The sequence below is a fragment of the Musa acuminata genome, chromosome BXJ2-8 (assembly GCF_036884655.1).
Source record: "Musa acuminata AAA Group cultivar baxijiao chromosome BXJ2-8, Cavendish_Baxijiao_AAA, whole genome shotgun sequence".
Lineage (NCBI taxonomy): Eukaryota > Viridiplantae > Streptophyta > Magnoliopsida > Zingiberales > Musaceae > Musa > Musa acuminata.
The window spans coordinates 27,449,094-27,521,182 of NC_088345.1; positions in this window are offsets into that span (position 1 = coordinate 27,449,094).

Here is a 72,089-nt window from a genome sequence, read left to right on the forward strand (position 1 = left end):
GGACTCTAGCTAGGAGAGTCCTAATTAAGAGGGATATTCATGTAAAACTGTTAGGACTTTAGCTAGGAGAGTCCTAATTGAGAGGGACATTCTGTTAGGACTCTAGCTAGGAGAGTCCTAATTGAGAGGGACATTCTGTTATGACTCTAGTTAGGAGAGTCCTAATTGAGAGGGACATTCATGTAGGAGGTTTTTTCTTAGAGAAGAATTAGGAGTTGTAAGGGAATAGGAGTCTTTAGTAAGAGTCCTATTAGGAGTTGATTAGAAGTAAGAGTCTTAAGTAGGAGTCCTATTAGGAGTTACGGTACATACACTAGCTAGCTACTCAAACCCGCAAACGATGAAAATTGGAGGCCTTCTCAAACAACAACCAATCACTGTTCTCATCGATACGGGCAGTACTACTGACTTCCTAAATAGTAAGCTTGCTGTTCGGATATCATTACCTATCGAGAATCGCTGCAGGTTTGATGTTAAGGTCACCGACGGACGGATTTTGAATTGTGATCATAGGTGCTTGCAGGAGAAACTATTGCTGCAGGACCAAGAGATAATTGCAGATTTCTTCCTTCTCCCTCTTAACAATCATGAGGCCATGCTCAGAATTAAATGGTTGATGACATTAGGTGATATTTCTTGGAATTTTATGAAACTAATTATGAAATTTTACAGTAAGGAGAAACAGGTGACATTGCACGGGAAACGTGGGGGCGACATAACAACGGTTTGCACACAACAAATGGAGAATGTTTTGCATAAAGCATGCAGCGGCTTTTTGGTACAACTTGAGCAGCAAACTAAGGGAGAGCCAACAGAATTTGAAGATCCAAATCTACTTCCTTTGCTTACTGAATTTTCAAATAAATTTGACGAACCGCGCAACCTACTTCTTACCTGTCGGCATGATCATTGTATAATGATTCTTCCAGGCAAATCTTCAGCAAATGCTCAGCCATATCAGTATCCACATCTCCAGAAGGATGAAATAGAAAGGATTATAAAAGAGATACTCGAAATAGGAGTTATTCGGCCAAGTTGCAACCTCTACTCTTCGCCGGTGCTACTTGTATGCAAGAAGGACGGAACAAGGCGAATATGTGTTGATTACCGAGCTCTCAATGGCATAATCATCAAGGACAAATACTTTATTCCAATAGTAGATGAATTGCTAGATGAAAGGAAGCACAAATCTTTACAAAGCTGGACCTTTGATCCGGGTATTATCAAATACGAGCATGCGAAGAAGACATACGGAAAACCACCTTTTGAACACACAACAACCACGAATTTTTGCTTTCTTCAACAAAAGGTGGAATATCTTGGGCATATCATATCAGAGGAAGGTGTGGCAGTGGACCCCTTCAAAATTGGAGCAATGCAAAACTGGCCGACCTCGAGAAACATAAAATTGCTATATGGCTTTCTGGGTTTAACAGGCTACTACCGCAAGTTCGTGAAAAACTATGGAAAGATCAGTGCACCACTTACTTCCTTACTAGAAAAAGATGTCTTCCAATGGTTGGATAGAGCCTCCGCTGCCTTCGACAAACTTAAGGTAACCATGACGACGACGCCGGTGCTAACACTACCAGATTTCAACCGACCCTTCATTATTGAGGCCGACACATCTGGAGTCAGAATTGGAGCCATTCTCATGCAAGATGGTCGACAACTCACATACACTAGCAAGGCATTATCTCCCTCCGATCAAAATATAACAACATATGATAAGGAGATGCTCGCCATTGTACGCGCAGCAACGAGGTGGAGATTGTACTTGATCAGACGATACTTTCAAATCAAGACCGACCATAAAAGCCTAAAATATCTCTTGGAGCAGAAGATATCTTCCCGCGAGTAGCAAAAATGGGTAACAAAACTTCTTGGATTTGATTTTGAAATAACTTACAAAAAGGGAAAAGAGAATGTTCTTGCAGATGCGCTTTCGCAGCTACCCGAGCAAGTTGAAGTTTCGACTGTTTCACTTCCGACCAACGACTTCCTTGAGGATATTAAGATGGAATGGCAGGAAGATTCAGATACTAGTAAGATTATAAAAAAATTGGAGGAAGCACCAAGCTCCGTAGCTCATTACAATTGGGACTCAAAAGAATTACACTATAAGAGTACTAAATTGAAAAGGAGTATGGCATATCACTCACAAATCGACGGCCAAACAGAAGTTGTAAATAGATGCTTGGAGATAGCCCAAAGCCACCCACCAAATATGACTACCCAAGGAGGACTTCAGACTCAGTCAAGTGCTATTATTGATCGACGGATTATGACTCGACGACGACGATCCACTACTGAATTGCTAATACAGTGGGCAAACCTACTAACAGAAGATGCCACTTTGGAGAACTTTGATGACTTGAAGATCAAATTCCCAAAATTCATGAATCGTCAGCCTCGAGGACAAGGCTGATTTGAAGAGGGCGGGTTTGTTAGGTGTAACATCCCCCATTTTTTAAAAATTTAGTAAAAGGTTTGTTTATAAAAAAAAAAAGGATTATTTAATAATTATTTTATATTAAATGATATTATATTAAAGGTTTATGGCTAGGGACCTAAGAGTAAATATTAGAAGTTTGATATAATTTATGAAAGATTCAAATTTAAGTTTAAAAAAAAATATATATATATATATAGTGGACATGTGTCACTAACTAACATAAGGTTGGTGCCACTTATCCTTGCTCTAAAGATGACACCTAGCCCCTTTCATGCATGCATGACACCTTGCAACTTTTATATTAGCCAAAACCTAAATAATTAGATGAAAGGTTAAAGAAAACAAACCTGAAGAGTTGCAGCCAACGTGAGTTTGAGAGAAGAAGAAGAAGAAGAAGAAGAAGAAGAAGAAGAAGAAGAAGAGCTTGAGGTTTTTCATCAATTTTCTCACATTTGGGATTCAAATAATTTGAAGGCAAGTGTTCTAACCCAATCCCACAGTAACCTTAATCTCTGGTTTCATTTTTATTCTGTAAAATTTGAAAGATTTCAACTGAGAACCAGACCTTCTTTCGTTTTGATATAAAGTTATGAATTTGTAATTTTTCGGTGATCTGACCTCTATGCAATGTTTCGGTCATAACATTTTGTAATAAACTCTGATTTAGACAAAACCTGTTCCATTTGAAAGTAGACAAGAAAATATTTATTTTGATATAAAGATCGAATGATTTGGAGTTTAAATGCCTACTAAGACTTCTGTTTAAATTAACCCTACAGATTCTGCAAAATAAGGACCAAAATTTCTGACCTCTTGTTGCTTAACTACTTATAACTTTCTGTTGTGAACTCAGATTCATACAAAGTATGTTTTATTCGAAGCTTGACTCAAAATTCTTTCTGTATATACCTGATTTGAAATTTTTGGAGTACAATTGCTAACTAAAACACCTGCTTTCATCGACCCTATGGATTCAATAAAATAGAGCTAATATTTTCAGATCCTTCGCTACGAAATTATCTGTAACTCCCGGTTGTAAATTCCAAGTCTTGTAAAACTTGCTTTGCATAAAACTAGATTGACAAAGCTTTCTAATGACACCTATTTTGTATAAATTGGAGCATAATTGGTTATCCAAATAGTTCATACAATGTTCCTATCAAATTCTGCCAGAATCGAGCTTTGGTCGATTTCGGCTTTCCTTGTTACTTTCCTTTGGAATTCGATTTTGGCAAAAACTCTTACTTCAGTTAAGCTTTACATTATTATCTTAAATTCCTGTATACTTTAGTCCTTTATTTATTTGTATATCTGCAGCTATCATCTAAAGTTCATGATTGCATCGTAATTCGGCACATGCATCCCATTGTTCCGCATTTGCTTTTGAAATGTGCCTCTTCCAGTTTCATTTCGTTGGCCATTGTATTCACCTAACTTTCTTATTTCAATTGAGCTATATGTGATTTCTTGAAATCCTTGTATGCTCTTGCTTTTGCTTCCTTTCAAATCTGAATATACTTGTGAAAGATTATTGCTTACTTCGGATTGACTCGTAAAGGCACATGTACGCTTTGTTGTTCCGCGTGTGCTTCCGATATATGCTGCTTATTGTTAAAACTGCCCTCTTGTTCTCTGGTGTGTGGGATTGTCTGGACCCTTGCCAGAAATGGTAAAGGATATGCGCTTGTTGCCCGCTATGTGGGATCCCGCTATGTGGGATATGCGCTTGTTGCCCGCTATGTGGGTAGTGGTCATTCAGAAATGGATGGACCATATTATGTTATGATCCCACTACACCTTCTGTATGTTTGATATGATATCCAAAGCTTTGGCTATGTTTCTATGCATGCTTTGGATAAGAATGAAATGAATGCATCGTCATGTGACATTTGAGCTTCTATTCATGTTTTGTTCTTTGATATATATTTCCGAAATGTTATAAGTCTTTGTTATACCTTGAAAGCTACCATATGTCATCGATATGCTCCTTATGCCAATGATATGCTCCAATTACCTTTCCTCGATTGTATAAACAAAACGTGCTTCGAACGATATGATATTGTAATTCTGCATTCAAACAAAACATGCTACTGTTTCATCTTGTATCTCTGCTTTGTATTTTGATACCTCATTTGTTTGAAAACTGTCCTCTTTGCTATGGATATGTTAGTCATTTGCTGAGCTTTATATACTCACCCCGTTGCTATATAAATTTTTCAGGATAGCTTATCGCTCACTAAAATGTGTAAATTGGGTTGAGGAAGTGGAAGACAAGAAGATTTTGGGGCAAATATTTTGTACTTGATAGGTTGATGTTGTATAAGTTATTTTTTGGGTGTAATGAAATATCAATGACAAATCTAGATTGATGTATCTTGTAAATATTTGAAAAGAACCTCTTACGTCAGGATTTTGGAAATGTTAAGTCTAAACTGTGTACTGATATAAACATGTAGTATATGTTGGTTTTGTGATTGCATTAATTGCCGCGCTTATGGATTTATGATATAGTTATGGTTTAGTTAAGTTGAGTTTTGGATTTTAAGAATCATCTAGTGACATGATGTATAATTATAAACTGCACAGGTTTTGTGAATTGTGGATTGTAGAGGTGAATGGCTTGAATGTTTTTCTTAGTGACCTCAAATGTGTGATTGGATCCTGGATTGTTTGTTGAATTAAATATTATTAATCTTGAATTAGGTTCACACCTCCTGAACGAGAATTATATTCGGGGGGGGGCGTGACATTAGGACTCTAGCTAGGAGAGTCCTAATTGAGAGGGACATTCATATAAAACTGTTAGGACTTTAGCTAGGAGAGTCATAATTGAGAGGGACATTCTGTTAGGACTCTAGCTAGGAGAGTCCTAATTGAGAGGGACATTCTGTTATGACTCTAGTTAGGAGAGTCCTAATTGAGAGGGACATTCATGTAGGAGGTTTTTTCTTAGAAAAGAATTAGGAGTTGTAAGGGAATAGGAGTCTTTAGTAGGAGTCCTATTAGGAGTTGATTAGAAGTAAGAGTCTTAAGTATGAGTCCTATTAGGAGTTAGGGTTTAGAAGCCCTATAAATAGCTATGTATTCCTCCTCTTTTCATAAGCAATAGATGAATCTTTTATGCAGCCTTTGAGCAGCAACTTGGAGGGAGGAACCCCTATAGAGTTCCAAGGAGGCCGATCCCCTAAAGAGATCAACCCCAAGTTTAGAATCTGCAAGGGTTCTATCATACCACCACCAGTAATGGGTGGTACTACCGCTTGACACTTTGACACTAGGCAATATCACCACCTAGTCTCACAGTACTACTGCTTGATAGAGCCTTAGAGATTGGTCTATAACGGTACCACTACCTTACAACATTAACTACAGGCGGTACCACCACCTAGTCTAGGTGGTACCACAACCCAAATAACTTGGGAGACAGAGTCTCAAGCAGTGCCATTGTCAGCCCTAGCTTGGTTCACTAAATGGGCCTCTCTTAGCCTAATTCAGTCCTAATTTGTGCCCAATTGACCCCTAATTGAGTTAATGGGATTACCTCCCAATCCTAACTCAATATAAGTTCCAACTATGACAATTAAGGCATTAACTAAGCAATATTTGTCCAGTATGTCAATATTTCTTCCAACGAAGTCTCGACGAACTTCCAGTAAACTCTCGGCACGCTTTTGGCAAACTATGATGAAACCTTAGCGAACTCCCGATAAACTCTCGATGAGCTCCTAACGAACTCTTAATGAGCTTCTGGCACATCGTCCGAATCTTCATCATATCGTTCGATCTTTGCTCCAACCCAATATCTGCTTTATACCTTATCCATTATCATAGTTAATCCTGCAACACTTATCAAAACACATGAATTATATCATTAATTTATTAATTAATTTCATCATCAAAATATGAGATTCAATAGGTACCAACGCCTGCAGCACTACCACTATGCGGTGTTGAATCTCATATTTTGATGATGAAACTAATTGATAATTGTTTCTATTTTAATCTATAGTTTGAGTGATGTAGGATTCTTCGATCAGGATGAGACAATTCAAACATGAAAAATCATGTTGTGCTTGTTGAATCTCAAATTTTGATGATGAAACTAATTGATTGTATTTAGATGTTTAACTACATTTTGAGTGATGCAGGTCTACTCAATCAGGATTAGATAGTTAACGCAGGAGGAATTGACATTGTGCCGGAGGAGATCACGTTAGGATATTGGATGATAGAAGGCTTCGGACGTCGGGCATCGGGCCAAGAGCGAAATTGCGCCAAGGATATCGGGGTTGCGGAGGTCAACCGCCAATTGGGCAACAAGCCGCAAGAGAGGACGATGCGCTGAAGAATCGGACGAAGCACCAACCAATGACATGCCAGGCAACAGAATGTCAACTCACATTGTAATAATTGTCTTGATTGGAGTAGAGTTTTCGCTTGTGTGTGCAGGATTAACTACGATAACGATGAAGACATAAAGCGAAGCAAAGTGTCAGAGTCAAGCGCGAAGGATTTGTTGCGAGTTCGAGAGTTCGACGGAAGTCCGAAGGTTCGTCGGGAATGTTACCGGAACTAGCCGAGAATGAGTAGGGAGCTTGCCGAAGGGTTTTTCGGAAGCTCGCCGGAAGGTTCGTTGGAAGTTCATGAAGCTCACCGAGAAATATCGGAGCTTACCGAAGAAGCTCGTTGGAACTCGCCAAGATCAAATCGTGAAGTCTAGGAGCTTGCCGGGAGTCCGTAGAATGGTTTCCGAGAGTTTATCGGAAGACCGCCAGAAGTTCGCCGAAAGCTCACCGGAAGAAGTCTTGACTTGTGAACTTTGTAATAGCTTAGAAAATGTCTTTAAATTCGTATTTAGCATGTTAATTAGGGTTAGGATTAGGTGTTAATCCTATAACCCAAGTAGGGGCTAATTGGGCTTGAGTTCGGACTAGTTTGGGCCAAGTTTGGAGCCCAACCAATGAGCTGAAATAGCGTAGGCAGTGGCATCGCCAGATTAGGTGGTGGCACCGCCTAGAACCCGAGAACTGAGCGGTAGCACCGCCTAGAACCCAAGTGGTCAGGCGGTGGCACCGCCACCGATAGGCGGTGGCACTACTAGCCTCGGGAACCCAAGAGAATTCAAAATTTGGAGCCCAAATTTGAATCCTCTTAGGGCCTATAAATACCCCTCAATTCTCAGTTGAGATAACAACATTTTGAGAAGCAAGAGATTGAGATAAAAGTCTTAGCAAAGTCTTTAGCAAGTTTTTATTTTCAATAGCTTGAGTATTCACCTCCCTCTTTCTCTTTGAAAATTTGTAAGAGAGTGAACCACTTGTAAAAGGTTGTAAGAGGGGTATTTGTCCTTCCCCTTCAAAGTGATTTTGCTAGTGGAAGTTGGGAGCCTCATTTTTGAAGGCTTCGCAAGTGGATGTAGGTCGCATGACCGAACCACTATAAATCGGTTTGCGTTTATCTTATTGTCATTTATATTACTGCAAACCATCTTCACTTTGATGCTCTACTTCTTTATCTCCTTCTTACATATGCCTTCAAGTTAAAATACAATCGAAACGGTTTCAAACGAAACGTTGCTTTTATCGTACAAAGTTTTCGAAAGTGTTTAAATCATCAAAAGTTTATCGTACTTTACCGCTGCACTAATTCACCCCCCCCCCCCCCTCTTAGTGCTGCTCCGATCCTAACAATGCTGAGGGAAAACATGTCAGAAGATTGGACGTCGGGCTAGAGGAATGGTCGATGTATCAACAAAAGGCTTCAGGCCGTGGATTCGGGCATCTTGCCAAAAGAGAGGATATTGTGCGAAAGATATCGAAGTTGCGGAGTCAACTGGCCAATTTGGCAATAGGCCGCAAGAGAGGACGATGCGCCAAAGAATCAGATGAAGCGTCGAGGGACCAATAACTTTTCGGACAACTTAATTAATGCTTAGTATTAATTATCTAGATCGAAGTATGTTTTACATGTGTAGGATTAACTATGATAGCATGGCATGAAGCAAAATGAAGTCCCAAAGTCAAGGACGCGGCTTCGTTGGGAGTTCGAGAGTACATCGAAAATCCGGACGTTCATCGGAAGTTCTGACGGAACCAGCCGAGAAGTCTCGGAGCTTGCTAAAGAAGCTCGTCGAAACTCACCAAAAAGATCGTCGTGAAGTCCAAGAGCTTGCCGGGAGTCTGCCAAAATATTACCGAGAGATTGTCGGAAGTTCGCCGGAAGAATAGACATAGGGACTTGTTTAGCTTAGCAAATGTCTTAGAATTTTGTAGTTAGCAATGTAATTGGGCTTGGATTTGGGCCAACCGAATTAGGGGCCAGCTAGGCCCATGTAAGGACTGTGTTGGGCCTAATAAGAGGCCCAAACAGTGCCCCAAGAAGTCTCACCATCGTGGCACAATCTTCGAGACTGTGTCAGGTGGTGGTACCGTCAGTCTAGGCGGTTGTATTGCCCCTAGCAGGGTGCCAGGCAGTGGTACCACTAGTCTAGGTGGTGGTACCACCTAGCACTGCTCCCCAGGCGGTAGTACTGCTAAACCTGGGTGATGATACTGCCCAGGGCAATGTTAGTGTCTAATTGACACTCGGCGATGGTACCGCCCAACGTAGGCGGTGGTACCGCCCGTGCCCAGGGAACCCGGGATGGGAAAGTTTTAGGCTCCAAGTTTGAATCAACTTGAAACCTATAAATACCCCTCTCATCCCTAGTTAAAGAATACAAGCATAAAGAGTTCAAAAGTTGAAAAATGCTACTGCAATCTCCTTAGAAATTCCCTCCTCCACTCTAGGTTTAGAAATCTGTAAGAGGAGTGTGAGTGCTTGTAAGGGTTATCTCCTAAACCCATGAAAAGGAGAAGAGGGGTGTATAAGGTGATTGGCCTTCGCCTATTGAAGGAAAACTTCTAGTGGACGCTGGTGACCTCGTCGGAGGAGGAAGCCGAAAGTGGAAGTAGGTCACATTGACTGAACTACTCTAAAACTTCTATGTTCTCTGGTTTGCATTTTATTCATGCCATTTACATACTGCAAACTACTTTACTTAGTCACTATGCTTCCAAGTTATTAAGCTTCCGAAATCGATTTTCGTCGAAATTAGTTTTTATCGTTCGAAAGTTTTTAAACCGATGTTATTTTATTGCTGTACTATTTCACCCCTCCTCTTAGTGCCGACTCTTGATCCTAACAATTGGTATCAGAGCCTTGTTATTTCTTATTTGGTTTAACACCTAAGAGAAATGGCTCGTTTTGGCTTTCAAGAGGGTCACTCTCTTATTCGTCCTCCCTTTTTCAATGGGACGACGGACTACACTTATTGGAAATCTCGAATGATAGTTTTCTTGCTTTCATTTAATATTGATTTATGGCACATAGTCGAAAAAGGATTTGAAATATCTTCTCTTCCAATAAACAATTGGAATGATTTTGAGAAGAAGAAGTTTTCTATAAATGCAAAGGCTATGAATGCCTTATTTTGCACTTTAGACAAAAATGAATTTAATCAGGTTTCTATGTGCGAAACGACCTTTGATATTTGGCATATTCTCGAAATCACACATGAAGGCACGAATAGAGTTAAAGATTCTATGATTAACCTTTTAATGCACAATATTGAACTTTTTCATATGAAACCAAAGGAAACCATTGTTGACATGTACACCCGTTTTATGGATGTCGTCAATGGTTTAAAAGCTCTTGGTAAAAGCTCTTTGAATTTTGAACTCGTTAACAAGATTTTAAGATTTCTTTCTAAAAATTGGAATTCGAAAGTAACGACAATACAAGAATAAAAAGATTTTAACTATTTTTCAATTGAAGAAATAATTGGGTGTTTAATGACCTACAAAATGACAAATGTGGCACTTGACGAACATGAGAACCACCTTCCAAATAACAGGACCACTCGAGCATAAGCTCAAGTGATGGTGAACTTGAACTACTCATGAAATTCAAAAAGTTAATGAAACAAAAATTAAAGAATAAAAATAAAAAGAATGCAACTATTTACTTTGAATGCAAGAAGGAAAAAGAACTTTGGGATAAATCGAGCTCCTCCGAAGACGACGAAAAAATCATTAAAGGTGAGGTGGTAAACTATGCCTTAATGGCTTTCGACGATGAGGTAATCGAAACCCCCTTAATTTATTTCAAAATTACATGATACATTTCATAATATATTTTTTTTTTTTTAGTTAAAAAAATTATTTTTTGAAAATTACACATTTAAAAATGTAATGCAAAAATTGGGATCATGCTATTGATTTCGAAAATGATAATAAAAATTACATGTTTAATAACAAAATGATTTTGTTTGAAATTGTCTTATGCCCAATGAAGCCATCATTGATGAATATGCTTTATGTTTAATGGTTTCGTTGGCTTGTATGCCTTATCATGATGAATGTTTTGAAAATAAATGTTTGTATGGAAGGCTTGATGATTTTTTGTGAACCTTGTCTTTAGTTTTCAACATGATGTATGGTTTTGACATAAGAATAAAAATTTGGGCATACTAATATAAAGTCAATCATCTTTAAGAATCAATAAAAATTTAAGCCATGCTTGATGTCTTAATAAAAATGTTCAATTATGTTTAGATATATTTATGAAAATGTTTAATTATGTTTAGATATAGTTTTCAATTATGCTTGATGTCTTAATGAAAATGTTCAATTAAAGCCATGCTTGTTCAATAAAAATTATGTTTAGCTAATAAAAATTAAAGCTAAAGAAGTTTAGATATCTTTAAGAATCAATTATGTTCAACGAAGCCATGCTTGATGTCTTGATGAAAATGTAATGATGATTTGAAAGCATGCTTAATGAATTTATATTTCAAACTTATGCATGATAATTTTTGTAATCTTTTGAAAGTTCTTTTTGGTGTTAATGAATGATGCATGGATTTGAAAGAAAAGAACATGTATGAAATCAATCAATAAGTTGAAACAAAAGGAGGAAAGCATTTTTCTTGAAAATTTCCTTGTTCTCTATCTTATCAATTCTTCACTAAGAGACCAATAAAATTATTTATGCCATTTCGAATCTCTTGAAAGAAATGTTGAGATTTTGATGATTTGAATTTGAATGAGTTTTATCAAAATCATGATCTTGGTTTCTTAGAATTACTTGAGATTTATATGAATCAAGATTTTTCATGATCTCCTAAGAACTCTTTATGTTATTTATTTAAGAGGGGATTTGTTAAAATGAATCACGATTTCTCTTAATTTCTCAGAATTATAACTTGAGTATTCTTTTTATAAATCAAGATTATTTACTTTGATTCTTTTCACTATTTGAGCTATCTATAGAGAATCATAATATGTCTTTTAATATTCACAATTTGTCTGCATGATTTGTGCATCTCATCACCAATTTTTATTGTTAATTTTCATGTGATGATATGAAATCATGCAATACTCATGATATTATACAAATGAGAAGTTATGATCATGATATGATATAATGACATTTAGAAATCATCATGATTTGAAATACTATGATTTGTTGCTAAAATGATGTATTATGAATATCTTAGTATCATGTATGATATGCTCAAAATAATGATGAATATTTTGAAAATAAATATTTGTATCATGTTTGACGATTTTACATTTTAATAATGTGCATGATGAGTTATAGTGATGATTGATTTATTTTTAATATCATGCATGAAAAATAAAATGTAAGGTTATTAAATCGTGCATGTTTTAATTTGAAAATATAATGATGCACAAATAAGATTGATACTTACCTTTATCATAATCTGAAAATTTATATAAAGGGTCTTCCCTTCTTTTTGACAATGACAAAGGGGTAGACAAAAGATGTTAGCTCACACAATTCAAGAAGAAAGAAAAAATTGCACTTCTCAAAAGAGAAGAAGAACTTGCTTCTTGAACATCTCAAATTGTTAGCTTCCATATTGTAAAATAATGTAACATTTTGTTAGCTAGCGTTTTTGCAAAGGAAGCAAAAATAATTACACTTCTTAAAAGAGAATAAATTGCTATCTTGAACATCACCAAGAATTGCAAGCTTGAAATCTCAAGAAGATGCAAAAATATGCCAACTTGCACGTCTTTAAATTTGCTAGCTTGTATGTTGTACTACCTTGTATATCTACAACTTGATAGCTTGAATGTTCTAAGCGTGCTGTAAGACTTGCCAAATTTTTTAACTACAAATTACATGACGATAAAACTTGATATTATATTTTTTCAAACAACGATTTGAACTTGAATGTTTAAACACTTAATAGTGGTACTTCTTCTTTTTGTTGATGACAAAAGGGGAGAAGTATGTTGATGTTATACATGATTTTAATCATTAAATGTTTGTTTAGATTTTTGAATCCAAGAGTTATATGCCATATTGATAGGGGGAGTTTGTTTAAACTCCGAGAGTTAAGATTAACTTCGTCATCGATTGGTTGTCATCATCAAAAAGTGGGAGATTGTTGAATCTCGAATTTTGATGATGAAACCAATTGATAATTGTTTATGTTTTAATCTGTATTTTGAGTGACGTAGGATGCTTCGATCAGGATGAGACAATTAAAGCAGGAAAAATCATGTTGTGCCGGGGGAAAACATGTCAAAAGATTGGTCGTCGGGCTGGATGAACGGCCGACATATCGATAGAAGGCTTTGGGTCATGGATTCGAGCATCAGGCCAAGAAGAGAGGATATTGCGCCAAGGATATCGGAGTTGCAGAGTCAACTGGCCAATTGGGCAATTGGCCACAAGAGAGGATGATGCACCAAAGAATCAGACAAAGCATCGATGGACCAATGATATGTCGGACAACTAGATTAAATGCTTAGTATTAGTTGTCTAGATCAAATTATATTTTACATGTGGAGGATTAACTACGATAGCAAGACATGAAACAAAATGAAGTCCCAGAGTCAAGGACGCGACTTCGTTGGGAGTTTGAGAGTTCGTTGGAAGTCCGAACGTTCGTCGAAAGCTTTGGCGGAACCAGCAGAGAAGTCTTGGAGCTTGCAAGAGAAGCTCATCGGAACTCCCCAAGAAGATCGTCATGAAGTCCAAGAGCTTGTTGGGAGTCCGCCGAAACATTGCCGAGAGATCATCGGAAGTTCGCCGAAAGAATAGACATAGGGACTTGTTTAGCTTAGCAAATGTCTTAGGATTTCAAAGTTAGCATGTAATTGGGCTTCGATTTGGGCCAACCCAATTAGGGGCTAGCTAGGCCCATGTAAGCACTATGTTGGGCCCAATAAGAGGCCCAAACAGTGCCCCAAGAAGTCTCACCATCGTGGCATAGTCTTCGAGACTATGTCAAGCGGTGGTACCGCTAGTTTGGGCAGTTGTACCACCCCTAACAAGGTGCCAAGCGGTGGTACCACAAGTTTAGGCAGTGGTACTGTTAGAACCCTTGCAAATTCTAAACTTGAGGTTGATCTCTTTAGGGGATCGACCTCCTTAGAACTCTATAGGGGTTCCTCCCTCCAAGTTACTGCTCAAAGGCTGTAGAAAAGATTCATCTATTGCTTATGAAAAGAGGTGGATTACATGACTATTTATAGGGCTTCTAAACCCTAACTCCTAATATTACTCTTACATAAGACTCCTACTTCTAACCAACTCCTAATAGGACTCCTACTCAAGACTCCTACTTCTAACCAACTCCTAAAAGGACTCATACTCAAGACTCCTATTCCTTTACAACTCCTTATTCTTCTCTAAGAAATTGTTGAATCTCGGATTTTGATGATGAAGTCAATTGTCATTTGTTGTCTAATCTGTGTGTTGAGATAAGTGTGCAGGATTAACTACGATGAAAGTAAGACATGCAGCAGGAGTTTTGCCGGAGTCAAGACAATGATCCGTTGGGAGTTCGAGAGTTCGACGGAAGTTCGGATAGTCGTCGGAGGTTCTACGGGAACAAATCCGAGAAGTCCATAAGCTTGCTAAAGAAGCTCGTCGGAACTCGCCAAGTGGATCGTCGCAAGTCCAGGGGTTTGCCGGAAGTCCGCAGGAGCATCACCGAGGGTTCATCGGATGATCGACGGAAGTTCGCTGGAAACTCGTCGGAAGAAGCGATTGATGCACCGGAGCAAGCTGCATAAATTGTCTTAGGAATTATCATAGTTAGCACATTAATTAAGTTGGAAATGGGAGGTGATCCCATTCACTTAATCTTGGGGCAATTGGGCCCCTAAACAAACCCAAATTGGGTCGAATGGATCAACCCATTCGGACCCTGATTGCTGTGGGTGGTGCAACCGCTTAAGCCAGGAGGCGACACCGCTTGGGCTAAGTCTCCTAGGGAGACTGGGCGGTGCAACCGCCTCAGCCAGGAGGTGCAACCGCCTGAGCTTGGTCTTCGAGCTCTATCAGGAGGTGCAACCGCCCCTGACAAGAGGTAGCACCGCCCAGAGGCTCAGTCTTCGAGCTTTGCCAGGCGGTGCAACCGCCCCAGTCAGGAGGTGCAACCGCCTAATCTTGAAATTTCGGGAATTGACAGTTTTGAGCTCCAAATTTGAACTGGGTTGGGGCCTATAAATACCCCACCCATTCAGCACTAAAAGAGCATGAACTTACACCGAAATCTTGATCTTTTTCTGTGATTCTTAGAGCTCAAAATTGTTGTAAAGGCAAAAAGTTCTTCTCCCTCTGTTATTCCAAGTTCTGAGATGTAAAGAGAGGAGAGAAAATTCTGTAAGGGTTGTCTCCTAAGCCCGTCAAAAGGAGTGAAACCGTAAAAGGGTGGTTGGCCTTCGCCTATTGAAGGAAGGCCTCTAGTTGACGTCGGTTACCTCGTCGGTGGAGGAAGCCAAAAGTGGAGTAGGTCAAGATTGACCGAACCACTCTAAATCTCGGTTTGCATTTACTTTGAGCATATTATCTTTACTGCAAACCTCCTCTGAAACTTACTGCTTTCTGCGCATATACGATCGGGTTTCAAGTCTTTCACTTTCCGAATCAGCGTTTAGACGTAAATCTATTTTTTCGTACGATCATCATATTTCATATTGCGTTTACGTTTCGAGCTCTACCATAACTGCAAACTGCCTTTATACTCTTGCTTAAAATGCATCTTGCCTAAAAGTGATTTACGAATCAGCATTTAGACGTAAATCAGTTTCTTCGTATGAACGTCATATTTCAGTTTGCGCCTATATTCTGGTTTTCATGATAGCTGCAAACTGCCTTCATAAATTGACTTTAACATCATCTTGCTTAGAATCAGCTTTTACACAGAAATCGTTTTTATCATTCAAATGCAGTTTCGTTTTAATCGCAGAAAGTTTTCCGCTGCACTAATTCACCCCCCCCCTCTTAGTGCTCTTGATCCTAACAATTAATATCAGAGCAGGGTTAACTCTCAAACGGTTTAAAACCCAAGAGAGATGGCTTACGCCGGAAACCAAGAGGGTCATTCTATTACACGTCCACCCATGTTCAATGGGACGAACTACACCTATTGGAAGACCCGAATGAGAATCTTTCTTATTTCTATGGATGTTGAAGTTTGGAATCTTGTTGAAAATGGTTTTTCAAAGTCTTCTCTTCCAATGATCGATTGGAATGACTTGGAAAAGAAGGCTTTCGCTCTAAATGCAAAGGCTATGAATGCCTTATTTTGTGCACTTGATAAAAACGAGTTTAATCGTGTTTCGATTTGTGAAACCGCATTTGAAATTTGGCACACACTCGAAGTGACGCATGAAGGCACAAGTAGAGTGAAAGAGTCAAAAATCAATCTTTTGTTGCACTCTTTTGAACTTTTCCGGATGAAACCGAGTGAGACTATTGGCGACATGTTTACCCGTTTCACGGATGTCGTCAACGGTCTAAAAGGACTTGGAAAAAGTTTGTCGGATTTTGAGCTCGTAAATAAGATTCTAAGATCCCTTCCTAAGAGTTGGGATCCTAAAGTCACTGCTATTCAAGAGGCGAAAGATCTAAACAACTTCCCTCTTGAATAACTAATTGGGTCATTAATGACCTACGAGATGACTTGTAAAGCTCATGAAGAGCAAGAAGACATCCTTCTAAAGAACAGGAAGGATATGACACTTGGAACTTCAGAAGATCACTTGAGAGAAAACTCAAGTGATGAGGACTGGTACGATGACTTAGCACCTCTAACAAGAAAATTTAAAAAATTCATTAAAAGAAACAAGTTTAAGAATGTGACAAAAATCAAACTTGAACCCAAAAAGGACCAAGTCATTTGCTATGAGTGCAAAAAGCTGGGACACTACAAGAGTGATTGTCTCCAAGTCAAAAAGAGAATATCAAAGAAGAAGGCGCTCAAAGCAACATGGGATGATTCGAGCGCATCCGAAGAAGAGGAGTCCAACATCGAGCAAATTGCTCATTACGCCTTAATGGCCATCGGAGATGAGGTAACAAATTTAATAGATGCAGATTTATCATTTGATGAATTGTTAAATGCCTTCCATGACTTATTTGATGAATGCAAGATTATTAATAGAAAATACAAATTGCTAAAAAAGGAACATGATAGTCTTACTTGTAATTTTGATAAGTTAAAAACTGAATATCATGATAGTTTAAGTTCATGCATCAAATGCCATGATCTAGAAACTCTCCAAAAGGAAAACTTGCTACTTAAGGATACCTTGAAAAAATTCGAGGTTGGTAGCAAGTCATTGAACATGATCCTTGCAAACAAGGGTCACATTCCCAAAAGAAGTGGAATTGGATTTGTGAGAAGTCCTCACCAAAATCCAACCACCTTCATGAAAGGCCCCATCTTACATGTTCAACACCAAAACAAATGCAACTTTTGTTACAAATTTGGACACAAGACACATTACTGTCAATTCAAGAAAATTAGTCCAAACAAACTAATTTGGGTTCCTAAAGGAACCATGATAAATTCTATGCAACATGATAGACAATGTAGATCTATTTGTGAGGCACCCAAAAGCAAATGGGTACCTACAAAATCATCCTTTCCTGTAAAAACATTAAATATATATATATATATAATAAGCTGGAGCAAGAAATAATATTCTACTCTTTGGATTCTTGATATTCATGACCCAAGATCCAAAAAGGAACTCGCAATGCTCTCTATCCTAAATAACAGATGGAGATTATAAAATTAAAAATCATAAATGTGATTTAGATACAATCCTATTTGACTTTTTAGAATTAGAAACGTATGATTCTCAATTCATATATCCTCTGGATTTTCGAACCCATCAACTTCATCCGTTCATAACTTTCGAATCCAACTCTGTATCATGAACTGACTAAGTCTGTCATGAACTTGCAAGACTTACCAACTTAAACAAACTGTCACAAACATGTGTACGACATTGAGAGTATGCACGTTAAAAAAATCTATCTTGATCGTGCAAAAGTTCTTGCCTTAAAATGAAAACTCTTACGTAATTACGTAAGTAAAGTTGATTGCTCTAAATGAAAATTCTTCTCAAGACAAAAACTCTCAAATCAGATTACACTACGATCAGAACAAGTGCTCACCGCCTGTAGGCGGTGGCACCGCCCCAACTGGAGGTAGCACCTCCAGCTGTCACGTGTTGCAAGCGGTTGCACCGCTCCAGCTAAAGGTGCAACCGCTCGCAACTCTACCCTTTTTAACCCAAGCTAGGGCCAGCGGTGAAACCGACCCCAACTCACTCCCTTCCCCTCTCTACTCTTCCAAGCCTCCTCCATCCCCATTTCTCCCCTCATAGCATCCCGAATACCCCTCATTTCGGAGCAAAACATCAACAATCCTTCCCTCTCTTGAAGATCTCACTAAGGTATTCTCTAAGAAGCCCTTTAATTTATTTTCATTTACTCTTGCTCATCACTATTCTTCTAAACAGTAGTAGTTATGGGATCAAGAAGATCCTAAAGGGACAAAGGAAAGAGGAGATTAGTAGAAGATTTTGATCTCACCCTTTTCGATTCAAAATATCATGCTGAAAATTTTTTCTCTTTCGAACTTAGGAGTGTCAATAAGGGAAAATATGTAGATTTAAATGAACTAAGAGACTTAGAGACAATCCAATGGTTTGCAAACTTAGATCTACTTCCTATTTTGCAAATTAACGAACCCATCTATCCAAGACTTGTTAGACTGTTTTACAACAACATACAAATAGATAAAGAAGAAAGAATGTCTACCTATCTTTTAGGACAACACATCTCAATTACGGATAAATTCAGTTGCGACATGATAGGCATTCCCATGAAAAGTAGAGGACTTAACTTTAGAGGATCATGGGATGATGAAACTGTTGGAACAACATATGTTGAAGCCTTAGGAACAATTTTTGCTAATCCCAACTTAACATTTGTTCCTAAAAGTTGTGAACATCTACTGCCTCTAAACACTAAGGTACTTTATCATATCCTAACTAGCATCATTCTCCCTAAACAATACCACCATGATGAAGTAAGCCAATTAGAATTAGGAACTATGTATTTGATCATGAAAGGACATGACAATTGTCTTGGTTATCTTATCTAACAAAACATGTTAGAACTATCTAAGAAAGACATGATGCTCCCATATGGTGGTATAATCACTAGAATAATGAAAGCCTATGATATTCTAATACCACCGGAAGAAGTAATAAAAGTAGATTGATTTAGCATAATAAATAAAAATCTACTTCACCGATTAAGATGTTTTTATAGAAACGGTAACTGGGTTAGAATGCCAAGAAGAACCGATCTCCCTCAACCAGAACCAGAACTGGAAACACCAGTCTTTAGGGGTACCCAATCTCCTCTGATTTGTCCCTTTCAGGAAACATATCCATTTGAGCAAATTCATACATCATCTGTCGAAGATATTAGGATTCGGATGGACTGATTCGAACAAAGATAAGAGCGGCTTGAACATCGACAAGATCAAATCCTATATGAGCTGCAGCAAATGCATCGACAATTTGACTCTTTGTTTAGGCACTTTAATTTTCCACCTCATGAATGAGCTTGTATGAACAAAATCATCTGTTGTTATTGTAAACTCCTTATGTTACTCACCATGAGGAGCTTTTGCCTTGATCCTTGATATGGTTACCTGATATATTTTGAGCATTTGCAGAGTTGTAAACATCTATCGCTGTTTATCTCGGATTTTACATGTTTTGAAAACCTTGTGCCTTGATATCCATGATAAATGTAGTTTAAAAAAGCGATATACCAATGCAGTTGATAAGTCATTACCATTGATACTAAACATCAACCAGCTGATTTCATAAGAAGAGAATTTGATTTCATAAGAACAATTTGATTTCATAACAATTTGATTTCATAAGAAGACATGCAACAGGAGTTGTGTCGGAGTCAAGACAATGATCATGTTGGGAGTTCGAGAGTTCGACGGAAGTTCGGACAGTCGTCGGAGGTTCTGCGGGAACAAATCCAAGAAGTCCATAAGCTTGCCAAAGAAGCTCGTCGGAACTCACCAAGTGTATCATCGCAAGTCCAGGAGTTTGCCGGAAGTCCGCAGGAGCATCACCGAGGGTTCATCAGATGATCGACGGAAGTTCACCAGAAACTCGCCGGAAGAAGCAATTGACGCAACGGAGCAAGCTGCAGAAATTGTCTTAGGAATTATCGTAGTTAGCACATTGATTAAGTTGGAAATGGGAGGTGATCCCATTAACTTAATCTTGGGGCAATTGGGCCCCTAAACAAACCCAAATAGCGTCGAATGGATCAACCCATTCGGACCCTGATTGCTATGGGAGGTGCAACCGCCCAAGTCAGGAGGTGGCACCGCTTGGGCTAAGTATCCTAGGGAGACTGGGCGGTGCAACTGCCCCAACTAGGAGGTGGCACCGCTTGGGCTCAGTCTCCGAGCGAGACTGGGCGGTGCAACCTCCCCTGACAGGAGGTGGCACCGACTGAGCTCCGTCTTCGAGCTCTGCCAGGCGGTGCAACCGCCTCAGTCAGGAGGTGCAACCACCTGAGCTTGGTCTTCGAGCTCTGTCAGGAGGTGCAACCACCCCTGACAAGAAGTAGCACCGCCTAGAGGCTCAGTCTTCGAGCTCTCCCAGGCGGTGCAACTGGCCCAATCAGGAGGTGCAACCGCTTGATCCCAAAATTCCGGGAATTGACAGTTTTGAGCTCCAAATTTGAACTGGGTCGGGGCCGATAAATACCCCTCCCATTCAGCACTGAAAGAGCATGAACTTACCCCGAAATCTTGATCCTTTCTATTATTCTTAGAGTTCAAAATTGTTGTAAAGGCCAAAAGTTCTTCTCCCTCTATTCTTCCATGTTCTGAGTTGTAAAGAGAGGAGAGAAAATTTCTGTAAGGGTTGTCTCCTAAGCCCATCAAAAGGAGTGAAACTGTAAAAGGGTGGTTGGCCTTCGCTTATTGAAGGAAGGCCTCTAGTTGACGTCGGGGACCTCGTCGGTGGAGGAAGCCAAAAGTGGAGTAGGTCAAGATTGACCGAACCACTCTAAATCTCGGTTTGCATTTACTTTGTGCATATTATCTTTACTGCAAACCTCCTCCGAAGCTTACTGCTTTCTGCGCATAGACTATCAGGTTGCAAGCCTTTCACTTTCCGAATCAGCGTTTAGACGTAAATCTATTTTTTCGTACGATCATCATATTTCAGATTGCATTTATGTTTTGAGCTCTACCATAACTGCAAACTGCCTTTATACTCTTGCCTAAACTACATCTTGCCTAATCAAGTGATTTACGAATCAGCATTTATATGTAAATCAGTATCTTCGTACGAACGTCGTATTTCAGTTTGCGCCTATATTCTGGTTTTCATTATAGCTGCAAACTGCCTTCATAGATTGACTTTAAGATCATCTTGCTTAGAATCGGCTTTCACACAGAAATCATTTTTATCGTTTGAACGCAGTTTCATTTTAATCGCAGAAAGTTTTTCGCTGCACTATTTCACCCCCCCCTCTTAGTGCTCTTGATCCTAACAATTGGTATCAGAGCGGGGTTAACTCTCAAACGGATTAAAACCCAAGAGAGATGGCATACTATCACGGACAAACTTTGAAACAGGATGTTTGATGTAATGCTTATATCTGTCCGTGTCTGTTGGCATGTTCATGCCTTGTACAGCGTGTAGAGGGGCAACCGAAGGCTTATAACTCCCATTTTAGTTGGGTTGGTGGCCTCTTTAGGCTTGTAAATAAAGGTTGTGTCATGTGGACACGTGCGAGAGCTTTTCGGTCTGTAATTGACCATTTTACCCTTTGTTGTGCCACTGTTCAGAGCTTGTAAAGTCTGTTTGTAATTTGCATTGTCTATGAAGTATTTTTCGGACATGTTTGCTTGTGGATCCCGATTGAGGCGTTCTCTTTAACCCGTTCTCTCTTTTGTTGGTCCTAAGGTACAATGGGAGGCTTCGGGGAGGCTGACCTTTGCGGACGGACGCGCGAGGGTGCCGCACGCCTTAGGCAAAACCAGCTAAGGTCGTGACATTATTGTATCAGAGCGGGACAAGCACTCATAGAAACACTTGACATGCAAACGTGGGGGACCTAGCGGGGCTGCGTTGAGGGCAGTCAGCAACGCGTGACCGTTTGATGGAAAACGGGCATGGAGATGTAGGGAAAAGAGTCGCTCAGAGGAGCGGGCATCTAACATTGGCATTCAGTGGAATAGCCAACCCTTCACGCAAGAGGCACCACGAGAACATGCAAGCTTGGAAGAATTCGGAGCGCACAAAGGTTGGGATGGCTGAGTTTGAGCTACGGCTCAACGTTGACAACTTTACTTGATGGTGCTCAAGGCAAGCGAGGCGCTTGGCAAAGGACGAGACCATGCAAAGTGGAATGAGTTGCTCAGCGACCGAAAGAGTTGTGCAAAGCTCACGGAGGTGAGGGGAATTGCTAACTCGAAGAATTCGGTACTCATGCATGGGCTTGTATGCGGATGATGGAATGTTCATGGCCATCCCAAGGCGGTCGAGACTCGGCGCCATAGAGCATTGAAACTTTCTCTTCGGCATGCGAAGGATACGTCCAGAGGAGGCTGAAGTGTGCAACGAGTTTAGCATGTTGCTAGGCCTTGAGGGGTGCGGCGGTGGCTGTATTGATGTGGAGGTGCAATCTAGCAAGTGCGTTTGCAAGAGGTAGAATAATGCACAGTTTGTTCAGCAGATCGGAGTAGTCCAAGGGGATGGTGGTCTCCGAAACGAAGAGAGATGTTGCTCCAATGGGATAGTTATCTAGGAGGGATAAGTCTCGACACTCTAGAGGGAGAATCATGTGAGACGGACTTCACATGTTGAGGAGGAGTACCTAACAAACAACAACTTCACGAAGCTCGATGGACTGAGCAAGCGGCGAGGAGTTGTCGCATGATCTCGCTCGAGAGAATGCATTGGTGGATGCATTGCGAGATCAAGTGGGGGAGCGACCTAAAACAACTTAAATGAAGACACACTTGGAGTCGATGTGGAGATCGAACTCAAGGGAGGGTTGACCCGTGGAATGGTGGGCGCGAGGGCCACCATCGACTCAATGCAAAAACGAGGAGCGGAGCAACTTGGGTGTAGCTTGGCGAAGTACCCAAGTCGCATGAACGGAGCCAGCATAGAAGTTGAAACATGGACCAGAGGCACAGTGCTTTCCTTAGACAACGGTCAAGGACATGAACTCTTGTAGAGGCAAGAGTAGGATCATGTTGTTCCATGGGTCATTCTTTTTGACGGAGCAGACTCATCTTGCATGGTGCCAAAGACGAAGGGAGCTTCGCGGCACATGCACCTTAACTCGGAGAAGCATTTGATGGAGGAACTAAGGCGACTCAATTTGCGGAGGCGAAGTTAGGTTCAGAAGGGCCTTAGCACGGGGCAAGAGGACGCAGAGGCAGGTACTCTTGAAGAATATGCCACAGTGTTGCCATTTGAGTTTCTATGAAACAAATAACTTAAAATAAAACAACTAAAAGGGAATACATTTTGAAAATAAATGTTTGTATCATATTTGATGGTTTTACCTTTTTTAAACTATCCATGATGAGTTGAAGTAATAATGGTTTGAATGCATGAATCGATAATTTTTTTTATCACATGAATCATGACTCCTTCACTTGATACTCTAAATTTTTTATGATTTATAATCAATTGAGAGATTTTATATGCATGAATTGAGATCTTGTTCTCTTACAAGATTAAATGAATTTTATCTATATCATGATCTCCTAAGAATTCTTTTCGTTAATTATTTAAGAGGAGATTTGTTAAAATAAATCATGGTTTCTCTTGATTTCTCAAATTTTAGACTTGATCTTTCATTTTTTATGATTGAAATAATGATTGAAATATTGATATAATTATGAATGATGATTTGATATTATGTATGCAATACTTCAACTTATGATAATGATGCATGCAATGATGAAATATTCATGATGAAAAATTATTTTGACATTCATGACTTGATTTTTCATCTTTGTTCTTTATCCTTTGTCATGACTTGAAAATTATTGTAAAGGAAAAAGAATTACAAAATCATATTTCTTCCCTTCTTTTTGACAATGACAAAGGGGGAGAAAGAACTAGCTATGCTTGTTCTAAAATTATGTAAAATTTGCTAGCTTGCATAGTGCAAAATATGTTAGCTTGCTTAATGTAAAACTTGCTATCTTACTAGCTTGCATATCCAAAAATTATTAGATTGCCCAACTCAAAAGAGAAGTAAGAATTACTAGCTTACACATCTCAAAGGAGAAGCAAAGATTGCTAACTTGCATATTTCAAGAAGCAAAAGTTGCTTTCTTGAACGTCTTAAATATAGCTAGCTTATATTCTTTAAAAATGATGTAAAAAATTGCTAGCTTGCATGATGTAGAACTTGCTATCTTGAACATCACCAAGACTTGCTAGCTTGTAATCTTAAGAGAAGCAATAGTGCTATCTTGCCTATCTCAAGAAGCACAAAATGCTAACTTGCACACATAGCAAAATTTACAAACTTGCAAAACTCAAATTTTTGCGAGCTTGCATGATGATAAAACTGAAGATTATATTACAATGATTTGAACTGTAATATGTCTCAAACACTTATTAATTGAACTTCTCATTTTTGTCGATAATAAAGGGGGAGAAGTATGATGATGTTATGCATAATTTTATGATAACATGTTGCTTGGATTTTTGAATTCAAGATTCTATCAATATGACATATTGATAAGGGGAGTTAAGGTTAACTCCATCATCAATTGGTTGTCATCATAAAAAAGGGAGAGATTGTTGAATCTTAGATTTTGATGATGAAACCAATTGATAGTGTTTATGATTTAATCTGTGTTTTGAGTGATGTAGGATGCTTCGATAAGGGAGAAACAGTTAAAGCAGGATGAATCATGTTGGGCCGGAGAAAAATATATCAGAAGATTAGACGTCGAGCCGAAGGATCGGTCGACAAATTAATAAAAGACTTCGGGCCATGAGTTCAAGCATTGGGCCAAGAAGAGCAGATATTGCACTAAGGAAATCGGAGTTGCAGAGGTCAACTGGCCGATAAGGCAAAAGGCCGCAAGAGAGGATGATGCGTCGAACAATCGGATGAGGCATCGATGAACCAATGACATGCCGGACAACATCTGATTAGCTTATTATTAATTGTCTAGATCAAAGTAGATTTTTATGTGTGTAGGATTCACTATGATAGTAAGGTATAAAGCAAATTGAAGTCCCGGAGTCAAGAACGCTATTTCGTTGGGAGTTCGAGAGTTCATCAGAAGTTCGGACATCCGTTAGAAGCTCTGACGGAATTGATCGAGAAGTCTAGGAGCTTGCCAAAGAAGCTCATTGGAACTCACCAAGAAGATCGTTGTGAAGTCCAGGAGCTCGCCGGGAGTCCGTTGGAACATTGCCGAGAGATCATCGGATGTTCATCGGAAGATTGTCGGAAGCTCGCCGGAAGAAACCTAGACTTATGGACTTGTTTAGCTTAGTAAATGTTTTAGATTTCATAGTTAGCATATTATTAGGATTGGAATTGGGCCAACCTAATTAGGGGCTAGTTGGGCCCATGTATGGACTGTGTTGGGCCTAATGAAAGGCCCAAATAATGACCCAATAGGTGGCACTATCATGGCATAGTCTTCGAGACTATGTTAGGCGGTGGTACCGCCAGTCTGGGTGGTGGTACCGCCCATATACAATCTCCGATAGGCTGTCAAGCAGTGGTACTACTAGTTTGGCCAATGGTACCGCCTAGTGCAGGGTGTCAGGTGATGGTACTACCAAACTGGGCGATGATATCACCCAATATAGGCGGTAATACCACCAGGACCCTAAAAACTAGGGATAAGACAATTTTAGGCTCTAAGTTTGAATCAACTTGATGCTTATAAATACCCCTCTCAACCCTAGTTAAACTACACAAGTATTGGGAGTGATAAAAAGAAAGAAACACTGCTGTAATCTTGTGTGAACTCCTCTCCTTCTTCTAAGTGTTAGAATAGTTTGAGAGAGGAGTAAGTAGGGGTGTAAAGGTTATCTCCGAAACTCATTAAAAAGAGAAAGGGCTACAAAAGGTGGTTGGTTTTTGCCTATTGAAGGAAGACCGATAGTGGATGCTGGTGGCCTCGATGGAAGAGGAATTGGTGGAGTGGATATATGTTACGACGATCGAACCACAATAAAATCTGGTTTGTATTTCTTTTGAGCAAGTTAATTTAACTACAAACTACCTTCTTATTGCTTTCACTACGCTTCCTTATGCTTCCAAGTTAACATCTTCCAAGATCAGTTTCCAATGTACGAAATTTTTTTTGAATCGACGGCTTTTATCCGCTGTACTAATTCACCCCCTACCCCCCTCTTAGTGCCGACTCGTTCCTAATACTTTCAAATTGATGTAATTTTTCTGCTGCACTAATTCACCCCTCCTCTTAGTGCTGCTCTTCATCCTAACAATTGGTATCAGAGTAAGGTCACTCTTGTTTAGTTTGAAACCCAAGAGAGATGGCATTTGCTAGCAACCAAGCAAGTAATTCAATTACATGTCCACCCATCTTCAATGGGATGGATTACACATTGGAAGACTAGAATGAGAATTTTTCTAATTCCAATAGATTTTGAATTATGGAATCTTGTAGAAAATAACTTTCAAAAGTCTTCTCTTCCAATGAGCGATTGAAATGAGTTGGAGAAGAAGACGTTCACTTTAAATGCTAAGGCTATGAATGCCTTATTTTCCGCTTTAAGTAAAAATGAGTTCAATCGAGTATCTATTTATGAAATGACTTTTGATATTTGGCACACACTCGAAAACACTCATGAAGGCACTAGTACAGTAAAGGAGTCGAAGATAAAACTTTTAGTTTATACTTATGAATTATTTCGGATGGAGCCATGCGAGACTGTTGTTGACATGTAAACCTATTTTAAGGATATCGTCAATAGTTTAAATGCTCTTGGAAATTATTTTTTGAACTTTAAACTTGTTAATAAAATCTTGAGATACCTTCCAAAGAGTTGAGACCCTAATGTAATGACCATTAAAGAGGCCAAGAATTTAAATAACTTTCCTCTCGAAGAACTTATTGGGTCACTAATGACCTATGAGATGACTTGCAATGCTCATGAAGAGCTTGAGAATAACCTTCCAAAGAACAGGAAGAATATGACACTAAGAACTCAAGAATATCACTTGAAAGAAAATTCAAGTGATGAAGACTATGATGATGACTTGGCACTCTTGACAAGAAAGTTTAAAAAATTCATAAAAATGAATAAATTTAAAAATGACTCTAAAAATAAATTTGAACCCAAGAAAGAACAAGTTATATGCTACGAATGTAAAAAGCCGGGACAATTCAAAAGCGAATGTCCCCAAGCAAAGAAGAAGCAACCAAAGAAGAAGAAGGCTCTTAAAGCAACTTGGGAAGACTCAAGTGCATCCGAAGAAGAGGAGCCAACCAACACAGAGCAAGTTGCTCACTACACACTAATGGCTATCGGAGATGAGGTAAGTAGTTTATTAAATGTAAATTTATCTTTCGATGAGCTTTTAAGTACTTTTTATGAATTGTTTGATGAATCTAGATCTTTGAGTAAAAAGTATAACTCTTTGAAAAAGGATCATGCCATTTTAAATGTTGAATTTGAAAAAGTTAAGCATGATAATCCTTCTTTGCCTACATGTACTAAGTGTGAACACTTAGAAGCACTTAAGAAGGAAAACTTTCTACTTAAAGAAACCTTAGAAAAGTTTGAGATTGGTAGCAAGTCCTTGAACATGATCCTTACCAATAAGGGTCAAGTTCATAGAAGAGGCGGAATTGGATTTATGAGTAGCTCTTACTAAAATCCAATGACCTTTGTTAAAGGCCCTACCTTGCACATATCACTCCACACAGAATGCAACTTTCATTGTAAACTTGGACATATTGCCTATAAATGTCCACTTAAGATATATAGTCCACACAAATTGATTTGTGTTCCAAAAGGAACCATAAAGAACTCTATGCAAAATGATAAGTTGAGTATATCGATTTTTGAGATACCCAAGGTCAAATGGCTACCTAAAATCACCCTCTTTTGTAGAAATATTTACCATCACAAGCTAGGAGCAAGAGATAGTACCATGATAGTGGATGCTCAAGACATATGACTAGAGATCCATCTCAGTTCTCTAAGCTCACTAGCCTAGATGATAGGTATGTCTGTTAGGACTCTAGCTAGGAAAGTCCTAATTGAGAGGGATATTCATGTAAAACCTACATAAGCCGACCCCTATTAAAGAGATGAAGAGGCCGGCTAGGGTTAGGAGGTTTTTTCTTAGAGAAGAATTAGGAGTTGTAAGGGAATAGGAGTCTTGAGTAGGAGTCCTATTAGGAGTTCGTTAAAAGTAAGAGTCTTAAGTAGGAGCCCTTTTAGGAGTTAGGATTTAGAAGCCCTATAAATAGCCATGTATTCCTTCTCTTTTCTTAAGCAATAGATGAATCTTTTCTGTAGCCTTTAAGTAGCAACTTGGAGGGAGGAACTCCTATAGAGTTCCAAGGAGGCTGATCCCCTAAAGAGATCAACCCCAAGTTTAGAATCTACAAGGGTTCTAACACTTGGTATCAGAGCAGCGTTCTTGACATCTTGCTGCCCTTCCATAGCCATCCATTAGCCCTCCACAGCCGCCCAAAGCAATTCCCATAATTGCTTAAAAGATCATCGCCAAATTTCGCCATCATCTCCACCACCGCGGATCATCCTTTGATCTCCCCGTGAATTGCAACAGGTTCTGGTTTCCTACCTTACTACTGCTGCAATTTATTTATCCCTATCCGAAAATCCAAAAAAAAAAAATTGTTCCTATATTGCTGCATAAACTTTTCGTCACAAAGTTTTCATCTCTACAACGAAAGATACATTGCAGAATTTCAACCGCATAGCACTATTTGTTTGATCTTGATACTATATTTTCTCTGTCCAAACCTCTACAAAATTTTCTTAATTAAATTGGACATCCTTGCTGTCATATAAACTAAGATATTACTGTCAATTCCCTCCTCAAATCTCTCAAATTTTTGGTAGAGATTTTGTCGAGAAATCGTTGTTTCTTCGACGACAATTCTGCAGTAAACTTTCACTGATTTCTATCAAACCTTTGCTGCGATCGACCACAGATCGAAAACTTTCATCCACGGCCCTAAAACTCTACCAAACCATACCCTCAAACTGCACCCAAAAAAGCCACAAAACAAACCTAAACCGCAGCCTACATCTACCAATCCGCCAACCCTTTCAACCATCACTTCTCTCAACCTATACATGCCTTTAACCCGTCAACAAAAGAGAGATCTTAACATCACAGATTTGGAGTCATATACTATGGCATCTGTGGAGGCAATCAATGCAAAATTTGAAGCCTTCGAGGCATGAATGGAGGATAAGATTCGGACTCTCCTTACCGAATTCAGTTTGGGCCGACCACCAAGCCCGAAGAAATCACATCAAGGAGAGAGCTATAACCAATCACATCATGCCCAAAGAGATGACTTCCAAGAGAGGGGAGGCTCTATGACCGACCCCAACTATTCGCTCATGAGAGTGGATTTCCCTAGATGAGAAGAAGGAGATCCAATTGGTTGGATCTCACGCGCGGAGCGATATTTTCGGTACCATAAAACTGCGGATGCATCCATGGTGGAAATTACAGCTATACATTTTGAAGGGGATGTCATACAGTGGTTTGACTGGTTTGAACACACTTATGGAGTCCTTTCATGACGATAATTCAAAGAAGGACTGCTGAATCGCTTCGGACCAACTTATTACGAGAACATTGACGGACAACTAGCAAAGATTCGACAAACCTCCACCATTCAGGTGTACCAAACCAGGTTTGAAAGGTTATCTAATCAAACTCATGATTGGTCTGAAAAATAGCTATTGGGGACCTTTATTGAGGGCTTAAAGCCAGAGATCCGGGGAGAAGTTAAGGCGCAACAATCATACACGCTTATGGCAGCCATCTCTTTCGCACGACTTCAAGAGGGGTGATTGAACCATAAAGCCCAGAGGACTAGGATCACTCCTCGACCTATAATACTAAAGCCCTCAGCCCCCCCTACTATCAACCGAGTCCCTGCACTAAAAAGGTTAACAAGAGAAGAACTTCGGGAGCGATCTGCGAAGGGGTTATGTTGTCATTGCGACGAGCCGTAGAGCCACGAGCATCGCTGTAGAAAAGGGAGACTTCTTATGATTGAACTAGTAGAAGAGGTCATTGAACATCCAGAAGAGAGCCTTGAATATGAAATAGAAGATATGGAAGAAGAGCCACAACCGACAGACATTACAGTACATGCACTAGCCGGCTACTCAAACCCGCAAACGATGAAAGTTGGAGGTCTTTTCAAACAACAGTCGATTACTGTTCTCATCGACACGGGCAGCACTAATAACTTCCTGAATAGTAAGGTTGCTGCTTATTGGGAAATCTTGGGGGCGACATCACATGCGCAGCGGAAGAACAAGAAAACAAAATCCTCGATTCCCAAAGAGATGTTCGTCGTCGTGCGAAGATTGGTGCGCAAAATCCGCGAAACTTAAAACTGCGTATAGAGTAGATTGTGTTACCTAGGGAGATCGTATATCCCTATTTCCTTGTAGATACTTAGGAGAGAGTGAAGGAGGTCAAGCGTCCTCCTCTCTGGCGGTGATCCACAAAGCAGGGTTGCGACGACGCTTCTCAAAACTCCAAGCCTGCTTTGAGGTCGAGAGGGAGAGGAGAATAGGAAAGGCAAGCAAAGGCTCTAGCCTATGAGGCTCTGAATCCCTCCTATTTATAGAGGTCCCCTGTCAAACCCTAATGGGTCCTCCCCTAGTGGGTATTGGATCTGCATCCAATAAGACAAGGGCTCTGTCGGATATCTCATATCCGAACCTCTACTAATCGCAATGCCTACCATATGTGTGTGACCCTCTAGGCCCAATATCGAGCTGGCCGTGAGTCATACCTGTCAGAACTCCTTCTAACTCAGTGAATTATTATCTCTGTAATAATTCACTCGACTCATCGACTATGGACGTACTAAGCCACTACGTCGTGTCCCCAGACGATATAGGGGAATCCATTCCATTGGACCTGTCTGTCCTCAGTTACCGTGTACCTATAGTCCCTCATCCATCTAATATCCCAGAGACCGTATATAGAGCATGGTGCTGTCAGACCCATATGGTTTCTACTCGAGTCTCGCTCTAATCGGATTCTTCCGGAGAACTCTTTCTCTCTCAACCCGAATGACCCTGGCCAGGGATTTGTCTGAGCAAGAACACATGGGATATTCCTCTCATGACGCCGAGAGTGGATGATCCTCTATCGACACTCAATAGCCCTCGTAAGGTCGACTACCACTCCCAATGACCAGCTGTACTAGATCTGGGACAGCCATGTTAGGATCGAGAGCACTAAGAGGGGGGGGGTGAATTAGTGCAGCGGAAATCGTATAATAAATTTAAAACCAAAAGCTGCGTTTGTTCAAAAACTATTATGATGCAAAAGCAAATTCTCAGTTTGTATCTAAGTGCAGTTTGCGTCTAAGCGCAGATTGCGTCTAAGCGTAGTTTTGCGTCTAAGCGCAGATTGCGTCTAAGCGCAGTTTTGCGTCTAAGCGCAGTTTTGCGTCTAAGCGCAGTTTTGCGTCTAAACTCAGATTTACGTCTAAATGCAGATTTACGTCTAAACGCAGATTTACGTCTAAACGCAGTTTTACGTCTAAACGTAGTTTTACGTCTAAACGCAGATTTACGTCTAAACGCAGTATTACGTCTAAACGCAGTTTTACGTCTAAACGCAGTTTTACGTCTAAACGCAGTTTTACGTCTAAACGCAGATTTACGTCTAAACGCAGTTAGACGCAGATTTACGTCTAAACTTTGAAACTTGTTTGTATACTCGCAGAAGGCAGTATGCAGTTGAAACCAAGACGTAAACGTGAACTGAAATCTGATGATTGAGCGAAGAAAGCCGATTTACGTCTGAATGCAGTTTTACGTCTAAATGTTGAAACTCGTTTGTAAAATCGTAGAGGACAGATTGCAGTTATTAATAGGATTAAAATGTAAGCGTAAACTGCAAGGAAGCCCGTTCGTAAAAGCACGGAAAACAGATTTGCAGAATCAAACGTAAACGTAAACTGTAATGTATGAAAATATGAGTTTACGTCTGAATGCAGAATTGGAAGAACAGCACTTAGAACTTGTTCGTGAAAGCGCAGAGAGCAGTAGTGACGAGGGAGGTTTGCAGTAATGATAAAGTGCTCGAAAATAAACGCAAACCAGAGATTTAGAGTGGTTCGGTCAGCCTTGACCTACTCCACTTTTGGCTTCCTCCACCGATGAGGTTGCCGACGTCAACTAGGTGCCTTCCTTCAATGGGCGAAGGCCAAACTTCCCTCTTACAGTTTCTCTCCTTTTGACAGGCTTAGGAGACAACCTTTACAGACCTTTCTCTCCTCACTTTACAGTTGAAAACTTGAAGAACAGAAGGAGGAGACTCAAGGGCTTTACAACACTTTTGAGCTCTTTAGAATCACAGAAAAGATCACAATTTCGGTATAGGTCTGTATCTTTTCAGTGCTGAATGGGTGGGGTATTTATAGGCCCCAACCCAATTCAAAATTCGAGCTCAAAACGATCAAATCGATCAAATCCCAGAATTCTGGGATCAGGCGGTTGCACCTCTCGACTGGAGAGGTGGCACCGCCTGGCAGAGCTCGAAGACTGAGCTCTGCCGATTGCTTCTTCTCTGCCAGAGCTCGAAGACTGAGCTCAATGGTTGCATCACCTGGCAGAGCTCGAAGACTGAGCTTGGTGGTTGCATCACCTAGCAGAGCTTGAAATCTGAGCTTGGTGGTTGCATCACTTGGCAGAGCTCCAAACTAAGCTCAAGCTGATGCACCATTCTGCCAGAGCTCGAAGACTGAGCTTGGTGAATGCATCACCTGGCAAAGCTCGAGACTGAGCTCAGGCTGATGCACCACTCTGCCAAAGCTCGAAGACTGAGCTTGGTGGTTGCATCGCCTGGCAGAGCTCGGAACTTGAGCTCTGGCGGTGCAACCTCTTGGCTGGAGCGGTTGCACCTCCCAGCCTTGCAACCCTGGCGGTTGCACCTCCTGGCTGGGGCGGTTGCACCTCCCAGCCCCACAGCCCAGGCGGTTGCACCTCCTGGCTGGGGCGGTTGCACCTCTCAACCCCCACAGCCCAGGCGGTTGCACCTCCTGGCTGGGGCGGTTGCACCTCCTGGTGCAATCAGGGTCCGAATGGTTCACTCCATTCGACCCACTTTGAATCTTTTCAGGGGCCCAATTGCCCCAAGATTAAGCTAATGGGATCACCTCCCATTTTCCTGCTTAATCATCGTGCTAACTACGATTATCTCTAAGACAACTTCTGCAGCTTGCTCCGATGCGTCAATCGCTTCTTCCGGCGAGTTTCCGGCCACCTTCCGTCGATCAACCGATAACCCTCGGTGATCCTTCTGCGGACATCCGGCATACTCCTGGACTTTGCGACGATCCACTTGGCGAGTTCCGACGAGCTTCGCTTGGCAAGCTTCTGGACTTCTCGGATCTGTTCTCTCTGAACCTCCGACGACCGTCCGAACTTCCGTCGAACTCTCGAACTCCCAACGTGATCATGATCTTGACTCTGGCGCAACTCCTGCTGCTTGTCTTAATCTCATCGTAGTTAATCCTGCACACTTATCTCAACACATAGATTAGATAACAAATGACAATTGACTTCATCATCAAAATCCGAGATTCAACAATCTCCCCCTTTTTGATGATGACAATCAATTGATAAAGGAGTTATCCTTAACTCCCCCTATCTATATGCCATAGTTGAGATAAGTCAACCTTGAATTCAAGACCTAAGAATTCAAGTGACGTATTGATAAGTTAGATCAGTTAAACTTATCAATACTTCCATCATGATGCCTATCATGATGTATCTCTTCAAGAATTATGTCAAGGCATGACATACATCATCAAGTTTGTATGATAGTGTTTGTAACCATTCATCATGCAATGATATAAAGCTACGAAGGACTTTTTACATGATGCTTACATTTGAGATTTTCTAGTAAGTTTGCATTTTCTTCACAATATCAAATCAAGATATGATGCAAACTATAGTACATGGTCACATATCTCTTGGTGATGCAAGGATGGCATAACATTGTTTATAGCATCACTCAAGTATTTGCAACTATGACATAGATATGATTATGGCAGTTCAGCTATGACATAGTGTTTATCAATTCATATTTTTCTCCCCCTTTGTCATCAACAAAAAGCATGATAGCATTATCGAGCATATAAAGGAAGTCATGACACATATATCTCTTTATTGTTTTTGCTTTGACGGAGGAAAGTCATTTTCCAACGAGTTTTCATAAGAGTGTACGGGAACATCCCATTTTTAGCATACAACCCGAAAAATGAACTTTTTACATGCAGTTGGTTAAAAATATTTGTCACATAATTTGCAACATGTTATTTGATCAAGCGTTGTCAAGGCATGTAATAGTAATAACATTCGAATAATTTTGATGTAGTAACACAATTATTTCAAGTGCAGCAATATATCATATTGCATAGCAGGATTTTTATTTCAGCAAGTGTAGCATTGCATCACATGGTAAGATATCAGCTCGTATGATGCAAATTTTTGTTTGATACATGGCATGATAGCAATCATATCAGCAATAGCTACCATATCAATGTCATACTGCTGACTTATCAACTTACATTGGTATGTTGCTTCATATTTTCAAGGCATAGGCTTTTAAACCTTTTTAGTTTCAGTGCAAAAACCGAGATAAACAATAAGAGATGTTTGCAAATATGCTTACACAGACAAAGATAACCATATCAGGGTAACATATGTACAGCATATCAGGTAACCATAAAGACAAAGTCCTTCATGAATAACATAAGGAGTTTACAACATGTCATATCAAAAACATCAGATGTTTATACAAGCTTATTCATGAGGTGGAAGATTAAAGTGCCTAAATAAAGAGTCAAATTGTCGATGGATTTGTTGTAGCTCGGTTAGGATTTGATCTTGTCGAAGTTCAAGCCGTTCTTGTCGTTGCTCAAATCGGTCCATCCGAATCCCGATATCTTCGATGGATGATGTGTGAGTTTGCTCAACCGGATGTGTTTCCTCAAAGGGACAGATTGGAGGAGAGTGGGTACTCCTAAAGACTGGGGTTTCCTGCTCTGGTTCAGGTTCAGGTTCAGGGGGATTAGTTCTTCTAGGCATTCTTACCCAGTTACCGTTTCTATAGTGACATCTTAGTCGGTGAAGTAGATTTTTGTTTATTATGCTGTATCTATCTGATTTCATTACTTCTTCTTCTAGTGGTATTTGAATGTCGTAAGCTTTCATTATTCTAGTAATAATTCCACCATATGGGAGCATCATATCTTTTGCAGATAATTCCAACATGTTTTGTTGGATCAGATAGCCAAGACAAATGTCACGTTCTTTCATAATTAGGTACATAATTCCTAATTCCAATTGACTCACTTCATCATGATGGTATTGCTTAGGAAGAATTATACTAGTCATGATATGATGAAGTATCTTAGTGTTAAAGGGCATTAGATGTTCACAACTTTTAGAAATAGATTCTATGTTAGGATTGGCAAGGATTGTTCCTAAGGCGTTAACGTAAGATGTTCCAATAGTATTTTCATCCCATGATCCTTTAAAGTAAAGTCCTATGCTTTTCATGGGAATACCTATTATATCACAAATGAATCTATCAGTGATTGAAATGTGTTGTCCTAATAGATAGGTTGATATCCTTTCTTCATCATCTTTTTGCATATTGTTATAAAACAATCTAACTAGTCTAGGATAAATGGGTTTGTTGATCTGCAAAATGGGAAGTAGATTTAGGTTTGCAAACCAATGGATAGTCTCTACATCTCTTAGTTCATTCAGATCTACATATTTTCCCTTATTGATGCTTCTTAGTTCGAAGGAGAGAAATTTTTCAGCATGGTTTTTGGAATCAAAAAGAGAGAGATCAAACTCTTCTACTACTCTCCTCTTTCCCTTGTCCCTTGAGGATCTTCTAGATCCCATTACTACTGCTGTTTTAGAGGGATGATGATGAGCTAAAGTAAGTGAAGAACAAAACAGAATTTTAAGAGCTTCTTAGAGAGTACCTTTGTGAAATCTTCAAGAGAAGGAAGGATTCTTGATGTTTTGCTCCGAAATGGGAGGTATTTGGAAGGCTTTAGAGGAGTGAAGTGGGAGTGGAGGAGTCTTGGAAGAGTAGAGGAGGGAATGGGGGTGAGTTGGGGTCGGTTCCTTAGCCGGCCCTAGCGTGATTTTAAGGGGGCAGAGCTGCTGGCGGTTGCACCTCTGGCTGGAGCGGTGCAACCTCTGGCAACCCGTGAAGGCTGGAGGTGCAACCGCCAGCTGGAGAGGTGCCACCGCCTGCAGCAGGTGAGCATTTTAGGATGTTTTGATTTAGGGAGCCTTTGCCTTGAGGAGAGTTTCAGAGCAATTGATGTTTGTTACATGATTTCGTATGAATTTTTATTTAAGGAAGAAGCTCTTTGTAAGATAGATCTTTTAAGGTGCATACGAATGTTTGTTTGGTGTCCCTTTTATGACATGTTTAGTTTCTACAAGAATTAATTCGTAGATGAACAGGTTTTGAAGATCAGGGGTATGTGAATTTGGATATCATATGTTTCTAATTGTATCGTATTTGTGATTTCATAGCTTCCACTTGTTACTTAAGCGTTGCGAATTCCTTTTTGATTTTATGACCATTGAGAGTCAAGGAGCAGAACATTATTTCTTGCTCCGGCCTAGACTTTTAATATTTTTATAGGAACGGATGATTTTTAGGAACCCATTTGCTTTTGGGTGCCTCATAAACAGATCTATATTTTCTATCATGTTGCATAGAGTTTATCATGGTTCCTTTAGGAACCCAAATTAATTTGTTTGGACTTATTTTCTTGAATGGACAACAATGTGTCTTGTGTCCAGATTTGCAACAAAAGTTGCACTTGGTTTGGTTTTGAACATGTAAGATGGGGCCTTTTACAAAGGTAGTTGGATTTCGGTGAGGACTCCTCACAAATCCAATCCCACTTCTTTTGGGAGCATGACCCTTGTTTGTAAGGATCATGTTTAATGACTTGCTACCAACCTCGAATTTCTTCAAGGTGTCCTTAAGCAGCAAGTTTTCTTTTTGTATAGTTTCTAAATCATGACATTTGATACATGAGTTTAAACTATCATGATGTTCGACTTTTAACTTATCAAACTCACAAGTAAGATTATCATGTACTCTTTTTAGCAACTTGTATTTTCTATTTATAACTTTGCATTCATCAAATAAATCATGGAAGGCATTTAATAATTCATCGAAAGATAAATCAGCATCTAATAAATCCGTTACCTCCTCTTCGATGGCCATAAAGGCGTAATGAGCAACTTGCTCGGTGTTGGATTCTTCCTCCTCAGATGCGCTCGAATCATCCCATGTTGCTTGGAGCGCCTTCTTCTTTGTTGTTCTTTTCTTGACTTGGGGACAATCACTTTTGTAATGTCCCGGCTTTTTACACTCGTAGCAGATTACTTGGTCCTTCTTTGATTCAAGTTTATTTTTCACATCGTTTTTAAACTTGTTTCTTTTGAAGAATTTCTTAAACTTTCTTGTCAAAAGTGCCAGGTCATCGTCACAATCCTCATCACTTAAGATTTCTCTCAAGTGGCATTCAGAAGTTTTAAGTGCCATATCCTTCCTGTTCTTTGGAAGGATGTCTTCTTGCTCTTCATGAGCTTTGCAGGTCATTTCGTAGGTCATTAATGACCCGATTAGTTCTTCAAGAGGGAAATTTTGCAGATCTTTTGCCTCTTGAATGGCGGTGACTTTAGGATCCCAACTCTTAGGAAGGGATCTTAGTATCTTATTCACAAGCTCAAAATCCGAAAAGCTCTTTCCGAGACCTTTTAAACCGTTGACGACATCCGTGAAACGGGTAAACATGTCGCCAATGGTTTCACTCGGTTTCATTCGAAAAAGTTCAAAAGAATGCAGCAACAGATTGATTTTTGACTCTTTCACTCTACTTGTGCCCTCGTGGGTCACTTCAAGTGTGTGCCAAATATCAAAAGCAGTTTCGCAAGTTGAAACACGATTAAATTCATTTTTATCTAGTGCGCAAAATAAGGCATTCATAGCCTTTGCATTAAGAGCGAAAGCCTTCTTTTCCAAATCGTTCCAATCGATCATTGGAAGAGAAGATTTTGAAAATCCATTTTCAACAAGGTTCCATAGTTCAAAATCCATAGAAATAAGAAAGATCCTCATTCGGGTCTTCCAGTAAGTGTAGTCCGTTCCACTGAACATGGGTGGACGTGTAATCGAATGCCCCTCTTGGTTTCCGGCGTATGCCATCTCTCTTGGGTTTTAATCCTTTAGAGAGTTAACCGAGCTCTGATACCAATTGTTAGGATCGAGAGCACTAAGAGGGGGGGGGTGAATTAGTGCAGCGGAAATCGTATAATAAATTTAAAACCAAAAGCTGCGTTTGTTCAAAAACTATTATGATGCAAAAGCAAATTCTCAGTTTGTATCTAAGTGCAGTTTGCGTCTAAGCGCAGATTGCGTCTAAGCGCAGTTTTGCGTCTAAGCGCAGATTGCGTCTAAGCGCAGTTTTGCGTCTAAGCGCAGTTTTGCGTCTAAACTCAGATTTACGTCTAAATACAGATTTACGTCTAAACGCAGATTTACGTCTAAACGCAGTTTTACGTCTAAACGTAGTTTTACGTCTAAACGCAGATTTACGTCTACACGCAGTATTACGTCTAAACGCAGTTTTACGTCTAAACGCAGTTTTACGTCTAAACGCAGTTTTACGTCTAAACGTAGATTTACGTCTAAACGCAGTTAGATGCAGATTTACGTCTAAACTTTGAAACTTGTTTGTATACTCGCAGAAGGCAGTATGCAGTTGAAACCAAGACGTAAACGTGAACTGAAATCTGATGATTGAGCGAAGAAAGCCGATTTACGTCTGAATGCAGTTTTACGTCTAAATGTTGAAACTCGTTTGTAAAATCGTAGAGGACAGATTGCAGTTATTAATAGGATTAAAATGTAAGCGTAAACTGCAAGGAAGCCCGTTCGTAAAAGCACGGAAAACATATTTGCAGAATCAAACGTAAACGTAAACTGTAATGTATGAAAATACGAGTTTACGTCTGAATGCAGAATTGGAAGAACAGCACTTAGAACTTGTTCGTGAAAGCGCAAAGAGCAGTAGTGACGAGGGAGGTTTGCAGTAATGATAAAGTGCTCGAAAATAAACGCAAACCAGAGATTTAGAGTGGTTCGGTCAGCCTTGACCTACTCCACTTTTGGCTTCCTCCACCGATGAGGTTGCCGACGTCAACTAGGTGCCTTCCTTCAATGGGCGAAGGCCAAACTTCCCTCTTACAGTTTCTCTCCTTTTGACAGGCTTAGGAGACAACCTTTACAGACCTTTCTCTCCTCACTTTACAGTTGAAAACTTGAAGAACAGAAGGAGGAGACTCAAGGGCTTTACAACACTTTTGAGCTCTTTAGAATCACAGAAAAGATCACAATTTCGGTATAGGTCTGTATCTTTTCAGTGCTGAATGGGTGGGGTATTTATAGGCCCCAACCCAATTCAAAATTCGAGCTCAAAACGATCAAATCGATCAAATCCCAGAATTCTGGGATTAGGCGGTTGCACCTCTCGACTGGAGAGGTGGCACCGCCTGGCAGAGCTCGAAGACTGAGCTCTGCCGATTGCTTCTTCTCTGCCAGAGCTCGAAGACTGAGCTCAATGGTTGCATCACCTGGCAGAGCTCGAAGACTGAGCTTGGTGGTTGCATCACCTGGCAGAGCTCGAAATCTGAGCTTGGTGGTTGCATCACTTGGCAGAGCTCCAAACTAAGCTCAAGCTGATGCACCATTCTGCCAGAGCTCGAAGACTGAGCTTGGTGAATGCATCACCTGGCAAAGCTCGAGACTGAGCTCAGGCTGATGCACCACTCTGCCAAAGCTCGAAGACTGAGCTTGGTGGTTGCATCGCCTGGCAGAGCTCGGAACTTGAGCTCTGGCGGTGCAACCTCTTGGCTGGAGCGGTTGCACCTCCCAGCCTTGCAACCCTGGCGGTTGCACCTCCTGGCTGGGGCGGTTGCACCTCCCAGCCCCACAGCCCAGGCGGTTGCACCTCTTGGCTGGGGCGGTTGCACCTCTCAACCCCCACAGCCCAGGCGGTTGCACCTCCTGGCTGGGGCGGTTGCACCTCCTGGTGCAATCAGGGTCCGAATGGTTCACTCCATTCGACCCACTTTGAATCTTTTCAGGGGCCCAATTGCCCCAAGATTAAGCTAATGGGATCACCTCCCATTTTCCTGCTTAATCATCGTGCTAACTACGATTATCTCTAAGACAACTTCTGCAGCTTGCTCCGATGCGTCAATCGCTTCTTCCGGCGAGTTTCCGGCCAACTTCCGTCGATCAACCGATAACCCTCGGTGATCCTTCTGCGGACATCCGGCATACTCCTGGACTTTGCGACGATCCACTTGGCGAGTTCCGACGAGCTTCGCTTGGCAAGCTTCTGGACTTCTCGGATCTGTTCTCTCTGAACCTCCGACGACCGTCCGAACTTCCGTCGAACTCTCGAACTCCCAACGTGATCATGATCTTGACTCCAGCGCAACTCCTGCTGCTTGTCTTAATCTCATCGTAGTTAATCCTGCACACTTATCTCAACACATAGATTAGATAACAAATGACAATTGACTTCATCATCAAAATCCGAGATTCAACAAGCCAAACCTATAATTCTGGTATCAAAGAGTGGAGCACTCATACAGGACATCATTGGTATCTCAAGTCTAAGGACCAGATACACCACTAGGACTACGGAATCGCTGTCTGACAATAAGGCATCATCAACCATCCAGCATTCCGTAAGCGGATCATTCAGTGAACTCATTTTTCAATGAGCACCTGTACTGTATCTCTAGTGTCCCTACACGAGCAACTATGAGACCAACTGCATCCATCATGTGGACGGGTGTATAGCACACTACTCTGTCCGGTTATCACGATGTCCCTCTCGAGTAACCTATAACCGGGATTATTTAGGATATGTGTTTAAAGGTGAATCGATCTCATTATCGTGATCTCATCACGATCTGATTCCCATTGCACAAATCCAAGGACATCACAATATATATATATATATATATATATATATATATATATATATATATATATATATATATATATATATATATGCATTTATGCAATAGTTATAAAGTGATATACGCCAAAACATAATAAGCAAAAAGATTATGTATCAAGTCACACGTGTCATCACTCACGTGATTGGCTTGCTGGGCACCTATGACTAGCAATCTCCCACTTGACCTAAAGTCAATCACCTATATGTCTGATCCCTATCAAACCCCTGTGACGCTCAAAGACAATCTGAGACAACGGCTTTGTCAGTGGATCTACCATCTTCGGATGGAACTCTTTCCACTGCTACATCTCCTCAGGTTACGATCTCTCTGATAAGGTGGAACCTCCTCAGAACATGCTTCTGATGAGACCCGGGTTCTCTTATTTGAGTAATCGCCCCATAGTTGTCGTAATATAAGGAAGTCGACTTCTCGCTATCCGGAACGACTCCCAAATCTATGATGAACATCTTCAACCAGACTTCCTCCTTTGCTGCATCTGATGCAGCAATATACTCCGCCTCTGTAGTCGAGTCAGCAGTTGTATCTTGCTTGGAACTCTTCCAGCACACTACTCCTCCATTTAAGGTATACACATACCCTGAATTCGACTTGCTATCATCGACATCAGACTGAAAACTTGAGTCAGTGTAGCCTTCAACCTTAAGGCTATTACCTCCATATACTAGTAAAAGATCCTTAGTCCTTCTCAAGTACTTAAGGATACACTTTACTACTTTCCAATGCTCCAAGCCTAGATCCGCCTGATACTTGCTCGTGACACTCAGAACATGCGCTATATCAGGCCTAGTACATAGCATGGCATACATGATAGACCCTATTGCTGAGGCATAAGGTATCATATTCATGTTCGCCCTTTCTTCTGGAGTCTTTGGGGACATACTCGTAGAAAGCGATATCCCATGTCTCATTAGTATGAGACCTCTCTTGGAATTTTCCATGCCAAACCTTTTGACAATGGTTTCTATGTACTTGGATTGGGACAAGCCAAGCATCCTCTTGGATCTATCTCTATAGATTCTAATCCCCAAGATATAGGATGCTTCCCCTAAGTCCTTCATGGAGAAGTGTCTAGATAACCAAGCCTTTACAGTGGATAGCATTCCTACATCATTCCCAATGATGAGGATGTCATCTACATATAACATCAAAAAGGTGATAACTGTTAGGATCGGAGCGGCACTAAGAGGGGGGGGGTGAATTAGTGCAGCGGATTAAAACTTCGATTTTAATCAAAATCTTTCGTACGTTAAGAACGAAACTTGAGAAATTTAACTTGAAGGTGTATTCTTAAAGTTGCGCAGCAAAAGTAATACAAACTAAAGCAGTAAGAAGATTTGCAGTAATGTAAATGACAACAATAAAAAGCAAACCAGAGATTACGCCGATTTTTAGAGTGGTTCAGTCAAATGACCTACTCCACTTGCGAGGCCCCTCTTCGATGAGGCTCCCACCTTCCACTAGCAAGTCTCTTGAAATGGAAGGGTAAACACCCCTCTTACAACCTTTTACAAGCAGCTCAACCTCTTACAAATTTTCAATAAGAAAGAAGGAGGAGAACTCTCTAGCAAATTGAAAACAAGACTTCTAAGACTTTCTAAGACTTTTCTCTCAATCAAAATGCTTCTCAAAAGTTGTAACCTCAGCTGAGATTTGAGGGGTATTTATAGGCCTCAAGAGGATTCAAATTTTGGGTTTCAAAATTTGAATTCTTTTAGGGTTCCCGGTGCTGGCGGTTCCACCGCCCAGCCAGGCGGTGCCACCGCCCAGCACTCGGGTACTGGGCGGTGCAACCGCCCAGCCAAGGAGGTGTCACCGCCCAGCACTCGGGTGCTGGGCGGTTCCACCGCCCAACTAGGCGGTGCCACCGCCTACAGTGATTTCAGCCCAACTACAGTGTTTTCAGCCACTAGTTGGGCTTCAATCTTGGCTCTCTAGTTCGCTGGTTTAGCTTAATTTTTAGCCTAAACCAACTCTGACTTTGGGCCCAGTTGGCCCCTAACCAGGATATAGGATTATCTCTTAATCCTAATCCTAATTACAAGTGGACTACATAACCAAAACACATCCTAAGCAAATTTTCAACCGCGAACGTCGAGTCTTGTTCCGGCGAGCTTTCCGACGAACTTCTTCCGACGGACTCCCTGCAAGCTCCCAATCTTTGTGATGACTTTTAACGAGTAGCCGAGCCTTCTCGGTGATCTCCGCGAGCCTCCGACGATTTCTTCGGTGAACTTCCGACACGTTCCCGATTTCTTCTCGGATGGTTCCGGCAGCATCTCCGATGATTCTTCGGTCTCTTAAACGTCCATCGAGCTCGACTCCGGTATCCTTGCTTTATGTTTTCTGGTTATCGTAGTTAATCCTGCACACTTAACTCAATAATATGGATTAGATCAATTAACCCACCAATTGATTATATCATCAAAATCCGAGATTCAACAATCTCCCCCTTTTTGATGATGACAATCAATTGATGACGGAGTTAAACATAACTCCCCCTATCTATATGCCATATTATGAGAAGATAAAAAAAAAAAAAAAAAACACTTGAATTCCATCCCATTGGATTCAAGCATAACCCGATAAGTTCTAATCGTAGAACTCTATCGTTATCCTCATTAAACAATAGTAAGTACGAAACTTTGATGAAAATCTTTTTCAAGTCGAAAGATAAGAGACAAATTTTACTATGACAAGAGATAAAGATTTTCAACTTGAATTGCATGATTATACATTTTAGACATGCATTCAATATGATCAATCAATCTTACGATATTTTCAAGGATTTTGCAAGGCATATAAGATAATCATCGATCGATCACTTTTCTCAAGGATTTTGCAATTCATATTTTGTCATGCTATTAAGAATGATATAAGTCATCACTTTTCTCCCCCTTTGTCATCAACAAAAAGGAAAATGAGACTTGAAGCACATATTTTGTCATACAACGATTTTATCATTGAAAATTAAGTATGCAAAAATATTTACGCAGAGTTCATTTTAGAGGAAAATTCAGCATGCATTCATATTATCTAATCTCTTCTTTCTATGAATAATAGAAATTGTAGATGTATAAGAGAGAGATTGGGATAAAAAATTCAAGTAGTAATTTCACGAAGTCAAGATCATAATTCGAATACAAACTCATTCAAATCGTCAAATTCATGAAAATCTCAACATTACTTTTTAATCATCACATAAGGCATTTAAAGAATTTTTGAAACATAGGAGAATGATGAATTTAAGCATACAATGTTTCAATCAAATTCAAGTCATGAATGCCAATACTTTCATATTTGTAAGTATCAATTCATGAATGCCAAGTGATATTATTTGTGATTCCAATTTTGCAAGATCAAGATTATGATTTAGATAAAACTTATTTAAATCAAATCGCTAACTTGAAATTCATAATCAAGTCATCAAAGTCGATTTCGAGATTTCACAACATGTCATATGGAATTTGAAGGAGAATGAGAGATGGAAAGAAGATGAAAAACTTTACGGAAAATCCAATCAAACAAGTTTATTGTTTAGGGACAATTTAACATACCTAATTCCCTTCTAATGAATTCAAATTGGTCTTCATTCAAAGCTTTTGTAAATATATCTGCTAATTGATGCTTTGTGTCAATGAATTCTAGAACAACATCATTGTTAAAAACATGATTGCGTATGAAATGATGCCTAACGTCGATGTGCTTAGTTCTAGAATGCTGAATTGGATTTTTAGTAAGGCATATGGCACTAGTATTATCGCATTTTATGGGAATATTTTCAAGGTGAATTCCATAGTCTTCTAATGTATTTTTCATCCAAATTACTTGTGCACAACATGCACTTGCAGCAATGTATTCGGCTTCCGCCGTAGATAGTGCGACTGAATTTTGTTTCTTAGAAGTCCAAGAAACAAGTGCATGTCCTAAAAATTGGCATGTTCCGGATGTACTTTTTCTATCTATCCTGCATCCGCCAAAATCGGCATCTGCATAAGCTATTAGATCGAATTTTTCAGATTTTGGATACCACAATCCTAAATTTGGAGTTCCTTTGAGATATCTAAATATTCTTTTAACACTCTTAAGATGAGATAATTTAGGATTAGATTGAAACCTAGCGCAAAGTCCTACACTAAACATAATATCTGGTCTAGTCGCAGTGAGGTAGAGTAGACTACCTATCATTCCCCTATATGTTTTTTGATCGAAACTTTCACCATTTTCATCCATATCTAACTTAGTCGTAGTACTCATAGGGGTGTTTATTGCTTTTGAATTATCCATGTTAAATCGTTTTAACAATTCTAATGTATATTTCGATTGGATAAGAAATATACCATCACTAAGTTGTTTGATTTGTAATCCCAAAAAGAAAGTTAATTCACCCATTAAACTCATTTCAAATTCTAGACTCATACATTTGGCAAATGATTCACATAGTGATTCATCCGAAGAGCCAAACACAATATCGTCAACATAAATTTGCACAATAAGAAAATTATTTTCAAAATGTTTAATAAACAATGTAGTATCAACCTTGCCTTTGGTAAAATTATTTAAAATAAGAAAGGAACTAAGCCTTTCATACCAAACTCTAGGAGCTTGTTTTAAGCCATAGAGAGCTTTAGTCAATTTGAATACATGATTAGGAAGAAGAGAATTTTCAAATCCGGGAGGTTGTTCGACAAATACTTCTTCGGAAATAAAACCATTCAAGAAAGCACTTTTAACATCCATTTGAAATAGTTTAAAATTATTACTACTAGCATAGGCAAGGAGCATCCTTATGGCTTCTAATCGAGCCACGGGAGCGAAGGTTTCATCGTAATCGATACCTTCTTCTTGGTTGAAACCTTTGGCCACTAATCTAGCCTTGTTTCTAACCACGATACCATTTTCGTCTTGCTTGTTTCTAAAGACCCACTTAGTACCTATGACTAAGTGGTCACTTGGTCTAGGAACAAGCTTCCATACCTCATTCCTCTCAAATTGGTTCAATTCTTCTTGCATTGCAATGATCCAAAAATCATCTTTTAAGGCTTCGTCAATGCATTTAGGTTCAATTTGAGAAAGGAAAGCGGCGTTAGCACAGAAATTTTTGAAAGAAGAACGAGTTTGAACCCCTTTTGATGTATCTCCTATAATTTGCTCTTTTGGATGAGCATCTACATACTTCCATTCTTTTGGTAAAGAAATTTCGGAAGAAGATGCATTCAAAAGGCTATTTTGAGGAGAGGGTTCATTTAAATTCAAATTATCAAAACCAAGATCATCATCAAAATCATTTTTCTTTAAATCGGAAATTTCATTAAAAACTACATGAATAGATTCTTCAATTACTAAAGTTCTTTTATTAAAAACCCGAAAAGCTTTAGAAACGGAAGAGTAACCAAGAAAGATGCCTTCATCGGATTTAGCATCAAATTTTCCTAAAGCATCCCTTTCATTTAAAATAAAGCATTTACAACCAAAAACTTTAAAATAGGAGATGTTTGGTTTTTTGTTATTCCATAATTCATAGGGAGTTTTGGATAAGGATGGTCTTATTAGGACTCTATTCATGATGTAGCAAGCCGTATTTACGGCTTCGGCCCAAAAGTACTTAGGTAAACTATGTTCATTCAACATAGTTCTTGCCATTTCTTGTAGGTTTCTATTTTTCCTTTCAACTACTCCATTTTGTTGAGGATTTCTTGGAGTTGAGAAGTTGTGATTGTACCCATTACTTTCGCAAAAATTTTGAAAGTCACGGTTTTGGAATTCACCACCGTGATCACTCCGAATTGATGAAATCATGAAGCCTTTTTCATTTTGAGTGAGTTTACAAAATTTAGAGAAACACTTGAAGCAATCACTTTTGTGAGCTAAGAAATAGGTCCAAGTGTATCTAGAGTAGTCATCCACAATCACAAAGGCATATTTGCTTCCACCTAGACTTGTTGTATCAATTGGTCCAAATAAGTCCAAATGGATCAATTGTAATGGTCTAGTAGTGCTAATTTGATTTTTTGGTTTGAAGCTTGTTTTTATTTGTTTGCCTAGTTGACATGCATCGCATACTTTGTCCTTAATAAACTTTATATTTGGAATTCCTCGTACTAATTCTTGAGATGAGATCTTAGATATTGTTTTCATGCTTGCATGGCCTAATCTCCTATGCCAAAGCCAAGCATCATCATTTACGGTGGAGAAGCACATTTCATTACTTAGTTCATCAAGATTGATGGTATAGACATTATTTTGTTTTAAAGCAATCATAGTCATGTTATGATTTGGTTTTTCAATAATGCACATATTTGATTCAAATCTAACGATGTAACCTTTATCGCATAGTTGACTAATACTCAAGAGATTATGTTTCAATCCATCAACTAGTAAGACATCATCAATGGAAAAATTAAATTTGTTACCAATAGTTCCCTTGCCAATGATTTTGCCCTTGTTGTTGTCTCCGAAGGTAACGTACCCTTCTTCTTTGCTAGTGAGCATAGAGAAATGAGATGGATCTCCAGTCATATGTCTTGAGCATCCACTATCGAGATACCATCTCTTGCTCCTAGCTTGTGGGTTTGTCTACAAAAGAGGATGATTTTTAGGTACCCATTTGATTTTGGGTGCCTCAAAAATTGACCCACTAACTTTGTTATTTATGATTGAATTCTTTATAGTTCCTTTAGGAACCCATATTAATTTTTGTGAACTAATTTTCCTAAATGGGCATTTGTAGGCAATATGTCCGGATTTGCAACAAAAGTTGCATTTCACATAAGAGGAAACATGTAATGTAGGTCCTTTTACGAAAGTGGTGGGATTTTGATGTAATCCTTTTACAAATCCAATTCCATTTCTATTTGCGATGTGACCCTTGTTTGCAAGGATCATATCTAATCCTTTGCTACCAACCTTAAACTTGTTTAAGGTTTCCTTAAGAAGCATATTTTCATTTTTTATTGCTTCTAAGTGCTCACACTTAGAGCATGGAGGAGTTTGAAGACTATCAAACTTATCTTGTAGCAAAGCATGCTCTTTCTTTAAGATACTTAACTTCTTGCTAACAGTTCTACATTCATCAAATAATTCATGAAAAGCGATAGACAGTTCTTCAAAAGATAAATCTTCATTAAATAAATCACATACCTCTTCTCCTAACGCCATTAGCGCGTAATGAGCAACTTGCTCGGTGTTGGACTCCTCTTCTTCGGATGCACTTGAATCATCCCACGTTGCCTTGAACGCCTTCTTCTTTGATGTCCTCTTTTTGGCTTGAGGACAATCGTTCTTGTAGTGTCCCGGTTTTTTGCATTCATAGCAAATCACTTGGTCTTTCTTTTGTTCAAATTTATTTTTTGTATTATTTTTAAATCTGTTCTTTCTTAAATATTTTTTAAACTTTTGAGTCAAAAGTGCAATGTCATTGTCACTGTCCTCATCACTTGATGTTCCTTTCAAGTGGTCTTCTTGTGATTTGAGTGCCATATCCTTCCTGTTCTTTGGAAGGGGGTTCTCGAGCTCGTCATGAGCTTGACATGTCATTTCGTAGGTCATTAGAGACCCAATGAGTTCTTCAAGAGGGAATGCTTTAAGGTCTTTGGCCTCTTGAATGGCCGTAACTTTTGGATCCCAACTTTTAGGGAGGGATCTTAAGATTTTAGTTACTAGTTCAAAGTTAGTAAAATCTTTACCAAGAGCTTTGAGTCCATTGATGACATCCGTAAACCGGGTGTACATGTCTCCGATGGACTCACTTGGTTTCATTCGGAAAAGTTCGTAAGAGTGCACAAGGATGTTGATTTTGGACTCTTTCACTCGGCTAGTGCCTTCATGAGTGACCTCAAGAGTTCTCCAAATATCAAAAGCCGAATCACACATTGAAACACGATTAAATTCGTTTTTGTCTAGTGCACAAAACAAGGCATTCATAGCCTTTGCATTTAAAGCAAAAACCTTCTTCTCCGATTCATTCCATTCGCTCATCGGAAGAGAAGATTTTTGAAATCCATTCTCGACAATAGACCAAAGCTCAAAGTCCATAGAAATGAGGAAGATTCTCATGCGAGTCTTCCAATATGTGTAATCCGACCCATTAAACAAAGGTGGTCGTGCAATAGAATGGCCCTCTTGCATGCCGGAGTAAGCCATCTCTCTTGGGTATTAAACCAAATATGAGAGATAACCTCGCTTTGATACCACTTGTTAGGATCGGAGCGGCACTAAGAGGGGGGGGGTGAATTAGTGCAGCGGATTAAAACTTCGATTTTAATCAAAATCTTTCGTACGTTAAGAACGAAACTTGAGAAATTTAACTTGAAGGCGTATTCTTAAAGTTGCGCAGCAAAAGTAATACAAACTAAAGCAGTAAGAAGATTTGCAGTAATGTAAATGACAACAATAAAAAGCAAACCAGAGATTACGCCGATTTTTAGAGTGGTTCAGTCAAATGACCTACTCCACTTGCGAGGCCCCTCTTCGATGAGGCTCCCACCTTCCACTAGCAAGTCTCTTGAAATGGAAGGGTAAACACCCCTCTTACAACCTTTTACAAGCAGCTCAACCTCTTACAAATTTTCAATAAGAAAGAAGGAGGAGAACTCTCTAGCAAATTGAAAACAAGACTTCTAAGACTTTCTAAGACTTTTCTCTCAATCAAAATGCTTCTCAAAAGTTGTAACCTCAGCTGAGATTTGAGGGGTATTTATAGGCCTCAAGAGGATTCAAATTTTGGGTTTCAAAATTTGAATTCTTTTAGGGTTCCCGGTGCTGGCGGTTCCACCGCCCAGCCAGGCGATGCCACCGCCCAGCACTCGGGTACTGGGCGGTGCAACCGCCCAGCCAAGGAGGTGTCACCGCCCAGCACTCGGGTGCTGGGCGGTTCCACCGCCCAACTAGGCGGTGCCACCGCCTACAGTGATTTCAGCCCAACTACAGTGTTTTCAGCCACTAGTTGGGCTTCAATCTTGGCTCTCTAGTTCGCTGGTTTAGCTTAATTTTTAGCCTAAACCAACTCTGACTTTGGGCCCAGTTGGCCCCTAACCAGGATATAGGATTATCTCTTAATCCTAATCCTAATTACAAGTGGACTACATAACCAAAACACATCCTAAGCAAATTTTCAACCGCGAACGTCGAGTCTTGTTCCGGCGAGCTTTCCGACGAACTTCTTCCGACGGACTCCCTGCAAGCTCCCAATCTTTGTGATGACTTTTAACGAGTAGCCGAGCCTTCTCGGTGATCTCCGCGAGCCTCCGACGATTTCTTCGGTGAACTTCCGACACGTTCCCGATTTCTTCTCGGATGGTTCCGGCAGCATCTCCGATGATTCTTCGGTCTCTTAAACGTCCATCGAGCTCGACTCCGGTATCCTTGCTTTATGTTTTCTGGTTATCGTAGTTAATCCTGCACACTTAACTCAATAATATGGATTAGATCAATTAACCCACCAATTGATTATATCATCAAAATCCGAGATTCAACAATAACGCTCCCACTTACCTTCCTGTACACACAAGGCTCATCTTCGTTCTTAACAAAGTTATTAGATCTAATTGCCTCATTAACTCTTATGTTCCAACTTCGGGAAGCTTGCTTTAGTCCATAAATGGATCTAAGCAACCTACACACCTTATTTGAGCAGTTCTTGGACACGAATCCCTCAGGTTGCATCATATACACCTCCTCCTCGAGGTTCCTATTGAGGAATATGGTTTTCACATCCATCTGCCAGATCTCATAATCATAGTGTGCTACAATAGCCAATAGAATTCTGATGGATTTTAGCATTGCTATGGGTGAGAAGGTTTCGTCGTAGTCAACACCTTGCCTTTGACGATACCCCTTAGCCACTAGCCTTGATTTATAGGTCTCTACCTTTCCATCTGCTCCGATCTTTTTCTTAAAGATCCACTGGCAACCGATGGGTACAATATCTTTGGGCGCATCAACTAGGTTCCAAACCTTATTGGAGTACATAGAATCCATCTCAGAATTTATGGCTTCTTGCCACTTCCCGTAGTCTATACTCATAATAGCCTCCTCGTAGGTCTGAGGATCAATATCCTCAACATCCTCTCCTCTAATATGTCCCACATATCCTTTAGGAGGATGAAATACTCTATCAGACTTGCGTAAAGTTGAAACTTGTGTATTAGGTACCTGAACAGACTCGGGCTGTAGAGTGGTGCTTGAGCTTAGTTCTCCAACCTCGCTTAACTCTACCATTCTCCCACTATCTCCGCTAAGAATGTGTTCCTTCTCAAGGAACACTGCTCTCTTAGCTACAAAGACCTTTTGGTCCTCGAGATGATAGAAATAATACCCACAAGTTTCCTTGGTGTATCCCACAAATTTGCATCGCTCTGTCCTTGATTCTAACTTATCGGGGTTGTGTCTTTTATCGTGGGTAGGGCAGCCCCAAATCTTAACAACCTTAAGATCAGGCTTCTTCCCTTTCCATAACTCATATGGTGTAGACACTACTGACTTAGTTGGAACTCTGTTCAGAAGGTAAGCTGCGATCTCTAGGGCATATCCCTAGAATAAGATGGGTAGGTCAGCGAAACTCATCATGGATCATACCATATCTAATAACGTACGATTTCTCCTTTCAGAGACACCATTGAGCTAAGGTGTATAAGGAGGTATCCATTGGGATAATATCCCATGGTCCTTGAGGAACTGAGTAAACTCTATAGTTAAGTACTCACCTCCTCGATCTGATCGAAGAGTTTTGATACTCTTTCTAGTTTGGTTCTCTACCTCATTCTTATACTCTCTGAATTTCTCAAAAGCCTCGGACTTGTACTTCATTAAATACATATATCCATACTTTGAAAAATCATTAGTAAAGGTAATGAAGTAGGAATAACCACTAATGGCATGAGTTAACATGGGTCCACATACATCACTATGTATGAGTCCCAACAGCTCAATGGCTCTCTCTCCAATTCCACTAAATGGAGAGTTGGTCAGTTTTTCACGAAGGCAAGGCTCGCAAGTTGCATATGACACATAGTCGAATGGATCTAGATATCCATCATTTAGCAACTTTTGAATCATTCCCTCATGGATATGACCTAGCCTACAATGCCATAGGTATGCACTGTTTACCTCATCTCGTTTCCTCTTAGATACTTACATTCATGATATGTGGAGTAGTGTATTGCATAAACAAACCTTTATGCAATATTCCTCTCGTTAATCTCCCCTCGGCTTTGCTAGAATTTACAATAAATTGTAGATGTAATAAGCAATACTAGTATCCAATACCAATGCACTATCATAAAAATCTGCCAATTGGAGATTGATCATGAATGTACCTGAAGCTTCTCCAAGCTTCTATTTCGCCCTTTCTGCAAGGTTCTCTTTGTAGTTCCTCTTCCAGTGCCCATCTTTACCACAGTGGAAGCACTGGCCTTTGTCCTTTGCTAGGTCTTTCTTAGCAACCTTTGCTTTACCTGGTTTGCCCTTGCCCTTTCCCTTCTTAAGGGACCTTTCTGCTTTCCTTTTCTTTCTGGTCTCACTAGTGTAGAGAACTGGCTTCTCTTTCTTAATAGTACTCTCTACCTCCCTTAACATATTGAGGAGCTTTGGGAGAGTCACCTCAAGCTTGTTCATATTAAAATTCATTATGAACTATGAAAAGGAATCTGGTAGGGACTGAAGCACAATGTCTACACACAACTTATCCTCTAGGACCATTCCTATGTTGAATCTCGGATTTTGATGATGAAATCAATTGATGGGTTAATTGATCTAATCCATATTATTGAGTTAAGTGTGTAGGATTAACTACGATAACCAGAAAACACAAAGCAAGAATACCGGATTAGAGCGAGGTGGTATCAGAGCGAGGTTATCAGAGCAAGGTTATCTCTTAGTGCCGCTCCGATCCTAACAAGTGGTATCAGCGTGAGGTTATCTCTCATATTTGGTTTAATACCCAAGAGAGATGACTTACTCCGGCATGCAAGAGGGCCATTCTATTGCACGACCACCTTTGTTTAATGGGTCGGATTACATATATTGGAAGACTCACATGAGATTTTCCTCATTTCTATGGACTTTGAGCTTTGGTCTATTGTCGAGAATGGATTTCAAAAATCTTCTCTTCCGATGAGCAAATGGAATGAATCGGAGAAGAAGGTTTTTGCTTTAAATGCAAAGGCTATGAATGCCTTGTTTTGTGCACTAGACAAAAACGAATTTAATCGTGTTTCAATTTGTGATTCGGCTTTTGATATTTGGAGAACTCTTGAGGTCACTCATGAAGGCACTAGCTGAGTGAAAGAGTCCAAAATCAACATCCTTATGCACTCTTACGAACTTTTTCGAATGAAACCAAGTGAGTCCAACGGAGACATGTACACCCGGTTTACAGATATCATCAATGGACTCAAAGCTCTTGGTAAAGATTTTACTAACTTTGAACTAGTAACTAAAATCTTAAGAACCCTCCCTAAAAGTTGTGATCCAAAAGTTACGGTCATTCAAGAGGCCAAAGACCTTAAAGCATTCCCTCTTGAAGAACTCATTGGGTCTCTAATGACCTACGAAATGACATGTCAAGCTCATGATGAGCTCGAGAACCCCCTTCCAAAGAACAGGAAGGATATGGCACTCAAATCACAAGAAGACCACTTGAAAGGAACATCAAGTGATGAGGACAGTGACAATGACATTGCACTTTTGACCCAAAAATTTAAAAAATATTTAAGAAAGAACAAATTTAAAAATAATATAAAAAATAAATTTGAACAAAAGAATGACCAAGTGATTTGCTATGAATGCAAAAAACCGGGACACTACAAGAACGATTGTCCTCAAGCCAAAAAGAGAACATCAAAGAAGAAGGCGCTCAAGGCAACGTGGGATGATTCAAGCGCGTCCGAAGAAGAGGAGTCCAACACCGAGCAAGTTGCTCGTTACGCGCTAATGGCTTTAGGAGAAGAGGTATGTGATTTATTTAATGAAGATTTATCTTTTGAAGAACTCTCTATCGCTTTTCATGAATTATTTGATGAATGTAGAACTGTTAGCAAGAAGTTAAGTATCTTAAAGAAAGAGTATGCTTTGCTACAAGATAAGTTTGATAATCTTCAAACTCCTCCATGCTCTAAGTGTGAGCATTTAGAAGCAATAAAAAATGAAAATTTGCTTCTTAAAGAAACCTTAAACAAGTTTAAGGTTTGTAGCAAAGGATTAGATATGATCCTTGCACACAAGGGTCACATCGCAAATAGAAATGGAATTGGATTTGTAAAAGAATTACATCAAAATCCTACCACTTTCATAAAAGGACCAACATTACATGTTTCCTCTTATATGAAATGCAACTTCTATTGCAAATCCGGACATATTGCCTACAAATGTTCATTTAGGAAAATTAGTTCACAAAAATTAATATGGGTTCCTAAAGGAACTATAAAGGATTCAATAATAAATAACAAAGTTAGTGGGTCAATTTTTGAGGCACCCAAAATCAAATGGGTACCTAAAAATCATCCTCTTTTGTAGACAAACCCACAAGCTAGGAGCAAGAGATGGTATCTCGATAGTGGATGCTCAAGACATATGACTGGAGATCCATCTCATTTCTCTATGCTCACTAGCAGAGAAGAAGGTACGTGACCTTCGGAGACAACAACAAAGGCAAAATCATTGGCAAGGGAACTATTGGTAACAAATTTAGTTTTTCCATTGATGATGTTTTACTAATTGATGGATTGAAACACAATCTCTTGAGTATTAGTGAACTATGCGATAAAGATTATATCGTTAGATTTGAATCAAATATATGCATTATTGAAAAACCAAATCATAACATGACTATGATTGCTTTAAAACAAAATAACGCCTATACCATCAATCTTGATGAACTAAGTAATGAAATGTGTTTCTCCGCCGTAAATGATAATGCTTGGCTTTGGCATAGGAGATTAGGTCATGCAAGCATGAAAACAATATCTAAAATCTCATCTCAAGAATTAGTACGAGGGATTCCGAATATGAAGTTTATTAAGGATAAGGTATGCGATGCATGTCAACTAGGTAAACAAATAAAAACAAGCTTCAAACCAAAAAATCAAATTAGCACCACTAGACCATTACAATTGATCCATTTGGACTTATTTGGATCAATTGATACAACAAGTCTAGGTGGAAGCAAATATGCTTTTGTGATTGTGGATGACTACTCTAGATACACATGGACCTATTTCTTAGCTCACAAAAGTGATTGCTTCAAGTGTTTCTCTAAATTTTGTAAACTCACTCAAAATGAAAAAGGCTTCATGATGTCATCAATTCGGAGTGATCACGGTGGTGAATTCCAAAACCGTGACTTTCAAAATTTTTGCGAAGTTAATGGGTACAATCACAACTTCTCAACTCCAAGAAATCCTCAACAAAATGGAGTAGTTGAAAGGTAAAATAGAAACCTACAAGAAATGGCAAGAGCTATGTTAATTGAACATAGTTTACCCAAATATTTTTGGGCCGAAGCCGTAAATACGGCTTGTTATATCATGAATAGGGTCCTAATAAAACCATCTCTATCAAAAACTCCCGATGAATTATGGAATAACAAAATATCAAATATTTCTTATTTTAAAGTTTTTGGTTATAAATGCTTCATTTTAAATGAAAAGGATGCCCCAGGTAAATTTGATGCTAAATCCGATGAAGGCATTTTTCTTGGTTACTCCTCCGTTTCTAAGGCCTTTCGTTTCTTTAACAAAAGGACCTTAGTAATAGGAGAGTCTATTCATGTAGTTTTTAATGAAATTTCTGATTTAAAGAAAAATGATTTTGATGATGATCTTGGTTTTGATAATTTGAATTTAAACGAACCCCCTCCTCAAAATAGCCATTTGAATGCATCTTCTTCCTAAATTTCTTTACCCAAAGAATGGAAGTATGTAGATGCTCATCCAAAGGAGCTAATTATAGGAGATACAACAAAAGGGGTTCAAACTCGTTCTTCTTTCAAGAATATTTGTGCCAACGTCACTTTCCTTTCTCAAATTGAACCTAAATGCATTGATGAAGCCTTAAAAGATGATTTTTGGGTCATTGCAATGCAAGAAGAATTGAACCAATTTGAGAGGAATGAGGCATGGAAGCTTGTTCCCAGACCAAGTGACCACTTAGTCATCGGTACTAAGTGGATCTTTAGAAACAAGCAAGACGAAAATTGTATCGTGGTTAGAAACAAGGCTAGATTAGTGGCCAAAGGTTTCAACCAGGAAGAAGGTATCGATTACGAAGAAACCTTCGCTCCCGTAGCTCGATTAGAAGCCATAAAGATGCTCATTGCCTATGCTAGTAGTAATAATTTTAAACTATTTCAAATGGATGTCAAAAGTGCTTTCTTGAATGGTTTTATTTTCGAAGAAGTATATGTCGAACAACCTCCCAGATTTGAAAATTCTCTTCTTCCTAATCATGTATTCAAATTTACTAAAGCTCTCTATGGCTTGAAACAAGCTCCTAGAGCTTGGTATGAAAGGCTTAGTTCCTTTCTTATTTTAAATAATTTTACCAAAGGCAAGGTAGATACTACACTCTTTATTAAACATTTTGAAAATAATTTTCTTATTGTGCAAATTTATGTTGACGATATTATTTTTGGCTCTTCGGATGAATCACTATGTGAATCATTTGCTAAATGTATGAGTCATGAATTTGAAATGAGTTTAATGGGTGAATTAACTTTCTTTTTAGGATTACAAATCAAACAACTTAGTGATGGTATATTTCTTAACCAATCCAAATATACATTAGAATGGTTAAAACGATTTAACATGGATAATTCAAAAGCAATAAACACCCCTATGAGTACTGCGACTAAGTTAGATATGGATGAAAATAGTGAAAATTTTGATCAAAAAACATATAAGGGAATGATAGGTAGTCTACTCAACCTCACCGCGACTAGACCATATATTATGTTTAGTGTAGGACTTTGTGCTAGGTTTTAATCTAATCCTAAATTATCTCATCTGAAGAGTGTTAAAAGAATATTTAGGTATCTTAAAGGAACTCCAAATTTAGGATTGTGGTATCCAAAATCTGAAAAATTTGATCTAATAGCTTATGCAGATGCCGATTTTGGCGGATACAGGATAGATAGAAAAAGTACATCCAGAACATGCCAATTTTTAGGACATGCACTTGTTTCTTGGACTTCCAAGAAACAAAATTCAGTTCCATTATCTACGGCGGAAGCCGAATACATTGCTGCAAGTGCATGTTGTGCACAAGTCATTTGGATGAAAAATACATTAGAAGACTATGGAATTCACTTTAAAAACATTCTCATAAAATGTGATAATACTAGTACCATATGTCTTACTAAAAATCTAATTCTGTACTCTAGAACTAAGCACATCGATGTTAGGCATCATTTCATACGCGATCATGTCCTTAACAATGATGTTGTTCTAGAATTCATTGACACAAAGCATCAATTAGCAGATATATTTACAAAAGCTTTTAATGAAGATCAATTTGAATTCATTATAAGGGAATTAGGCATGTTAAATTGTCCCTAAAATGAGCTTCACGAAAAATGACTCGTCCTTTTCCTTTCTTTTGTGGATTTGATTTCTTCCTTCTTCTTTAATTCAAAATGATCCATTAAAGTATAACTTATGATCTTGAGGGAAGAAGCTAAACAAAAGGGAGGAAGAAAATTTTTTTTCTTTCCTCCGCGAGATGCCAGCGGTGGCACCGCCAGATCCGGCGGTTGCACCGCTTGGCGGTCGGGCACCAGGCGATGACACCGCTCGGTTTGGCGGTGGCACCGACCGAGCAACCCCTATTAACCCGAGGGGTTAGGGCCGGCGGTGACACCGCCCCCAACCCGAAAAAAAAAGCTCTCAAAACCCTCTCCCATTCCCTCTAACCCTCATTCTAACTCTTAGAAGCATTAGAGAAGGATTCTTGGTGGTCCAAGCTTTCCATCTCTCAACATAATCTCCATAAGGTAACACTTGAAATCCCTCTTTTTGTTATCCCATTCCCTCTTTTCTTTCCTCTTTCCCTTGCTTATTTTTCACAATTTCATCATCATCTTGTCTAGATAATGGCTCATAAGAGATCAAAAGGAAAAAGGATTGAAGGAGATTCATTTGACCATGATCTTGTTAGATCAAAAGAGGTAGCCCTTAGCTTTCCAAAATTTGAAACACGATTTATCCATAAGGGAAAATACGTTGATCTGGATGAACTAGAGGACTTAGAACCCATTAGGTGATTTGCACACCTAGAAGCTCTACCTCTACTACAAATAGATGAACCAACCTATCCGCGATTAGTTAGATTGTTCTATTCCAACCTATATGAGGACAACGATAGCCTAAGCACTTACCTTCTAGGAACACCCATTAGAATATTTGATAGCACTATTTGTTAGCTAATTGGCATAACTGAAAAAGATAGGGGATGCTATTTTAAAGGTAAATGGGATGTCAACACAATAGGAGCAACCTATACCGAAGCCGTACAAACAATTTTTGCAAATCCAAACCTTGACTTCCTACCCAAGAGCTATGAACAATTACTGCCTTTCAACTGTAAAATTCTTCATCACATTATCACAAGCATCATATTCCCCAAACAATTTCATCTTGACGAAATAAGTCAAATAGAGATAAGTACCATGTATTGGATTATGACCGGTCAGCATAATTGTTTTAGGTACTTAATTCGCCAACACATGTAGGATATTATGGCTAAGGATACTATATTGCCATATGGGAGGTTAATTACTAGATTTCTTCATGCCTATGACATTTGCATTCCACCCGATGAAGAATCTATTCAAAATGATCGATATAACATAATAAATAAAAACCTACTGAAAAGACTTAGGTGCACTTTTAGCAATGGCATATGGGTTAGGCAGCCTAGAAGGACGGATCCAATTCCTCCACCAATAGAACACCCCGAAACACCAATTCTTATGGGAAATGAATCTCCTCCTCCTAGTCCCTTTGGCGCAGCACCTTCAGCTCCTGTTTCCTCCTCTGAAGATCTCATTATGGCGGAACTGTCTCAGATCAAATCATAGCAAGAACAAATTCAGAATCAACAAGTTGAAATTTTGAAGACACTACGACAAATGAATTAAAAAATAGATATAATGTATTAGCACTGTGGATTACCTCCTAAGGATTAAATTGATGTATCTTTTTATTCTGTTCTATTTGCTTTTAACAATAAGTTCAAAGTTTGTCATCGATTGAACGATAACTGATCCTTCCTTTTAGATAACTACTGTTTTGATCTGCATAAATGATGATGTCTTTTGGATAAACTATTTCTGGCAAATTTGAATGATGAACTTTGTTTCCTATTAAATGCTAAACCTTTTTTCTATGATCATCAATTAGCTGGCTTGTCTCTTTTTGTTGATGACAAAGGGGGAGAAGTGATGACTAAGTGATGACTTACACCATAATGATAGCATGACTTATATGAATTACAAAAACATGTGTGATATGAATGTCTTATATGCCTTGCAAAATCCTTGAAAATATCGCAAGATTGATTTATCATATTGAAGGCATGCCTTACATTTACATCCTGAAATTCATGTTGAAAATCTTTATCTTCTATCGTAGTAAAAATTATCTCTTATCATGATTTTCATCGAAGTTTTGTATTTACTATTGCTTAATGAGAATGACGATAAGTTCTACGGTTAGAACTTATCGGTTTATGCTTAAATTCTATGGTTGGAATTCAAGTGTTTTCATCTTCTCATAATATGGCATATAGATAGGGGGAGTTATGTTTAACTTCGTCCTCAATTGATTGTCATCATCAAAAAGGGGGAGATTGTTGAATCTCGGATTTTGATGATGAAATCAATTGATGGGTTAATTGATCTAATCCATATTATTGAGTTAAGTGTGTAGGATTAACTACGATAACCAGAAAACACAAAGCAAGAATACCGGAGTCAAGATCGATGGACGTTTAAGAGTCTGAAGAATCGTCGGAGATGCTGCCGGAACCAACCGAGAAGAAATCGGGAACCTATCGGAATTTTCGAAAGTTCGCCAAAGAGATCGTCGGAGGTTCACAGAGATCACCGAGAAGGCTCGACTACTCATTAATGTCATCACAAGATCGGGAGCTTGATGGGAGTCCGTCGGAAGAAAGTTCATTGGAAAGCTCGCCGGAACAAGACTCGACGTTCGCGGTTGAAAACTTCTATAGGATGTGTTTTGTTATGTAGTTCACTTGTAATTAGGATTAGGATTAAGAGATAATCCTATATCCTGGTTAGGGACCATCTGGGCCAAAAGTCAGATTTGGTTTGGGCTAAAATTAAGCCAAACCAATGAACCGGAGAGCTAGGCGGTGGCACCGCCCAGCACCCGAGAGCTGGGCGGTGACACCTCCTGGGCTAGGCGGTTGCACCGTCCAGCACCCGAGCATTGGGCGGTGGCACCGCTTGGCTGGGCGGTGGCACCGCCAGCATCGGGAACCTAAAGAGAATTCAAATTTTGGAGCCCAAATTTGAATCCTCTTGAGGCCTATAAATACCCCTCAAATCTCAGTTGAGATTACAACTTTTGAGAAGCATTTGATTGAGAGAAAAGTCTTAGAAAGTCTTAGCAAGTCTTGTTTTCAATTTTCTAGAGAGTTCTCCTCCTTCTTTCTTATTGAAAATTTGTAAGAGGTTGAACTGCTTGTAAAAGGTTGTAAGAGGGATATTTACCCTTCCATTTCAAGAGATTTGCTAGTGGAAGGTGGGAGCCTCATCGAAGAGAGGCCTCGCAAGTGGATGTAGGTCATTTGACCGAACCACTCTAAAATCGGCGTAATCTCTAGTTTGCATTTCATTATTGCTATTTACATTACTGCAAACCATTTTACATGCTTTAGTTCCTTATTACCTTTGCTGCGCAACTTTAAGAATACGCTTTCAAGTTCAGCTTTTTAAGTTCCGTTCTTATTGTACGAAAGATTTTTCTAAAACCGAAGTTTTAATCCGCTGCACTAATTCACCCCCCCCTCTTAGTGCCGCTCCGATCCTAACAGGTCGAGTCCCTCGAGACTCACATATATCGTGATTCGCTATCTTGCTTATGACATATAAATGTCACTGGTGACCTGAGGACATGGTATAATACTTGGTCGAGTCCCTCGAGGGTATATCATCAAATCAGACTCATCTTGTAACGAAGGTGTTGACTTAACCGAGCATCATGGTTGGTCGAGTCCCTCGAGGCCATGGTGATTCGGAGGCCGAACAGGACGGGAATCACAAGGAGTTGTGATCGGCAAGAGTTGCATACCTTTTAGGCTTAGTGTGATTGGTCGAGTCCCTCGAGGTTACACTAAGACGCTGATTGGATCCTAATCCCCACTAGAAGTCTGCCGGAGACTTCCGTATCATGTGCTGAGGGTATCGCGTGACTCGTTAGTAAAATAGTGGGAGCATATTAAGATAGAAGTCCATATCTTGATAGTTTATTTCTTGCAAAATCTGCATGTTATTCATTTCTGCTGCATCTTTATTTTCAGAAAATGTCACTTTTAAATCCCTTACGTGGCATACTTGATGTCAACCACCTCACTAGTCCAAATTATACGGATTGCCTCCGTAACTTGAGAATTGTTCTCACAGCGGAGAAAATCATATACGTCCTTGATATAGTGATGCTTATGCCCGAAGAAGGGACAAACGAGGATGAGATCGCTCGCTACGTAAAGTATATTGATGACTCCACTCTTGCTCGGTGCTATTTGTTTGGCTCTATGACTCCTGAGTTACAGGGACTACATGAAAAGATGGATGCCAGATCCATTCTCCTACATGTCCGTAAATTGTTTGAGGAACAGGGAAGGACTCAATGATATGAGATATCTAAGAGCCTCTTCCGCGCTAGGATGACTGAGGGGACACCGGTTCAGAACCATGTCCGAAAGATGATTGAGTGGATAGTGAAACTCACAGGTCTAGGATGTTAGGATCGGAGCGGCACTATGAGGGGGGGGTGAATTAGTGTAGCGGATTTAAACTTCGGTTTTAGAAAAATCTTTCGTACGATAAGAACGGAACATGAAAAGCTTAACTTGAAAGCGTATTCTTAAAGTTGCGCAGCAAAGGTAATAAGGAATTAAAGCACATAAAAAGGTTTGTAGTAATGTAAATAGCAATAATGAAATGCAAACTAGAGATAACGTAAATTTTAGAGTGGTTCGGTCAAATGACCTACATCCACTTACGAGGCCCCTCTTCGATGAGACTCCCACCTTCCACTAGCAAATCTCTTGAAATGGAAGGGTAATTACCCCTCTTACAACCTTTTACAAGCAGTTCAACCTCTTACAAATTTTCAATAAGAAAGAAGGAGGAGAACTCTCTAGCAAATTGAAAACAAGACTTGCTAAGACTTTCTAAGACTTTTCTCTCAATCAAATGCTTCTCAAAAGTTGTAATCTCAGCTGAGATTTGAGGGGTATTTATAGGCCTCAAGAGGATTCAAATTTGGGCTCCAAAATTTGAATTCTCTTTAGGTTCCCAATGCTGGCGGTGCCACCGCCCAGCCAAGCGGTGCCACCGCCCAATGCTCGGGTGCTGGAAGGTGCAACCGCCCAGCCCAGGAGGTGTCACCGCCCATCTCTCGGGTGCTGGGCGTTGCCACCGCCTAGCTCTCCGGTTCACTAGTTTGGCTTAATTTTAGCCCAAACCAAATCTGACTTTGGGCCCAGTTGGCCCCTAACCAGGATATAGGATTATCTCTTAATCCTAATCCTAATTACAAGTGAACTACATAACAAAACACATCCTAAGCAAGTTTTCAACTGCGAACGTCGAGTCTTGTTCCGGCGAGCTTTCCGACGAACTTTCTTCCGACGGACTCCCATCAAGCTCCCGATCTTGTGATGACTTTAACGAGTAGCCGATCCTTCTCGGTGATCTCCGTGAACCTCCGACGATCTCTTCAGCGAACTTTCGAAAATTCCGATAGGTTCCCGATTTCTTCTCGGTTGGTTCCGGCAGCATCTCCGACGATTCTTCGGACTCTTAAACGTCCATCGATCTTGACTCCAGTATTCTTGCTTTGTGTTTTTTGTTTATCGTAGTTAATCCTACACACTTAACTCAATAATATGGATTAGATCAATTAACACATCAATTTATTTTATCGTCAAAATCTGAGATTCAACAATCTCCCCCTTTTTGATGATGACAATCAAATGATGACGGAGTTAAACATAACTCCCCCTATCTATATGCCATATTATGAGAAGATGAAAACACTTGAATTCCATCCATAGAATTCAAGCATAAACCGATAAGTTCTAACCATAGAACTTATCGTTATTCTCATTAAGAAATAGTAAATACAAAACTTCGATGAAAATCATGATAAGAGACAATTTTTACTACGATAGAGGATAAAGATTTTCAACATGAATTTCATGATATAAATGTAAGGCATGCTTTTAATATGATCAATCAATCTTGCGATATTTTCAAGGATTTTGCAAGGCATATAAGACATTCATATCACACAAGTTTTTGTAATTCATATAAGTCATGCTATGTTATGGTGTAAGTCATCACTTAGTTATTACTTCTCCCCCTTTGTCATCAACAAAAAGTGACAAGCCAGCTAATTGATGATCATAGAAAAAAGGTTTAGCATTTAATAGGAAATAAAGTTCATCATTCAAATTTGCCAGAAATAGTTTATCCAAAAGACATCATCATTTATGCAGATCAAAACAGTAGTTATCTAAAAGGAAGGATCAGTTATCGTTCAATCGATGACAAACTTTGTACTTGTTGTTAAAAGCAAACAGAGCAGAATAAAAAGATACATCAATTTAATCCTTAGGAGGTAATCTACAGTGCTGATACATGATATCTATTTTTTCATTCATTTGTCGTAGTGTCTTCAAAATTTCAACTTGTTGATTCTGAATTTGTTCTTGCTGTGATTTGATCTGAGATAATTCTGCCATAATGAGATCTTCAGAGGAGGAAACAGGTGCTGAAGGTGCTACGCCAAAGGGACTAGGAGGAGGAGATTCATTTCCCATCAGAATTGGTGTTTCGGGGTCTTCTATTGGTGGAGGAATTGGATCCGTCCTTCTAGGCTGCCTAAATCATTCAAGAAAGCACTTTTGACATCCATTTGAAATAGTTTAAAATTATTACTACTAGCATAGGCAAGGAGCATCCTTATGGCTTCTAATCGAGCCACGGGAGTGAAGGTTTCTTCGTAATCGATACCTTCTTCCTGGTTGAAACCTTTGGCCACTAATCTAGCCTTGTTTCTAACCATGATATCATTTTCATCTTGCTTGTTTCTAAAGATCCACTTAGTACCTATGACTAAGTGGTCACTTGGTCTAGGAACAAGCTTCCATACCTCATTCCTCTCAAATTTGTTCGATTCTTCTTGCATTGCAATGACCCAAAAATCATCTTTTAAGGCTTCATCAATGCATTGAGGTTCAATTTGAGAAAGGAAAGCGGCGTTGGCACAAAAATTCTTGAAAGAAGAACGAGTTTGAACCCCTTTTGTTGTATCTCCTATAATTAGCTCCTTTGGATGAGCATCTACATACTTCCATTCTTTGGGTAAAGAAATTTCGGAAGAAGATGCATTCAAATGGCTATTTTGAGGAGGGGGTTCGTTTAAATTCAAATTATCAAAACCAAGATCATCATCAAAATCATTTTTCTTTAAATCAGAAATTTCATTAAAAACTACATGAATAGACTCTTCTATTACTAAGGTCCTTTTGTTAAAGATACGAAAGGCCTTAGAAATGGAGGAGTAACAAAGAAAAATGCCTTCATCGGATTTAGCATCAAATTTACCTAGGGCATCCTTTTCATTTAAAATGAAGCATTTATAACCAAAAACTTTAAAATAAGAAATATTTGATATTTTGTTATTCTATAATTCATCGGGAGTTTTTGATAGAGATGGTCTTATTAGGACCCTATTAATGATATAACAAGCCGTATTTACGGCTTCGGCCCAAAAATATTTGGGTAAACTATGTTCATTTAACACAGTTCTTGCCATTTCTTGTAGGTTTCTATTTTTCCTTTCAACTACTCCATTTTGTTGAAGATTTCTTGGAGTTGAGAAGTTGTGATTGTACCCATTAACTTCGCAAAAATTTTGAAAGTCACGGTTTTAGAATTCACCACCGTGATCACTCCGAATTGATGAGATCATGAAGCCTTTTTCGTTTTGAGTGAGTTTACAAAATTTAGAGAAACACTTGAAGTAATCACTTTTGTGAGCTAAGAAATAGGTCCAAGTGTATCTAGAGTAGTCATCCACAATCACAAAAGCATATTTGCTTCCACCTAGACTTGTTGTATCAATTGATCCAAATAAGTCCAAATACATCAATTGTAATGGTCTAGTGGTGCTAATTTGATTTTTTGGTTTGAAGCTTGTTTTTATTTGTTTGCCTAGTTGACATGCATCGCATACCTTATCCTTAATAAACTTCATATTCGGAATCCCTCGTACTAATTCTTGAGATGAGATTTTAGATATTGTTTTCATGCTTGCATGACCTAATCTCCGATACCAAAGCCAAGCATCATCATTTACGGTGGAGAAACACATTTCATTACTTAGTTCATCAAGATTGATGGTATAGACATTATTTTGTTTTAAAGCAATCATTGTCATGTTATGATTTGGTTTTTCAATAATGCACATATTTGATTCAAATCTAACGATATAACCTTTATCGCATAGTTCACTAATACTCAAGAGATTGTGTTTCAATCCATCAACTAGTAAAACATCATCAATGGAAAAACTAAATTTGTTACCAATAGTTCCCTTGCCAATGATTTTGCCTTTGTTGTTGTCTACGAAGGTCACGTACCCTTCTTCTTTGCTAGTGAGCATAGAGAAATGAGATGGATCTCCAATCATATGTCTTGAGCATCCACTATCGAGATACCATCTCTTGCTCCTAGCTTGTGGGTTTGTCTACAAAAGAGGATGATTTTTAGGTACCCATTTGATTTTGGGTTCCTCAAAAATTGACCCACTAACTTTGTTATTTATTATTGAATCCTTTATAGTTCCTTTAGGAACCCATATTAATTTTTGTGAACTAATTTTCCTAAATGGACATTTGTAGGCAATATGTCCGGATTTGCAACAGAAGTTGCATTTCATATAAGAGGAAACATGTAATGTAGGTCCTTTTATGAAAGTGGTAGGATTTTGATGTAATTATTTTACAAATCCAATTCCATTTCTATTTACGATGTGACCCTTGTGTTAGGATCGAGAGCACTAAGAGGGGGGGGGTGAATTAGTGCAGTGGAAATCTTTTAGCAATTAAAAGCGAAAGCTGCGTTCTTTCGATAAAAATGATTTTGATGTAAAAGCTGATTCTAAGATTACTTAAGATTGAGCGCAGTTTACATCAAAACACAGTTTACGTCTAAACGCTGTTTGCGTCTAAATGCAGTTTGCGTCTAAACGTAATTTTACGTCTAAACGCAATTTTACGTCTAAACGCAGTTTGCGTCTAAACGTAGTTTTATGTCTAAACGCAGTTTGCATCTAAATGCAGTTTTACGTCTAAACGTAGTTTATGCAGTTTTACGTCTAAACGTAGTTTACGGCTAAATGCAATTTGTGTCTAAACGCAGTTTGCACAGTTTACGTCTAAACGCACTTTTTCGTCTAAACGCAGTTTGCGTCTAAACACAGTTTTACGTCTAAACATAGTTTCGGAAAGATCTGAACTTAGAAATTCGTTCGTAAAAGCACAGAAGACAGTTTGCAGTTATAAATGGAATCAAAACGTAAACATAAACTGCAATGTAATGATCGTACGAAAACACCGATTTACGTCTAAATGCAGATTTGGAAAGATCAGAACTTAGAAACTCGTTCGTAAAAGCGCAGAGGGCAGTAGCTATGTAGGAGGTTTGCAGTAATGATAAAGTGCTCAAAGTGAAAGGAAACCAGAGATTTAGAGTGGTTCGGTCAGTCTTGACCTACTCCACTTTTGGCTTCCTCCACCGACGTCAACTAGAGGCCTTCCTTCAATAGGCGAAGGCCAACTGCCCTTTTACAGTTTAACTCCTTTTGACGGGCTTAGGAGACAACCCTTACAGAACCTTTCTCTCCTCTCTTTACAACTCAAGACTTGAAGAACAGAAAGAGGAGAACTTTTGGACTTTACACAAATTTGAGCTCATAGAATCACAGAAAAGATCAAGAATTTGGTGTAGGTCTGTGTCTTTTCTGTGCTGAATGGGTGGGGTATTTATAGGCCCCAACCCAGTTCAAATTTGGAGCTCAAAACGATCAAATCCCGGAATTCCGGGATCAGGCGGTTGCACCTCCTGACTGGAGAGGTTGCACCGCCTGGCAGAGCTCGAAGACTGAGCCTCTGGGCGGTGCTACCTCTGTCAGGGGCGATTGCACCTCTCTGCCAGAGCTCGAAGACCGAGCTCAGGCGGTTGCACTGCTTGACTGGAGAGGTTGCACCGCTTGGCAAAGCTCAAAACTTGAGCTCTGGCGGTGCTACCTCCTGACAGAGGAGGTTGCACCGCCTAGTCTCGCTCGGAGACTGAGCCCTGGGCGGTTGCACCTCTTGGCTGGGACGGTTGCACCTCCTAGTCTCGCTGGGAGACATAGCTTGGGCGGTGCTACCTCTCTGCCTATGCGGTTGCACCTCCCACAGCAACCTGGGTCCGAATGGGTTGAACCATTCGACCCAATTTGAGTTCTTCAGGGGCCCAATTGCCCCAGGATTAAGCTAATGGGATCACCTCCCATTTCTAACTTAATCAAAGTGCTAACTACGATTATTTCCTAAGACATATTATGCAGCTTGTTTCGGTGCTTCACTCGCTTCTTCCGGCGAGTTTCCGGCGAACTTCCGTCGATCATCCGATGAACCCTCGGTTATACTCCTGCGGATTTCCGGCAAACTCCTGGACTGCGATGATCCACTTGGCAAGTTCCGACGAGCTCCTTTGGCAAGCTTCTGGACTTCTCGGATTTGTTCCCGCAGAACCTCCGACGACTGTCCGAACTTCCGTCGAGCTCTCGAACTCCCAACGTGATCATTGTCATGACTCTGGCGCAACTCCTGCTGCATGTCTTTGTTCCATGATAGTTAATCCTGCACACTCAAAACAAAAACTTCGATCGAGACAATTAATCCTAAGCAATTAACCAAGTTGTCCGACATGTCATTGGTCCCTCGACGCTTCGTCCGATTCTTTGGCGCATCGTCCTCTCCTACAGTCTATTGCCCAATCGGCCAGTTGGCTCTGCAACTCCGATATCCTTGGCATAATACCCACTCTTCTTGGCCCGATGCCCGAGTCCACGGCCCGAAGCCTTCTGTCGACACATCGATCGATCCACCGGCCCGACGTCCAATCTTCTGACTGTTGAATCTCGTATTTTGATGATGAAACTACTTGATATATGTTTATGATTTAATCTACGTTTTGAGTGACGCAGGATGCTTCGATCAGGATGAGACAATTAAAGCAGGAAAATCATGTTGTGCCAAAGGAACATGTCAGAAGATTGGACGTCGGGCCGGTGGATCGGTCGATGTATCGACAGAAGGCTTCGGGCCGTGAACTCGGGCATCGGGCCAAGAAGAGCGGGTATTGTGCCAAGGATATCGGAGTTGCGGAGTCAACTGGCCGATTGGGCAATAGGCTGCAGGAGAGGACGATGCGCCGAAGAATCGGACGAAGCGTCGAGGGACCAATGACATGTCGGACAACTTGGTTAATTGCTTAGGATTAATTGTCTCGATCGAAGTTTTGTTTTGTTGTGCAGGATTAACTATGATAACGATGAAGACATAAAGCGAAACAAAGTGTCGGAGTCAAGCGCGAAGGATTTATTGCGAGTTCGAGAGTTCGACGGAAGTCCGAAGGTTCGTCGGGAATGCTACCGGAACTAGCCGAGAATGAGTTGGGAGCTTGCCGAAGGGTTTTTCGGAAGCTCGCCGGAAGGTTCGTTGGAAGTTCACGGAGCTCGCCGAGAAAGATCGGAGCTTGCCGACGAAGCTCGTTGAAACTCGCTAAGATCAAATCGTGAAGTCTAGGAGCTTGCCGGGAGTCCGCAGAATGGTTTCCGAGAGTTCATCGGAAGACCGCCGGAAGTTTGCCGGAAGCTCGCCAGAAGAAGTCTTGACTTGCGGACTTTGTAATAGCTTAGAAAATGTCTTTAAATTCATAGTTAGTACGTTAATTAGGGTTAGGATTAGGTGTTAATCCTATAACCCAAGTAGGGGCCAATTAGGCCCAAGTTCGGACTGGTTTGGACCAAGTTTGGAGCCAAACCAAGTGAGCTGGAATAGTGAAAGAGGTGCAACCGCCCCAGCCAGGCGGTGCAACCGCCCAGGCCATGTCTTCCAGCGGGACTGGGCGGTGCAACCGCCCCAGCCAAGAGGTGCAACCGCCCAGGGCTCAGTCTCCAAGCGAGACTGGGCGGTGCAACCTCCTCTGTCAAGAGGTAGCACCGCCAGAGCTCAAGTTTCGAGCTCTGCCAAGAGGTGCAACCACCGAGCTCGGTCTTCAAGCTCTGGCAGAGAGGTGCAACCTCTTTGGATAGGTGATGCATCGCCTGAGCTCGGTCTTCGAGCTCTGGCAGAGAGGTGCAACCACCTCTGGCAGAGAGGTGCATCAGCCTGAGCTCAGTTTCGAGCTCTGCCAGGTGATGCAACCACCGAGCTCAGACTTCGAGCTCTGCCAGGCGATGCAACCACTGAGCTCAGTCTTCGAGCTCTGGCAGAGAGGTGCAATCGCCTGAGCTCAGTCTTCGAGCTCTGCCAGGCGGTACCACCTCTCCAGTCAAGAGGTGCAACCGCCTGATCCCGGAATTCCGGGATTTGATCGTTTTGAGCTCCAAATTTGAATTGGGTTGGGGCCTATAAATACCCCACCCATTCAACACTGAATTGACAACAGATCCACACCGAATTCTTGATCTTTTCAGTGATTCTAAGAGCTCAAATTTGTGTAAAGTCCTAAAGTTCTCCTCCTTCTGTTCTTTAAGTCTTGAGTTGTAAAGAGAGGAGAGAAAGGATCTGTAAAGGTTGTCTCCTAAGCCTGTCAAAAGGAGAGAAACTGTAAAAGGGCAGTTAGCCTTCGCCCATTGAAGGAAGGTAGCTAGTTGACGTCGGTGACCTCGTCGGAGGAGGAAGCCAAAAGTGGAGTAGGTCAAGATTGACCGAACCACTCTAAATCTCTGGTTTGCTTTTACCTTGAGCACTTTATCATTACTGCAAACCTCCTACATTGCTACTGCCCTCTGCGCCTTTACGAACGAGTTTCTAAGCTCTGATCTTTCAGAATCTGCATTCAAACGTAAATCGTGTTTTCGTACGATCTTCACACTGCAGTTTACGCTTACATTCGGATTCCATTTATAACTGCAAATTGCTTTCTACGTAAAACGCTTTTCAAGGTTCAAAACTGCTTTTAGACGCAAAACTACATTTAGACGTAAAATTACGTTTAGACGTAAAACTGCGTTTAGACGCAAAACTGCGTATAGACGTAAAACTGCGTTTAGACATAAAACTGCGTTTAGACGCAAAACTGCGTTTAGACGCAAAACTGCGTTTAGACGTAAACCTGCGTTTAGACGTAAAATTGCGTTTTGACGTAAAACTGCGTTTGGACGTAAAACTGAGTTTAGACGCAAACTACGCTTAGACGCAAACTGCGCTTAGACGCAAACTGCGCTTAGACGCAAACTGTGCTTAGACGCAAACTACGCTTAGACGCAAACTGTGTTTAGACGCAAACTGCGCTTAGACGCAAAACTGCGCTTAGACGCAAACTGCACTGTGATTCTGCTTTTATATCGAAATCATTTTTTATCGGACGAACGCAGCTTTCGTTTTTAAATTGCTGTAAGATTTCCGCTGCACTAATTCACCCCCCCTCTTAGTGCTCTCGATCCTAACACTGACATGTTCCTCCGGCACAACATGATTTTCCTGCTTTAATTGTCTCATCCTGATCGAGGCATCCTGCGTCACTCAAAATGCATATTAAATCATAAACATATATCAAGTAGTTTCATCATCAAAATACGAGATTCAACAATCTCCCCCTTTTTTATTATTACAACCACTTGATGATGGAGTTAAACTTAACTCCCAGAGTTTAAACAAATTCCCCCTATCAATATGCCATATTGATAGAAACTCTTAGATTCAAAAATCTAAGCAACATGTCATCATAAACGGAGTTAACCTTAACTCCCAGAGTTTAAACAAACTCCCCCTATCAATATGCCATATTGATAGAACCTTGAATTCTAACTGAATTCAAGTCATTGCAATATTCATCATGAATACTTGCAACACGTTATCATGAACTTATGCATAACATGTCATATCATCAAATACTTCTCCCCCTTTGTCATCAACAAAAAGGAGAAATACCACAATAAAGTGTTTGTGATGTAAGTTTAACTCATTGCATGAAAAACATAATATCTATTGTTACCATCATGCAAGTTTGAAGCTAGAAAATTTAGCAAATGTTACATCATGCTTAGAACATTCAAGCTATCAAGTTTTAGATATACAAGTTTTACGGCATACAAGATAGCACATGCAAGCTAGCAATGTTACAACATTTTAGAACTTGCAAGCTAGCAGTTTAGAGATATTCTAGAAGGCAACTCTTGCTTCTTGAAATATGCAAGTTGCAAGCTAGCAAATTTTTGCTTCCTTTGCAGTGTTAGATTTTGATATCGTAACGCAACTATTTCAAGTGTTTATCAATTGTAGCATTTCATCATATGGCATGATATCGACATGTAAAGTTGTGAAGCAAGATTTTGATATCATTTCATGAT